Here is a 54,354-nt window from a genome sequence, read left to right as displayed (position 1 = left end):
TAAATATATAATAGACATTTACGAGTATATAATAGTTATTAATGTCGATAACGTATGATTTAAAAAAAAAAAACAACAACAAAAAATAAATCCTCATGAATTTATTTATCTATTTATTTATTTTATTTTATTACTTTATTGTACACATTAGTTATAAAAATATGACAGAGGTAAAGAAAAGTACAAAGGCGAGCTTAACTCTGATAGAGTTTTCTTCCAGCAAACCCAAAGTGGAAAGGAGCATATCTACATACTTAATATAAGTATTTTCATTTTTAACCCCATATTGATTAAAAAAAGAGTAGTAGCCAAAAAATCGCCAACTAATGCGTGTGTAGTCCGCTAGTTCACGGGCGTGAAGATAAATAGAGGAAAAAAAAATTTGTGATAAATTCATTGCGAGTTGTCATTTAATATTATACTTACGTGTACAGACAATAAGTAACGGGCTTATGAAGTTCTCAGAAATGAACAAATTAATACTCTAGAGCTAAATAAGTGGCCACAATCTCACAATACGGCAATCGCGCTCGTGCTGTGTCAACGGATTCTGTTGGAAAATATAAATGAATGTATTGAGAAAAAGTGTATAAATAGAACGCGATCAATAAATAATGTAACTATGGTGGTCGAAGTGGCTGCCGCCTCCCGCGGCGAGTGTCGCGGACGTGCAAACATAGCCAACATTGTTGCTAAATCCCAAATTAAGGTGCAGTTTCGTTAATACGACTCAATAATATTCCTTTTATAATCCATATTAAATATTCCATAGGTTATTAAATAAAATATATGATGAACAATCGTCATTGCATATTTACCTTTTATTTTTTGTCTATTCAGATAACAATTATTTAGATATAAAAAAAACATATAATAAAAAGTATTTGTAATATTGAGAGCTATTTTAAAATCGTATGTAAATACAATTATTACATTAATAATGAATTTCCACCGTACAGTAATATTATTAAATTCGTAACGGTGCAACATCATATACAAATTGAGAAACAAAAGAATATGATTGTCTCTACTATATATTGAGATTTAATAGTATAAATTATTTCATAATACAATAATCTCATTCTCAAAAGTAGTCATTTTAAATTAACAAAAAAAATCTATAATAACACATAAATGAATGCACATACTTTTTTTTTTTGACTAGTAGAGAATGCCTATAGCATTATGTCCGCTTTTTGTACCACTTATTATTTATCAATAAATATCTCTCTTTATTTCTGCTTTTAGGATACTATAAAGTTCTTATCTAGTAGGAGTTATAAAAGCAAGAGACACAAATACACAGAGTGAATTTAATTCCCTATTGCAAGTATTTCGCAACAATGAAACTCCACTTTAACATTGTCCACATGAGAGTCAAGAAAACGCGAACCGTACAACAGAGGTATTGTTTCCTTCATTCTTAGAGCAAATATTGGGGCAACGTTATTCAAACCGTTTGCAAACACGACTCTACTGGGTGGCGGCCAACAATAACCTTCCAAGAACCTCCGTGACAACACTCCAAATATAGTGATTATACCCTAATTGTCCGTACACCTGGACTTTTATTTAGTTTTTAATGCAAACGACATATTTTTCTTTGGATAGAGCTGTTGTTGTCTAAAATTGATGGGCACTCATTGTAGTTGTATTACAAGTCGCGAACATACAGGAAAGCTTATCATTACTGCGCGCAGATGCTCAAGTCTACTCAAATAAAATACACACAAAAAGTTTCTAGAAAGCGGGAGGTCTGCAATTTGAGATCTTTTAATAAATTATCTATCCCCTGGACATAACCAGAAGACTGTGTTTGTCTCTTATATAGTTCTATTTGAAATGAAAACACGAATGATTATTCTTTTAATGTTATAGCGTGTAATCATAGTCTATTAATAATAAAACTTTACTCGTCGTATTACTTGCAAATATATGTTTTATTTCTTTTCCTGAGCACTTTTCTGAGTACTATATTATAGATAATGACTCGACACAGTGGTAACATTTACCAGTCAATGCCAATTCTCGACATTATATTTCTGAGTCAGTGCTCATATTTAGAAGTATGTGACTTTTATGGCTTGTATATCAACTTATATTCTGATGCATTAGTCTAAATATAACCTACTGTGTTTAAATTTAAATATATGTATATTTCACATCACACACTCAAGTACTTACAGCTAAAAATATATATTATTAACATTACAGGTTTTGGCACTATATCCTAACTAATATTATAAATGCAAAAGTGAGTTTGTTTGTATGTTTATTATGTATGGACACGCAGTGGTTTAGCACTGATCCGATTATAGTGAATTTTAGTATTGAGATAGATGTAACCCTGGAGGATACTTTTTCTTGTATATTTGCAGAGACTACTTTTTATTGTGAAAAACTTATACGGAATGGGATGAGGGAGAGGTAATTTTTGTATGCAACATTTGATTGCGTTGTCCGATTTGTTTCGAATTTATAATTCATAATTAAAGTATAATTATTTTTCTCAAACTACTCCATAAAGGGTTTTTTTTAATGGGTGAAAATGGCATGGTAACCCCGCCTGCGCTATCGGTATACACTGGCAGGGTACCAGTGAGAGGTGATAGGTGAGGATGAAAATGCAGGTCAATTAGTCAATCGTGACGTGCTGAATACTCATAATCACGATAGTTTCCAGGGGTGAGAAGACTTCCGCATGGAAGTCGACCTGATAGGGTACATTGAAAGCAATGGGGACTCACCTCCTCATTACTAACAATCCTTTCCATCCCCTCTATAAAGGGGTTAGGTTTTTTATATACCAAACCCCTTTATAGAGGGGGATATACCAAAAATCTGAATTGTTGAACCAAATCAAAACTAACGCGAGCAAAGCTACGAATAAAAGCTAGTAAAAAATTAACGACTAATTTAATGAGTCTGTAAATTGTATTTTTTTTTTTTAATTTTACGACATTATTTAATGTACTATTTAACATTTATTTACATTTATATTTTATATAAAAAACCTTATATCTATTATATATGTCATACTGTATGCTTAAAAAATATATAAACTAAAGAGGTTGAAACCTATTTATTGATCTAACTACTTTTTCTTAAATAACAATAACATAATTCATAGATAATATTTGTTGCCTATAACACAATAAATACAAACTATTTCTATAACAGCGACTTACAAGACGAATTCTTTTTTCATACAAAATCTCAACAATGACATCGGTTGAAGCGATTTGGCCAATGTTTGGTTAGCTGCGCCAAGCATTGTCAACTCAGAAATCAATTTACGATAATTGTCATTTATTATGGAATAAATATGATCTTTTATCCGATATCTTTTGTCGTTGAATAGACGAAATCATTCCTTGCCCCTGTTCCATTGAATTTAGAGCATTGGGCGTAAATAATTTTTATATTTTGCGCAGAAATCCATCGGTGCGTAAAAGAATTCAGTGCTGGCATTTGACAATAATTATATTAAAGGAGTCTGGATATTGGAAGATATTGGGCGGAACAAGATTTTGACATGAAATGATGTTTTCTCAGCTTGTAAGCAGATGCTGATTGCATTGATATTAAATGAACTGGCGAATTATTGCTTAACCAACGGAACTTTTATATTCTGTACTTACATTCGTAAAACCTGTAAAGGCTTTACGTACCATACCATATTAGCTATTAATTGATCACTGCTAATCATAGGCCTCCCTCTGTTGGGGCCGTTTTGCCAGTAGTTGCCACACTTGGTGGGCGGGTTAGCAACTGCAATTAGGCCTTGGAGATATTTTAACAGGAACGTAAGCGTCCCTCTTAAAATTTTGATAAGTCCTTTACGTTTACTTAAATTTTGTAAACAGTTCAGAATAATATCTCAATTTTGCAAGTAAACAGTTAATTTGAGTTTCATAAAAACAAGTAGATTTTGCTTTACAAAAAAGAAACATTGACTTCAAATGTGATAAAACCAGTTATTTTTATTTAATAACAGATTTCATGAAATTTCTATAAGACAACTCTAACCGTATACCTATTCTTTAAAAAAAAGGATTTTCCATATAGCTTTATAAACTATCGAATTCTGAGGAAACTAATAAAAAACATAACCGTCTTGTGGTCTTTCCTTTTTTTTGAAATCGGCTAAAACCAATAAAAATAATAAGGTGAATATGTGTTATTGACTTTAAACTAGAGAGATAGCTAGTAAGCTGATTCCATTTGCTACTCATATTATCAAATTATCAAATAATTATACATGTAACATAGTTTCACTTTGTTAGTATTAGGTTTTTAAATCAAGATAACTGATGTTGCCTAATTTGAAGTAAATTAATATATTGTTTATGTACCAAGAAATACAAAAATTCTACATTGAAGGCCTGAAGTATGGAATATCTTAACTCAGTAGGTATATATTGTATTTGACCCAAGATAAATTATGATAAAGCAATATAGAGGACAACGCTAACTCCACTAATAGATTCTGAAATCTGATTTATTGATATTATTTCATCGAAACAGTCATTAGAATAAAATGTGTCATGAATGATTCGAAGTATTCATAAGAATTTAAAGGTGTTCTAAAGACGTGACTACACTGTCATTATTTCTTAATATGAATTATAAAAGATGATAAATTTACGCTAAATATCTTAAACGGAAAGGATTCGCCGAAGCGAACGAAATTTCATTTTCGACTCACATCATTGATATTATTAGACCCTTTATTATGTTTAGTCACAAGACGTTTTTGCTAAACGATCCTAAATTGTACAGGATGATATAGTTATTTTATTGTATATGTAATAATTAATTGTATACAAAATAACAACAGTATTTTTTAATAGTGGTAAGTATAAAAACTCGACTAGACCTAAAGTAGAAAGAAAGAATGGAAAATAATTATCAATTGCACGTAACTCGAGATTTAAGTATTTAATATTTGTGTAAATATTTTCTTTTCTTTTTTTTTTTAATAAAAATAAATCTTAATTTCATATATTGTTACAAAAGTGTCAAATCCTTAATTCCCAATGTAAGTATTAAGAACCTGTTATTTCAGCAATCAATGCCCTTTTCCATATGTTGTTGTATTATATTTTAAGTTAAACAAATATACACTCTTTATATTGGAAATAAACATCCTGTATTTACGAGCCCTTGTTGTAGTCAACTACAAATCAATAGCGAACAAAGGGCGACATAATAGACCTTTTAGTGCAGTCAAAATGGAGACAAATTCACATTTAAAGCCAACTCTAATGTGTTTATGAATTCAATCGAAAGAATATAACAAAATTATGTCCTTTGTGTGATAAATTAAAAAAAATATTTTTTTGTCACTAAACAGTAAATTAAACTTCACATTATTGTTATTTGCTAATAGGTGAAAAATGGGTTCCACTTTTCTATAAAAACTATCCGTGCACGCGACTTTGTTTGTACGTGCGGAATAAAAAGTCTTTCTTCACGTCAAATACTATATGTATCTCCAATTTCATGATAACTAATTGAGCCATTAAAACACCAAAAGAGTAACAAATTAACAACTATAGATAATCTTATTTTCATATTTTGAATATTAGTAACTAAACATTAAAATTTGGTATTACAAAATAAAAATGTCCATAATTTTTAATTATACACAAATTATATATAATACACAATAACTGCGGGTTTATAATTTGCAGTACAAATTGTAACTACATTTTAAAGGTATTTATTTGATTTTCTTTTTATTTTATTAATACGGAAGTTTAAAAATAATTAGATTTTTTTTCTAATACCAGAACCGTTTACAGATTAGACAATGACAAAGCTTAATACGGCAGCTGCTTTACTCCTAATACATTAATTTTAACAAATTACTATCATTCTTGGAACTTGTTATGAGTACAAATAGTATACGTGGTTCCCCGCCTTAGGCGATCCGAGACCCGCCCTAGGTATCGAGTGCTCCGCCCTAGGTATCACGTGCCACGCCCTATCACGCCCGGCGCGCGAGAATCTTCGAGTTTATGAAGGCGGCATGCTATTAAAGATTTGACATGTAAATTGTTCGGTCAAGATCAACCGCTTTTGTGAAACGTATCAATGTTACGTTTCTTGGAAACACCGACGTTTATAAATAGGCGAGTGCTTATTTTTGCACTTCGTTGATTGATGCGATGACTTTGCTAGTTGTTTTGTGACTGAAATACTTCATTATATACTTTCCTATGAATATGATTTGAAAATTAGACAATATAATATTGTAATAATATATTAATTAAAAAAAAATCGCGAAGTGATATTCGAAGTTTTCCTATAGACGTGCATAGTATACCTATAGATGTAGATACTTGCATTATCAAACGTATAACATGCATCTCGCTTATTCTGAAGAAACCTTCTTTATGAATTCCATTTTAAAAGGAAACCTAGTCCTAAATAAAGAGGATGCAGCTCAAGAATCTCACTTAATTATCAGTTCTCTGTTGTTTAAACTATATTGCCGGCCATTCAATTCACTAATTATTCTGGCTTTATTAGGTTTATCACCATCATCATCTCAGCCATTATCTATCTCATCAGGTTTATATTACCTACTATATTTTAATTAAACATAAGCAATTCAACTACTTACAAACTTATTTCTGAATAATTCTGTATTTCAAAGACAATCATATAATAAAAAGCTTGAGATCACACAATACATAATTTGTCTGCTACGAATAGCGGCCCACGTGTCACAATGACGTTGCTATTGTCTGAGCCCGTATAGGATTATAGACCTTCGAAACTGATAGCATCTCGGTCCTTAACAGATCGAAAGATAAACCCAAAGGTTTGCATTGTATAGCTAAAGTCTACCGAGATGTACGGAAAAGTTTAGTGCTAAAAAAATATGCCACTCATTTCTTTGTATAGATTGTGGATATTTTTTTTAGTTTAACGGTACTTATAGCTGTATGGTCAAACTCATTGGTCTCTGTTACATCTCACAGACAATAATATTATGCTTACTTTGTTTATTTTTTACAGTTAAGCACTATTGAAAATAGAGTTGCCAACTTAAAATAAAAAATTTGGCACCAAATACGTGGTTCTGTGGAAAAGTGATTAATTGAAAAAAGAAGGTACTTGAAAAGATATTAAGTATTGTAACAGACCTTGTTCTTAGAAACTAAAAATAAATCATACCGAACAACAGATGCTTTTGCAATATTATGCAATATATAATTGTTACCATTTTATTTTATTAATATTATTTTAAGAAAATAAGTTTTTAATATGAGAAATGCATAACCTTTCCTCTTAATTTACTGTAATGACGATTTTTAATCATTGCCTAATATTTTAATGTCTCACAATTGAGATACCGATCTCAGACATTTCTGAGATACGATCTTTGGCATCTTCAATAATGTGAATCATAGTTACTAATAATTTTGATTCCTCGGCACGGGTCCGTATTTATGTACTTTCAGTCGGACGTCTCTTGGTTGATAATTTAATATCTATTGTTAATGAAGTTACAATTATCACATTTCTTGTATTATTAATACAATTTCTAAACATTCCACGCCTTACATGAAGACTTTGTTGTTTAGTAATTTAGGTATTTATGTAGTTATTCATTTGAATTCGAATCGTGGTAAGTCTTAAAAATAACTTAAAATTATAACCTTTTCGAAGTGACTTCGCATTAATAACTTACAATATTATTTTTGTAACTAGTACAATAAAGTGTAAAATAAAATAAATAAATAAATGAAATATATTTTAGCGCTATTTTCCATGGCTTTATGGAAATAAAACCTTTATATGTATATGTATATACATATGTTGTATATGTTTCAATCTGTAATCGGTTAAGTATTTTTTATACCTATGTTGATATAAAAACTCATATTAAATACTAATTTTTTTTCGCATCTTCCCCAAGAGGATAATGATTTTAAACTAACAATTGGTTATTAACGACCCGTCGGGGCTGTTTAAAATCCACATCTTTAACCGCCCTTGGGAAATTAAAAAAAAGACCTAATATATTTAGTTAGAACCGTGTGATTGTTACACCGCGGGTGTTGTTAGGGCGGGGCACTGGACTTGGGCGGGCACCACTCAATGAGCACGTTCGAAATGCTATCCCGAAGCAGATGATATGACCATTTACAAAATTAATTTTAAGAAGGCGTGGTTGACTTGCAGTTGATTTTCTTTATAATAGTTTTTTTTTTTTTAATTTATTATCCACACAAAACCGTAATTTTAAAAGTCTTTATAAGCTTAAATATTACATAGCTAGAAATAAACGCAAAATGGAAATCATTCTATAACTAAAGGACCCAGTAAACAATTTCAGCCGTAAAAGTTTTAAGGAATATGTAGTTACTTTAAATTGCCTTCAATTTACTGAAAGATCAATTTTGATAAAACCTTTCTATGCAATTATACCTATTTGATATAGATACTTTTTATTATTTTGACAAGAATATATTGTACGAGTTAACTTGATATGAAAGTTTATATAGAAATTATACGATCACCCACCTATGAAATGGCAACACTCGATTTCCCTTAACCTCAATGATCACAATCACAGTTAACAAATGACATGAGTGAGCTTCAAGCATTTAACAATGCCTATAAAACTTTAATGCCTTATTTCAATAATTACATAAGTATGGCAAAGAATCTTGAAACTTATCGTCCAAATATTGAAATAGAATTAAATGCATTATTCTCATACAATAAGTTCGGAACAAAATAAAAACTCGTCTCACAAAGGCCCCTATTTACCGTAACTCATATTATAAATGTGTAAAACCATTTAAATAGCAAAATATCAATAGATGAATGTTGCATTGTATGGTGAACCAAGTTGGCCGTGATGTTTCACGCACATTTTAGTCTAAAACCGATTTATGTTGCATTCCCTACGCTAGTACTAATCAAAAACATACTTTAAATCTATCCGCTTAAAAATAAAAATAGACTATCCATAAGATAAATGTGAAATAACGTGAACACAGTCAAAAAGATACTCTATGTCTTTAATGTAAAATTGGTATTAACATTGTAAATCCTGGTCATTTGAATCATTTTGTATGTGTGACGAAAACAGGCTTTTATAAGGCAGCTAAAGGTTTCTGTATTGTCGATAATCATTGAAGCAAACACTTGTTATTTTAAGAGATCATCCACCCTTAAAGCTTTGCAGTGAACTTAACAATGACGTGTATAATGTATTATTTATAGGACACACTCGGAAGGCACATTCGGGGCAATGAATATGTATCATAAAAGCGACAGTTCGAAACGCATTATAGTAGGTAGTATCATCAATCAGAGGAATTTATTTCTTCACAATTGAATAGCAATTTTCTTTGATGTTTTATATGGAAATATCGCATGCAGGTATGATGTTATAGGTAAGTACTTACATACTGCAATGTGTTTAAAGTTATACATTTCTGTTTACACTCATTTAAAAAAAAATACAATAATTTGAACTTAGAATTCCAAATTGATTCAAAAAAAATTTCTAATGATAATTTCAGCTTGTCTAGATTCCGGCATAGAATGGCCCACCCTTTCCTTTCCCGTTGATGTCGTAAACGTCCCTCTTAAAACGTCACCAAAATCCTAACTGCGGTTGCTAACCCGCCTGCAAAACGTGACAATTACTGGCAAAAAGGAGGATACCTATGTTCGACAGTCGACAGTTAACGGCTGAATTGATGATGATGAAAAATAAAATGTTAATATTTTAATCTAATAACTCATACCAAATATATTATAGCAATACTTTTTAACATGCACAATATATTTACGACTGTTAAAATTTGCAAAAATGTTGAAATGATCTCTAGGTGTTCCTTTAAAGTATTTTCTTTGTAATTATTGTAATAAGCTTACAAATGTACTAAAATTCATAAAAAATAAATGGCCTTAATTTAAAACATTTTAAAGAAATGTCAAAAAATATTCTATATGCGTTCGGGAGAAAAGCTTTGCCAACAACCAAAATCAGTTTTTTGCGTTGCGTCCGCCCTTACAACTATTTGTTATTTATTAATATCTTTGTCACGATGCGATAAAAAATTAAACCGAAAAAACGATTGACACAATACCGACGCTAATCTTTTCGGGGCCACAGTATTCCTTGTCAAACGAAAAAGGGTCCAATTTTAATACTTAGTTACCATTAAATAAATTCAGGATACAAAAAGTATTTTTTTTTTATTAAAAAAAATGACCGTAGGCCAACCACTTTTAAATATTTGTGCGCACATGGCTTCCGGCTATTTCGAGTGGGTTGTGCTAAAAAATATTAATAGTTTGAATTTGGAACTCTTTTTTTTTTTCATAAAAACAACAATGCACTTTGTGACTTATGATTAATATGAACGGATTACGATATGAATATAACATCTTGCAAGAGATTAGGTATGGTCTTTGGAGAGTAGAAAAATTTAATCCTAATATATGATAGTCCTTCAGAATAACAGCGCTTGGGATCTTTAAAAAAGGTTTTAAGTATTCCAATCCGACTTTATGGAAACTTATAAAGGAGAAACTTGTAAGTTTGATACTCACTCCAAAATAAATGATGTTTATATAAAATATTTGGCACTTATTTTTTTATTAACTTTTTATATAAAGATCTGTTAAAGGAAATACAAACTAATTTAGTAAATATAAAAAAAAATATAAATTGTTGTTAGTATTCCGTTAATACAGGTGTATATGTCCATTTTTAAATACAAATAATTTATAAATAGTTTATTTGCCATAAACATACCAATAATTACTTTACTAACAAAGATCTTAGCTGTTTTGTTAATTTTCTTAAAGAACTCTAAAATTAAAAAAGACTTATACATACATATAGTATTAGTTTACTGTTCTAATTCAACGATAGCTCAACTAATTAGTACTTAGATGCAAATAAACAATATGAACATAAATGTATTCAGTTAGCAGGTAGCATTGGCAACTCAGTGCGAAATGCCTCCAAGTTCAACTAATGATTAAACAAAGTCCAAATTCATTATAGTGTCATATATCGCATGTGCTTGTTGAATTCAGACCTGCCTTTTTAAGAACTTTATTATATATATAAGAAAATATATATATAAATTATTATTTGTCTACTGTAAATAGATACCTACTAAGAGGCAGTAATTATTTTTAAAGCGTGAGAACGTGTCCCTGTGCTTTACTGTTAGACGTTCAATGAGAATGAACTAACGAACGAATATTAGTAACTTTATATTTTATTTATCATTTTTAAAGTAGTCATATTATGTTCTTTTGTTTTACACCTCATTTTTGTCGCTGTTCTTTTACTAAATATTGGACAATAATTGGATATTAATATGGACATTACACAAGTAACTACCTCAGCTTCTTGCACAGCTACCACGTGCACAGAACAAATATTCTTAACGGAAACTATTCTCTGGTCGTTATAATTATAATATCCACGTACAAGAGATGTTAACTCAAAGAATTACAAATCCCTAATAGCTTTCAACTCTATTGGAAACGTAAGCATGAAACAGAAACAAGCCTATTCACCAACACGTAGGTTCTGCGTCAAAGGATACCAAGGACCATTCAAGAACCGTAAAATGGGTACCATTGAAGGGTACACTATAACTTTGCCCAAGACTTTTGTTCCGTTTCTTGAGATTCCGTAATTCCGCAAAACCGACAAAGGGTTTCGTAAGCTGTAAAAACAAACCTAAAAGGGCTGCCGGGACCGAACTTAATACTTAATCCTGTTCAAAGAAAACCGCCTTATTCGTTCTATTTTCAAAACAGTAGAGAATCCCTTTCGATATTAATTTGCTGCTTGAATTACTCCGCGCCTTTTTTTTCAAAAATGGAATCATGATTGATTTTTTTAAGTACATTTATTTTCAACAAATGAATCTTTTTACATTCTAAAACTAAAAATCAAAACGTACATGGACATTATATAATATTTGTAGATACTCTTAGGCTCTATTTATAAATCCAGTCTATAAGAATAAACAATTAGTGCTAAAGTAGATGAAAAATAACTGTATAAATCATAAAATTTTTAGGAAAAAATGAAAAATCAGAAATAAAATTGCATATATTTATATTAAACTTAATCTTTAATATGTACCTTAGGCAGTTAATGTAAGCAATTAAAGTAAACAATTTAAGCTCTATTTCTGGTTAGGTAAATTTAGCTAATAAATATTCCAAAAATCCTTTTTGCTCCTTATCTTGTTTTTTTTTCTCTCCATTTGTTACCTTATATAAGTTGAATCAACTAAACTATTCGTATAATTGATTTTTTTTTTATTTATTTTGACACAGTCATTAAAGAAATTATAATTACATTTTTTTTTTATTTTATATAAGTAGCAACGAGTACCGAAACATATTTAATATTACAGTAGAAGTCTATGTAGTCAGTTGACTAAAATGAAACATACACGTATATACAGGAATGAAAAAAAAAGAAAAGTAATTAATATACTAAAAACATGGATACACACAGAATTGTAGATAATATATATATATATATATATATATATATATATATATATATATATATATATATATATATATATATATATATATAGGGTACCTCTGTCCCATTCGTGTTTCAACCGTGAAGCAGTTGTGTTTGCATGGCTGTGTTTCGGTTTGAAGGGTGGGATATGGCGTGAATTTACTGGGTACAGAGGAATAACATCCGAGTCCTCAGGAATAGCAACGCATGGGGGGTAATGTCCATGATACTGCTCATGTCTATAGGCGACGGTTACCACTTTCCATCAGGTGGGCCGTCAGCTTGTTTGCCATTCTAAAAAAAAGTAATTGTAAGTCTTACTTTAGTTCTTAAACACAAATCAAAGTACCGACAAACATTCGGTATAACAGTCCATTTTTTACTACCATCTGATCAATCGAATTTTCTCGATATAAAAGCGATAGATCAGGAATGCACAATCCGACCACGCCCACAAGTGCACTATTCAATTGGACCAAGGAATTTCGCATCTGGTCTTCCACAATGCGTTTCCTGTTCGGATTACTAGATACGGATCTTATATCGCCTGGGGACACGATCTCTTTATTCGATTTGGGTTATCGATAGATAATATCGAGTCGTATTCGCAAGTGTTGTATGATGTTGTGCTGAATATGATACCTTTTATGAAATTTATAAGTGTATTAAATATTTTTATTCCGGACGCGGATTTATACCGTTTAGCGCTTTTTGGGAACAATGAAAACATGGAAGCTGCTTGTAGTTTAAATAATTGTTGTTTTGATAATGGAATAATCAATTTAATAAAAAGTTGTGAAAAGATAATTAATTGATAGCAACTAATTTTATTTTACAAGTTCAATGTAAATACCAAGCTAAATATATCAGTCATTGTTATAGAAAAGTTTAAAAATATTGCACGATTACGTTGACTTGTAAAAATTGTTTCGTTATCTTTATTTAAATAAGATATTTATGAAGTCACAACAAAATAATGTACAATTTCAATTAATTTACAGTTTAACTCTAGGACCACCCTGATTCGTCGTGCACATAAGTGGACCAACACGCATTCCGCTTCCTCAAAACTTCACGGACTAATTATTAGAAATAAGACATAGTTTACAATCCGCATATCCTTTAAACACGTGCTGTGGCATTTTTTTCGTAAGCTAAATTCCACTAAATATTAATTTCGAACTATACAAAAAATACTAATTGCTTTTTGTGGAGCGGTCCGTTTTTGCGCGCCTGCTCGTTCGGTGTCGAGCAAATGTGGTCTTTGTCAGCGAAAAGTGTCAAATTACTTGGCACGAGATGGTAGATAAACATTAGGGCTGCTACCTCAATGGTTGTCTATATTAATATTACAAAAAGAAAAGATTTAATAGTTTGTTTGTTAGTTAGCTCAAAGATAACTTTTACTCTCTTAATCATAGGAATCATTCTCGTTATTTTAGCAGTTTTCCACGTGTGTGTATACTTTTTTGTTTAAATAGAACCAACGTGGTATAGCGGTTGGTAATAGTAGACGATGGTGTTATCAGAGATGAGCAGATGACTGAGAAGGATACATATCTTCGCTGTTATTGTCCCCTGAGCAGGCGAACAAAGCTTGGCGACAAAACTTACTTTATCTTCTCTCAGATTTTGTGGAGATCTTAAACAGTCATAAAGACATGTTCACGAAGTTTACGACAAAGTCTACCTTTTACCTCTATTGAAATTAGGGAGACCATTTTTATTACTTTACGAATTTTGCGAGAAATGATCAGCTTATATAGCTTGATATGGTCCGAATGTTAGCAAAAGAGTTGCTAAAATTCAGACTGTATCGAAACGTATGTAATTTGTCACATCGGAGAACAAAGCGTGCTCAATCATAATGGAACTGTTTGTGTTCACATTTCTTCTTATCTCACTCATGTAACATTTACCACAATCGTAAGGAATCATAAAGATGCACGAAACTCCCATTGAGGCCGTCTATTTGAATGCGCAGCCATCTCTCATTAAAACGTGTTTAAAAAAATTAACAAACTTTATAAAAGAATATTACTAAACAATATAATTATATTTAATGTTAATTAAATTATAATAAGTTTATTACTGTAATCATTTGGGAGAAACAATAAATAATATTTATCTATTTATCTTATTTTCAATATGTGTCTATTCATTTTTCTCATAATTTATATATTAATTTACTCGTGAGAAAGAACAAGATAAAAAAATTGGAATTCGCCAGAAATACCAAAATCTTAGGAAATTGTACAAAAAATAACTTATTATAATCCAATCCATTATAGCAATAAATATAAATTATGAAAATAACAATATTAATAAATTAAAATTTATAGGGCAGCCCTGTTCCATGAGGACGAGTTTTTGCCTGCAACCATTTTTAGTTTTTCGTAAAGATTTCGCTGTTAGATAATAAGGTTTTAATTGTTTTAAAATGTCATAAACGTCATGAATGTACAAACTAAACTCTACCTTCTTTGTCTACACTAAGGTTGAGAATCAATTTTTAACATACGAATGTTGTTCTGTTACTGATATTAAAAAGATATTGCTATGCAATAGCGAACTAAACGGAAAGCGGTAGATAAAATGCCGACAAGTTGGAGAAATATTTTGGAAATATTTTTGTAAGTGAAGCCGCGCGGCCGCCCCTGTGCGGAACACAGTTCATGAATAAGATGAGCGCACATTTTAAATACATAGACAAAAAAATTACTGCAGTGTTTTAAAAATATTTTAGGAATATTAAAGGAAAATCATTGATTGGCTATTGATAAGTAAAAGTTATAATAATCTTCGCTTACTATAATTTAACGATCTACTGCTAGGTCTCTTCCCATAAAAGAATGGCGGTAATCTATAAGGTTTTATTTTGAGTTTTCTTTCTGTTGAACTGATGTATTGTAGTCTGTTCACCAATAATGACTTTCTTGGAATGAAAGGTATATTGTAACATAATCCATAGCCACAGATAAATAAACACTACGAAAGCTTAATTTTTTTTTTAATAAGTCTAATTTTTAATAATGGAACATCAATCAACGCGCCTGGAAAATTTTTCAGTATTTTTTTTTATTGGTAGAAAATGGAATAGTAACCCCGCCTGCGTTTACGGGATACACTGGCGGGGCACCAGTGAAGGGTGATCGATGAGGATGAAAACAGGCCAGTTAGCCCATCATGATGAATTCATCATGATAGTTTCCAGGGAGAACCGCGAGGAGGTCGACCTGGTTGGGTATATTACTAGCTATGGGATTCTCAGTCTCCATTACTAACAATCCCTTTCCATCCGATTTTTCAGTATTAGTAGTAATTATTCTCATGGCATAACCGAGAACATTAAATTTTATTTTAATACTTTAAAGTAAATATAATTATGTGGGTAAAATGTATGTACAAATTAAAAAATGATATACATACCACTTTCCATCAGGTGGGCCGTCAGCTTGTTTGCCATTCTAAGTTGTATAAAAAATATATTTTTCTTTAATTTTTTTTTTTAAATCATGTGCGTTTCTCAGTTCTTCTATCATGCGAAGCATAATATTTTGATAATGTTTTAAATATCACATAACAATAAATAACAACAGTTTGAAATCCAACCAAGCGTTACACAATATCTTAAACTTATAAAGAAATTGCACCTTCATACTAGATTGCAGAAAGCATGCTTTTTATCTCCGATGGATTCCATTATTAAAACATCAACTAAACATCGAACATCGGTAGCAAAAAAGAATACACGAAGAATTCAATTTCGCGTAGTTTGTTAGTTGAAATTAGTTCAGGCGTGAATTTCTCATTCGAGGCAATAGAATATGGGATTGTTAAGGTTTTAGATTCAATCTGTCGGCAGTAGAATGTCTCATTGTAACACAACACCATGGCCGTAACAGTGTAGATTGTGTCTATGATAAGCAAGGATTTAAGGCTCGCACCATTTGGGGGCTACAGATTTACACCGAGCTTTTACTTATATTATTCCTTAAGGAAGTTGTTGTTTATGTTGAATGTATGAAAGAAGAGATTTAACGTCTCATACATCTGCGGCGGGCTTTATAGAGAGCGAATGTATAATAATTTGCAACCTTAATGGAAATGACAATGTATGAAAATAATCGACGTTTAAAAGTACATATTTATAACAATAGTAGTATTTAATAAATAAATATTACTGGACATGTTTATAGATATACATACATATAAGGGAAATTTTATGAACTTACTAGGTTTAGGTCGTTTCCGATAATTGTTAAGAATTGAACATAAATTTTAAAGATGAAGATGTTATCTATTTGTTTATTAAAATAAGTATAATGCTACTGGACATCCCTATTATACGGTACATATAGCGTTATTTAGTATTAAACGAAACAGAACTTCTATTGAGATGGAAAGTAGTTGTAATAATTAGGTATACCCATTCCTTGTTGTGAAGAATACGATAAGTTATCACTCTCTTCCTCAAAATATTAATATAAATATATATTAATAAAATATAAATAAATTAAAGATAATTAAGGTAGGTCGTAAAAATTTCAACATTTTAGAAACTAAAAGAATTGATGCTTTGTATTATTAGACCATATGAACAATACAATTTATAATACATATGTTACGTGCATATTTTGAAAATTTCCTAAATCTCTAATATTTGTTTTGTTAATAACAATAGTTCCATTAATACCATCATTTGATTTACCAGCAACATCTCTTTTATCCGTATATATATTTGCACAATATCATAATCTTGTCACGGTACACTTGACACCAATAACGGCCTATTCATCAAGGATTACTTGGAGATGTTTATCAATATTCCCTTACAAATATTTTGCCTCGGCAAACAATGTTTGGAACATGTTGCGTGACAATGACGACATAATATTTGTATAAAGATTACCTACAGATAGAAATTCTCATTGTGTAACATCTTAATGCAAAATTTTGCATGATATTCAATTTAGAGATATTGTATAGAATGGAGCTTTGCGTCAGTATTCCAAAAAAAGGTTTATAAAATCAAAATCCGCATGATATATGAATAAATGAAATATGTTCTACTCGTATGTATGTACATAGAAAAAATACATCGATTAGAAAAATGCTAAAAAAGAAAACTTAATTATATTAAGTGTGTATACATTTGTATAATAATTAGCAACCGTGTCACTTCCCAAGTTAACCCGATTGAGAATCATATTTCCGTCCTTTAGGTACAAAAAGAAATATCGTTATTTCCAATTTACTTATAGTTTTATTAAAAAAAATTCACTTAATAAATATAATGAAAATATAATGAAAATTCAGTGTAATAAATCTATTATTTTTAATGGTAATAAATAAATAATAAATTGTTAAAATATCTATTAGATTGATTAATCAAATAATTAAGATGAAATATTATATATGCAGTACACTTAAGCGTATACCAGAAACTAAACAGATTAAATTACCATTTTAAATTCTAACAAAAAAAATATATACAGTTTTAATACAATTAAACCAAATACAAGTTCTATACAGTTCAGTGATTCAGAAATTACTCCTGAGATGCACGGATAAAACGTCTAATGGTAAGTCGTCGACAAACCAGACTGTGATCAGATAACAAGGTAATAGCTGATGAGATCTGCCTACCCCCTCGTCAACGTAACCAACACCAGATTAAAGATAAATAAAAAAAAGTGTGGTGTGTTTCGGTCCTTAGAGAAGATATATTGAGGATGTTGATGTGTAAGTAATTATCACGGATAGCTCGAGTCATTTCGGTGTTTCATTCGAAATAAATAATAACCTACGAATATTTCTGTAAATTAACAGTAGTCTAGAAAAAAAGTTGAGTTAATATTTTTTCTATTCCATACATATATAGACTCTTTGTTGTTTCCTCCAAAAGATTACAGTAGTAAACCTATTATAGATACAAACAATTACAAAAAACGTTCACACTGAGAAAACAATAGGCGGCCTTATCGCTAAAAGCGGTCTCTTCCAGGCAACCTTTGAATGGAGAGGAGTATTTATAAATAGTTTGATCCGAGACATGATAAAAAAAATCTGTTATTTTTAAATATATATAGAGATGTAATACACACAATAATGTATATATATTACTTGGTAAACAAGCTGAGAGTTTCTAATATGGTGAAAATCAATGTAAAAAAAAAAGCTAATCTATGCATCTGTTTTCATTGTGATCATAGATTAAGAAAAGCACCCGTGGTCCCATTACGATGTGGTAACCAACACGCCGATTAGAAATTGACATTTAATAAAATAAATTCTCTATCTAATCTGTATGGTGATGGTGTAAGAATGTAATATGTCGCTATTCTCTCTTCTTTCTATTTTTATCCCCAAAATGTTGTAAAAATCGACTAATAAAATACACAACAAACTATTATAAGAGAAATTTCAAAACAAAATCATTAAGTACATTTAGTTTCTTTATAAATGCGTTAGTAGAAAGCTATAACTTGTTTTGATAAGATAAGGAGGGAATAATGTAAGTGTCCTTGAATATTGTGATAAGACATAAGGTAATGGAACTCCTTACTGAAAAAGTTAACGGTGGAAATGAAAAATGGCGAAAGTTTAAAATAAAAAAAAAAGATAAAAATTCCAAAAAGAAATAAATGATGAGTCCTAGTTTTTTAACCAATGAATGAGTAGGTATACTTTATTTGCATTATACAATATAGGGAATAAGCAAGCCAATTAATAAATGTAATGATACAACAGCTTTTTGTATAAATACAGCACGACAGTCTTATTGCTAAAAGTAATCTTTTTAAGACAACCTTAGGGGGAAAATATTTTAAGTGAGAATTAATCAGTCATTATATCATGGGGAAGACGTGGGATGTTTTTGAATAATTCTCCGCTTTAGATGCGTGGGCGCAATACATACGAAATTAAACACGAGAGGTATCTGTCATCATTCGTCTCACGAACCTCCCCCGCGGTGGATGATATATCGATACGTAACAGGAAGCCGGGGTTATGTGGACACGTTCGTATTAAACTCGAGCAAACAAAAACGACAGTGACAAACTGACAAACTTGTTCGTTGATGATATACGGGATTATCGAAATGAGGGTGCGAACAAAAACATTAGTTTTTAAATATTTAGTGATTTTAACGACTCTTCTAATAAAGTGCAACTAGAGGATTTATACAAATTTTAAAAAATGTGAAAGCTTTGGGTCACGTAACTACAAACTGACTTGTGTTGCTATGGTTTTAGTACAAACTAGTGTTTTGCCCTCTACTTCATATGCGTGGATTTCAGAAGTAGGTAGTAGTACCCAATAATATAGACTTCTGGACAACGTATAAAGATGAACCATAAATCAATTTTTAAGTTGGATCTTCAAGAATACAACTGTGAACACTGCTTTGAATTTAATCTAGAAATTTTTGCGTGATGCTGGAACAAACAGGTTATGGAATGAGCTCTTTGTCGAAGTTATTCCAAGAGATTACAGCAAGGGGTTCTTTAAAAAAGCCGTAAAGAGGTTCCTTCAGGGTCAGCAACGCGCGCCTAATGACCCTGGTACTTTAGACGTCCATAGCCTATGGTAACCGCTTACAATCAGATAGACAGTATGCTTATTTGCTACCTTAGTGGTATAAAAAAAAATAGACATTTAGATAAAAATTCTAAAATTTATTATATTTGTCTTATTAAGATCTCTCATGTTAAATGTCGATCCGTCCATTAGTTTTTGCGTGAAATAAATAAAAATATATAAAAAGAGGTAATAAATATCAATCCATTCATTCATCCAACCATCCATACAAACTTTCGCATTTATAATAATTATATTCTATTGTACACATAATATTAAAATATGTATTCCGAAAACTACGATTGATTAGAATGCCTACCTGGCGTCCATTGTCTTTTAAATTGACGCATTTGTAAACAAAAACAAGCGATAGCATTCGGCGCACGTGTCGATCGAAAGCACGATAACATTGTCCCGGGATAGTTCCCTGAGGAATGCCGGGCAATATGGCTATAAGTTCCTATTATGACGTCTACGCGGCAGTATTTTAAATGTAATATTAAATGGCATTCCATTGTATTATGATGGATTGTGACATGAATTTGTAAACAATAGTAAAATATAATATTGATTGATTACGTCATTCAGTTGGTACCTGTAGAAATGCAATTGTTTCTCTTGTGAAACTATCATTCACTGCAGTTTTTCTGCACGATTCCTTATTTGAAATTTTATCACGCAGCTAGACTACACTGTCTGAGTAAAAAACTCCAAGCGCTCTAGAGCTCTGACTTTAATTTATTTAATTGCGCTGTTGTTACTGATGGGATACCAATAAGAGATAATAGGTGAAGATGAAGTCAAATCCACTGGTCCTTCGTGATGAATTTATCAGGAAATAATAATGATGATTTCCAACAGAGGGTGCAGGTAGATTTGACAGGGCATATTGTTAGCAATAAGAAGACAGTTTAGTTTCCTGTTTTCGATTTTTTTTTTATATAGTAGAACTACTTCTCTGGCAAATTTTCGTGAAAAAAAAACATTAATGTAAATATGTACTTTTTCAAATCTTATTACCTACTATTATATTATTTTAACCTTATTTGTATTTAAAAATTAAAATAGAAAAAAAAACAAAACAGTAATAAAACAATAAAATATTAATAATAAGAATTATAACATACTCATTTACTTTCTTGGTGTCAAATATATCATTATTACTTATAATAATATTAGTAAATAACAAATGCCTTCTAAAGCTCGTCTAACGACGAATTCAAAATCAAATCATGTAACACGGAATATCTAAAAGCAGAATTATCTCGACATTAGTAAAAAATCCGGTAAAAAATGGTGGTGAAGAACTCGGGACCAACTATTATCTTGAACACCAAAGTCATTTTAGCTATAATAAGATAACATTAAGGGAGGAAGGCTGGCAGAGGTTCTCAAACCTTTGACCTTATATCACGATAAGAAACTTTTGTAATATACCAAGAAAATATCTTGTAACAAAAATTAGATACGTATCCGTACATTCTACCATTATAATTAATAAGGCAATAAAGATATAGGTATGGATTATTACTTAATCACACTAAAACATCTAAACAGATTTGAATAAAGAACACCAGGATGGACCAGATCAAAACTAAATTGATAGATAAATTAATTAAAATTCATAGACAAATTGTTTTGTGTTTTTTATCTTATACTTACATATAACTTCTGCACTATATTACACTAAAGATTAATACATTGAAGAATTACACAATATATCAATTACTTTTATACATTTTAGTTTTTTACACATTTATTTTTCAATTAGATATTTATTACATTCCTTTTTGCTAGTATAGTTTAGTAAAGTTTGAGAAGTCTACCCCCTGAAGAGCGTGTCAGCGGACCTGTCGCTCTCCAGAAAGGAACAGGTATAGTTTTTTCGTTTTCGTTTTTGCGGGCGCGCACGTGTGCGAGCCCCCTTAATTACCGACGCATACCATAAACAGATCTTTACGCTCCCTTAAATAAATCTTCGTGAAATAATAAAAAAAGTTCGTTTTCTTGTTTTCTTAGGCCCGTAATTTTGGAGCACGGTTTTCGGTTTACCAAGAGCCAACGGTCCGATTCGATGATCGATGATGACTCTTTGTTTTTACAGGTTTATCGATAAATCGATTTAAAATTCATTAACAAGTATTTGAATAAGATTTTTTTTTATTTTACATAAAAGTTAAGCATCTCATCAAGAACTGTATTTTATTTTTGTAATAAAATAATAAAAATATTATTTATAAGCATTTTGAAGTAATTTCTTATAATTTTATCTACCGTTCATTTAGAATGCAACTAAATGAGAGTCGATAGATAGAGATATAGAGTCGATGTAATAGTATATAGTACATAACAGGCGAGTGGTAAGCCCTAGACACATTATGGTCGAACGCACCCAGTTCGACTATTCTACCGCCTCCCCAAAGTCACTCCATTTCATTGAGCATCCATTTGTATGTGCGAATTAAGGCCATAGGGGATTAAAAAGGTATTAAGGTATGTATTACGCATCATCAATATATCAGCCTTTAACTGCTTATTGCTGAACATAAGCCTCCCCTTGGGGGATTTTGCCAGTAGTTGCTACGCTTGGCAAGCGGATTAGCAACTGCAGTTAGGCTTTAGAGATGTTTTAATAGAGACGCTGCTGCTCATCCCTCGCCCTCCCTTAGTCGACTCTTACGACACCCACGGGAAAGGAAAGGGTGGCCTATTGTATGCCAGGACCGCACAGCAATTTCACGCATAGTTAGATATAACTTCAATATTTTAAATGACTAATAATGACTAAAATTTAGTTTTAATCGCTAGATTATATGAAATATGTATTAGTATTGTATATTTCAAATACTTGTATTTAATTGTAATGTATAGAATTTTAAATCGATTTATCGATAAACCTGTAAATAATGATTTATAAATTATGTAAACATTTATTATTGTTGTTTAGATTTCTGTTTTACACTACTGCTGCCCACTCACTACTTCCTATGCCACTGTATTAGATTGATTGTAAAAGATTTCTATTAGAGATAAGTTCACTTTTGCTTATATTTCTAATTGTTACTATTACTGTATGTTTTAGTGCGATAAAGAATATTAATAAATCGTACTAATATACGTGTAAGACAGTTTCTTTTCAAATATTTAAACATTTGGCAATGACTGAAAATTACTTGGAAGTGCTTCTATTATTAGTTTTTCTTGGCTAATAAAATTTCAACAATTTTCTATTGACTTCAAAGAGAAAATCTTAAATTATTATTTTGCATACTCGTATTAATCGATTTTGATGATTTGTTTTTCAATCGATAGAATTTACTCCCTGTTTCATACAAATTTTATTACAATTGAAGTTTTATTTTTTGTAAAATCTTAATAATTATGGAGATTAAGATGCCTTACCAGACAACTAGCTTTGCATATTTCACGCCCAGCACCACCGCGCCCTTAAGCCGACACTGATCTCAGATAAGCCCCCTTTCCCCGTTTTATAGTAGTGTTAAACGATATTTTATTATCAGAACGATAAAATTGCTCCACGAACGCACAGTATTTTATCTTTGTGAATCTTTTTTATTTGGCACTTTATCACTATTATTTAGGGGCATGATAAAACGCTAAAACATCCTTAGTTTATGTTACGCCCCGCGTGGGTTTGGGGTTTTGTTACTCAAATGGTTTGTCTCTTGGTTTATTTGGTTTGTCGAAGGATAACTAATGTCGGATAAACTTGCCACACAGTGACAGCGAACGAAGAATGCGTGTTACTTTTATTTTAAAATTATACTGATATTAAGATGGAGGTTTGTTACATATTATAATATGTACACTTACTACTCGAACTATATCTTACTAATATAATAAAATCTTAACTAGACGATGACTGTACATAAGAGGTATTTAGAAAAAGTTATATTTAGGATCTTAACTAAATCAATAGCTGCTAAAATAATGTTTTTAAAAATTTTGTCTTTCTGACTATCTGTCTGTATGTTTGCTCTATCTTCACGCAAAAACTACTGCAACAAATTAGATGAAGTTTTGTTCCTAAATGTCAAATTTAAAACACGGTATATATTTTATCTTAATATGCTATTTAGGAGTAATCTATTTTATTAGTTATTCTACTTCTAAAATCTACTTATACGAAGTAGCTAGCTAAAAGCTAGTAAATAATAGATTCTTCGTTTAAATTTGTTTCCAAATTTCGACGTACTTTCTCCGCAGATATGCAATAAATAGTGGCCAATTACATTATGGAACTACAGACATGATAAAAAAATAATTATGTGTTTATTAATTTTTTATCATGTCTGTAGTAATATATAGACCCTGCAGGTCTTAAGGAGATCAATACATGCTAAAATAATGTTTTTTCAAATTTCGTCCTTCTGTCCATCTGTCTGTATGTTTGCTCCAGCATCACGCAATAACTGTTGCCACAAATTAGATGTGGTTTTCATGGTTGTGTTTCTGAATGTCTAATTTAAAATATGGTGTATGTTTTATCTTAATATGCTATCTAGAAGTAATCTATTTCATTAGTTTTCCTACTTCTAAAATCTACTTGTACGAAGTAGCTAGCTAAAAGCTCGTAAATAATAGACTCTACGTTTAAATTTGTTTCCAAATTTCGACGTACTTTCTCTGCAGATATACAATAAATAGTGGCCAATTACATTATGGAACTAGAGACATGATAAAAAATTAATTATGTGTTTATTAATTTTATTGCACTAGAACCCTTTTCTGTACAGTTTAATTATAAAAATATAAGCTTACAGTGTAACTAATAATTTACACTGAGTAACTTAACTTAACTGTCTGTACAAGGCCTCCCATACATTTTAATATTCCCATACATGTTGAAAGTTTCTTAGTTATACTCTTAGGTGATTGCTTAATGGGAGTGGAAACCAATTGTAAATATAAAATTTAAAGTATATCCATACTATTTTACACATTTGATGTCATAGGCAAGTCCCATCTTCACTCATTGACTTTCTATCATTTTTCATTAACCATAGTCGCTCAGAGTTCAGGCTCTTAATTATGATAGCGATGCAAATTAGTATTATTTCTTGAAATCTTTGTTTAAAATTAAAATAAGTATAATAACACAGTGCAATATAAATTAAATAAGTGCAACAGCGTATTTACATGAAATTTCTCTCTATTTTCAAAAATAATAGGTATGTATCAATCGTAATTAGGAAGAAATACTAGTGTTTTGCACGTCCATATAATAGAAATTGTAATTTAAGCTCCATATAGGTAGAAAATTATCCCGTATATTTTATACTTATTCTCTAAAATTACGTTATGAAGTGAGACTAATCATTATAAAATTTAAATGATACGATAGTTAGTGATAATGATGATAAATACCTATAATACAGAATTCACATTTTCTATTCTCTGAATATTAACACAATAATACCCTTGAACAAATGAGAAAATATTTTTTCAAAATATTATTTTCAAATAACGAAGAAACCTAACATTAGAAATTACATCACGAAATTATGTAATTTCATGCATGGTGCAATAAACCATGCACGGTGTCCACAACACTAGATTCGTTTTAGTTGGTGTGTAGATTATTTATATTTATTTCTTAACATAAATTTACATTTTACTAATAAAGCTTTAAATTAAAGCATTTGCGATACTAGTTTCACATCATGTTTACACGATGAAATTAGTTGCATGAGATTAGTTATTAAATCATGCAAAACACAAATTTGACTTATATTTGTAAAATTAATGCATGCATTATTAAATTAGAAGTTTCCGCTTGAAATCGTTGACGAAATCAATATAGTAGAACAAGTAAATCAATATATTTAATTAGTGTCATAACTTAAAGTATAATTTATGTCCCTGATATTTTAAAAAGCTAGTGTTTTCTTTTTTGTAATAATAAGTGTAGTTTTTTTAATATTTATAGATGATGATAGAATGGTAACCCCGTTTGCACTATCGGTATACGCCTGGGTACCAGTGAGAAATGATAGATGAAAATGAAACAAGTCAGGTGGTCCACCGATGAATTCATCAAAAATTAACCACTATGGGTTCCAGGAGGAACCGCGTGGAGGTTGGCCTATTAGAGTATATTGCTAGTAATGGGCCAGTTACATTTCATTACTAACTTCTCTTACACTTCCCCCCAGTAAGTATAGTTAAGCGGTTTGCTTATTCATAAGTATATATTTAGTTATTTGGTTTAATTAAATAGGTGCCTGCTTAATTAAGCCAATGGTACACGCTAATATTATACTTTTAATATTAATATTTTAAAATATTTTGCACATTTGATATTTTTAGTTAAAATAAAATAAAAAAAATGTACCTTGTGATGATGTAAACATAATAAATAGTAGAACTAATGGTCGGCAATAAGTGAAATTCTCTATAAATGGTCTCCGAACATAATTGTAGCACACCGCGCGGGCCTTTTTTTTACTACAGTAATTTAGCATCATTAAGACAAATCAACTTGAACGACGCCAATCATCTATAATGAGGTGTTCCGCCGTTGCATTAGCGAAAAAAGGTGTTATATTCGAGAATTTTAAGCCTTGTTGGTGTATTAAAATCTCATGTGAAGTAAAGGGTAGGGTATATAATTTGCAGTCGAAAACGTCGTTTAGTACCGCATGATTATAGTGCACAACGAGAAGCTGGATATTGTGAAAAAGCAAATTAATCATGTTGAATAATTCGGGTATAGGTTAAGTTGGTGCCTCGGTAAGTAAAAGCGGCAAACAGTAGCTTTCTCCAATATAAGTACGTTAAATTAAATTTGTAGGCATTAAGTATTAGGCATTAAGTAATGCAAATGATTTTTCTCATGTGATATTTAATGAGAATAATGCGTCCAGTAATCCTATAAGTAATTATAATTATCTACATTATCTACTTATTCTATTTTTAAATATTAACGTAATGTTTTTCTAGGTCTACAATAACTTTTTAATGATACTTAGAATAGCAAATAAGCAGATTGATTACATGGAAAGTAACCGTCGGTTATAAACATGGCCAGCCCCATCCACATCGCAGAACAAACTGCGATGCATTGATTGAGGACTATAATGCTATTTTTTATTTATAACTCTCTAGCTATCATAATCAGTCGACAGTGTAAAAATTGTCTCATATAAGTACGTTAGTTACTTCAACAAGCGAAACCACAGATTCGCAAAGTTTATTTATTTTTTCTTTTGTAGATATAATAATAATAATATCAAACTCTTTATTACGCACCAAAGAGATGTATACAAGGAGTATTTATACAGAATGTGCATAGAGTAGTAAACAAGCTCCACAATAGACACAAAACTGACCCCCCCCCCCCCTGGGTGGGTCAGAAACTGGATACGGTCATGGTTAGGGCTCTATGTATCTAAATATATCCAATTTATTTTTAGTAGGTGCACTTGATGCGCTGAACACCTCAGTAGTAGTTAATTGTAGTAATCTTAATCTTTAAACCCTTTTCAACCGATTGATTGCCGGTTAACATAAGAATAGGGTTAATTTACCGTATAAAAAGGGGCCATATTTTACCAGATTGCATTAGAATCTTTATTGAAGTGTTAATTTCCTAAGATTATATGATACCCGATTATCTGCTACATTTTGCTGTACAAGGCAAGATCATTATTATTATTTTTAGTGTATTATACCAAATATTTTTCCCAAAGAAAAATCGCTCAAAAAATCTGAACCGCCTAACTAAGACGACACGACCGACTTGTTTAGATGTCATTTTAGTATAGAAGTCTCAAATAATTTTTCAACCATGTCTTTAAAAAAAAAATATTTATGTATATTATATCGAAGTGTGTATGTGATGATCTCAAAATTAAGTTTGATACCGCTAAGAAGCCTTGACAGATTAATCGATCAATATGAAATTTGGTATAAGTAGCTATACTAAAATGATGAAAGACATAGGGACTTTTTGTTCCGGTCTGTGATCATATACTGGACACGCGTATGTATAGGATCACGCGTAAATGCTAGTAACACATGAATCCTTAAAGGGATGTTAATACTTCAAAAGTACCTACTCTTTTTCTTAATAATGAGCATGTAGCACGCATATACATATTAAATTATTTGCAATTGCCATTTTTTTTCTCCGAGTACAGCGGTACAATGGCATATAACTACTAGATCCCGATTGTAATAATTATACTAAATTAAAATGGAATCTATTTCTTGCACCACGAGCGCATTAGTCGCCCTGGTTGATGACCATAATTGCTTCTAAATTTATTGAAGCGACTGGAACAAAAAGTCGGCGTTTGACTAAACAATTACTGTATAATTGATATTAACTGGCGTGTTGGCTGTCAGGCACCAAACAAGTAATAACATTTCTCGACGTAAGTACTTATCCTTCATCATATCAGCTTTTAACTAATGCTGAACATAATCCTTCCTCTAGGGGAGTTTTGCCAGTAGTTGCCACGCTTGACAGGTAGATTGGCAACTGCAGTTTAGGCTTTGGAGATGTTTTAAGAGGGAAGGTGCCTATCCCTCATCCTACCTTAGTCACCTCTTATGACACCCACGGAACAGCCAAAGGTGGTCTTTTCTATAAATATTTATTCTTACTAATATCTATTATAAATCTAAATGTGAATTTACCTGTCTGTATGGCTATTCGTTTATCCACCTATCCATACATCAGTCAAAGATCTAGTATGTAAACTGCATTTTGTTATGGGATTGGCACAACTATGTTGATGATTTTAGTTGCAGGTAAAATGTAGTATAATTTTATCATTTAAAGATTATATTGGATAATGAAATTATAGCTTTAAGTATTACAATAAATAATAATGTTTGCTTAATTTAATAATGTTGTTTTAATGGGTGATAATAATATGGTAACCCCGCCTACGCTATCGGTATACTCTGGCGGGGCACCAATGGAAGATGATAGATGAGGATGCAAGTAAGTCAGTTAGTCCATCCTGATGAATTCAACTAGAATTGACCTCGATGGTTTCCAGGGAGAACCACGTGGAGGTCGGCCTGACAGTGTACATTGCTAGTAATGGGACTATTTGACCCCATTACTAACAATCCCTCTCCCGCCGCTGCCTCCTCGTTAGCCCCCGACGTTAAAGATAAATTCACGTGTACCAAGTAGCGGGCAAAAAGCTACTCAGTTATAAAATTATAATAATTAATAGATGTATGAATATTTAATAATAAAAAGATGAATCGAATAGTTTCAACGAGTTCAAGAGTGAATCATGTCCGTCAACTGTCTTTTACCGTGACGTACTGGAGCCAATATCAAATAGAATTAGAAAAACATTTCAATCCTTATTAAGGAAACTGCTATCAAACGCATAAAGGATTCGTTCAGTTAATAAGATTTTATCTGCATCAACTAAGAATTACCTGGTACTTCTAATAAATTAACAAGCTTATATAAATAAAGATGTTTTTCTTACAAACGTCTTATTTCCGCCAAACATACATCATTGAACATAGGGACTAGGCATTCATAAAACAAAATCTTATGTTACATGTACTGTAGATATAAAAAATATTCTTTTAAATATAGATCTTATAATAAATACTCCCTCCAAAATACTTGTCGCAAAATCATGTCGTTGTATAATGTAATATAATTGTATAATTGGCAATTAGCTTGTGCCCTTTTCCATTCAAATACTACAGTATAGCAAATTATATGACGTTTATTTAAGATATTAGGATCTTGTATGTTTATAATATTAGCATACATTAAACATTATTAGGAATAAGTACCCAACAATAATAATGGCTTTATAACGACATAAACAATATTAAAGTAAACAAATGTCGCACAGTGATCCCATGAGCACTAGAGGGGGTAACGGCCGGCTCGCGACAGTCACGAGTCAGAATTACTATTAGACGCAATTACCTACAGCGCGTGCGCATACTGGTATAAGTGTTAAGCGACCAGAGAATATAATAGTAAAATAAGGTAACATAATTAAGAATATTAAGCTAAAAAAAATAGCAAGAAAACCCAAATTCATTATTTATACTGAGAAGTAATCCCATTCAAGACTAGCTCACTGAGGAACAGCTGAGGTAGTATGGCCATTTTATAAGATAACCAGGTAATCATATTACCAAAAAAGTCCTTAACTTAAGATCCAGGTCTAAAGTGTTGAGGAAATCTCTAATGACTTAGCAATCTGTCATCAACATCACTGAAGAAAACCCAAGTAAACAACAACCTAAGACAGAAGAGTCAATTTCAAATGAAAAAGATTTAAAAAGCTAGGCAAATATACGTGATATTCGTCCATCTGTTATATCATCTTCATATGACGAGCCGTTTGCAACGAAATCTAGAAAAAATGTTACTACTTTGCTTATTTTAGTTAAATCTGTAAATATATTTCAATTTATAAATTTTCAAAATATCCTCTAGATGAAATTAATCATATAATATTTTGATGCGAGGCACTTAGTCTTATAGCAATCTATGTGTAGAGTATACCTATATTCAGTAGTGGAAACTTAATCCTTAAAGTGATGATATTGAACGAATCTTTAGTCCATCCTCTGTAGAAATTATTTGTCATTTACATGATCATGATACAGACCAATTAAAAATTATTTGTCAGGTACTTTTATCGTAAAAAATCCCGAATTTTAGTTCTCTTTTATATAGAAATTATGTCATGTTCTGTTGTCTGTTATTTAACGTGCTCTTGTACTAGTGGTACGCGCAGACTTCGCACGGTTTTTTGAAAATAAAAAACAGTCTAAATTACTGTTTGATAATGTAGTTTTCTATAGGTGAATGATTTTTATAAATTGGTTAAGTAGTTTTTGAATTAATCTATTGAAAACAAACATAAAAAAATCATATCTTTCCTCTTTAAAATACTAGTTTAGATAAAATCGCTCTAAATTTCATACTTGTACCACAATATTGAGAGCACCCACAAATTGCTTGAATTACGCGTCCGTTGCACTTAACCATTTATTTATTGGCTGTTTTATTACTAGTTGCGTACTAATGGTGCTCAAATGGAGCGATCTCAGCAATTAACAGACGCTTCTGAGGATCGACGCGGTACACTTTGAAGAACACGAACAGTTCGTTTGTGGTTTTGTTTTTCTATAGTTTTATCTATTTACAAAGAAATCCATTATTTAATTACTAGTAATCTGTTGTAGCTTTACCAGATACAATTCTAAACTTGTGGATGAGAGGCCATTCAAAATATATGGACCGTTGATATTACAGGAAAAGAATTCTTTTTTTTTATAAAACATTGCGTAATAGAGAAAACCGTATCTCTGTTATAGGAAATTGTATAATTTTATGTAATAAACAGTCATTTGGTATTAATTATTTTTCTATTGTCATAGGATCTTTAAGTCTACAATTATTTATTTATTTATTAGTCCTCCCAGTCAACTTCAGGGAAGTGTTAGAATACTCGAATGCAGTTCTAGTAATATATTGATATACATAAGTACTAACATTTACATATCTAAATAAATGAATATATATATAAATAACAAATATATTATACTTACAACTCGGATAAGGTATAAAAATAAGTATAAGACCTTATCTATTTTTGTGATAATAATAATTGTAATAAAATAAAAGCAAACTGAATAATTATTAAGGTGATTGTAACGTATATATTATTATTTGTTTAAATGAATTTATTTCTACCATTAATTCAGGTTTATATAAAAATCAGAAAATTACAGGATACAATGGCATAAAATCTTTATTTTCTTTTCTAGAATAGCAACGATAGAAGACATCTCAGTAATGTTTAATCATGTTTACCGCTTTTCATCACGTGGACCGACACAGCTTGATTGCTATTTCAATAATTGAACAAAAAAACTAGTAATAATTTACTAAATTTATCCATATTTATAACAATGTATTTATTGAAACTTTAAAATATTTTATATATCACAAAATATGTGTTGCGATTGTTATATTATACTTCAATAAATATTATGTGTAGATTTTTTTTAATGGGTGATAATGGAATGGTAGCCCCGGCTGTGCTAACAGTATAAGTTGGTGGGGCACCAGTAAGGAATGATAGGTGAGAATGAAAAGGCAGGTCAGTTAGCCCATCGTGATGAATACACTCCAATGGATAAGAGGGCACAGTGGATCTTATGGTAACGATGCCGCAGACGAACTAGCTAGGAAAGGCTCAGGAACGAGGGTGGTAGGCCCGTATCCACTCCTTCCTCTTCCATTCTCACAATTTCGAATGTGGATTCGTCAAAGATCCTCTGACATACAAAACCAAAGATGGATACAGGCTACTGATTGCAGACAATCAAAATTGGCCGTACCTATGTTGAATCAACGACTATCAAAACGTTTATTACATCTAGACAGAAAAAACCTCAAAACAATGATAGGGACAATAACGGGTCATTGTCCATTAAACAAACATCTATACACAATAGGAGCCACAGACAGCCCTCTATGTCGAGGCTGTTTCAACGTCGAAGAAACGGCTGCTCACGTAATCCTGGAATGTGAGGCTGTGGCCCATCAACGTTTAGAAATCCTCGGAACGGTGAGGTCGCTCCGTGAGGCCTGTGAAGAACCCAGGAAGCTTCTGCGCTTCTGGACGGAGCTAGGTTGGCTGCACTAGCCACGACTCATACGCACAATGACCCAAATGAGAGGCTAAGTGCGGAAAATGGAGTCCCTTTCACATTCACATTCACATTAGCCCATCGTGATGAATACACTTGGAATTCGGCTTCCAGTTTCCAGGAAGACCACGTGGATGTCGACCTGACAGAGTATATTGCTAGTAATGAGACTGGTAACCTGCATTACTAACAATGCCTTCCCCCCATTTGTAGATATTATAAAGTAGTATAGCGTCGTATTTGTGTAAAGGATTACTATATTAGTGTACAGATGTATAAATATGATAAAAAGAAGCTGGTAGTATGCCATCCAAATAGACCGAAACGAAATGTGGAAATAAATTTTAAAACATCAAGGATTTAGATCCAAATAAACTATATAATATATTACCAATAGTAAAAGAGTAAAAAGAATTTCGAGTTTAGTACACGGCTATTCGAACGAAGCGGGACGAATCCATAATTAAAATTTCTAAATAGGTTTATGTTTTTACTTTTTCGTTCCCAGAATACATTATACAATGAAAATTGTATTTATAAAAATATTTAAAAATAACGTTTTTGTTATTTTTTGTTATGTAACAAACATGACATTACATAAATAACTAATTTACGTAGTCGTATTACGTATATATAGTTTTTCGTAAATATTGCCATAAAATAGAAACTTTCGGTAAGATTTTTTTATTTATTTGATAAGTAAGCAAGTGATGTATGTATACAATATGATATGTGTATTATCACATTTCATATTATATACTTACATACACACATCACTTATATATACATAATCTTGAAAAATATATTTAAATATTCAATTCAATGATAAACGAGACAATTTATGCATTAACTATTTTAAATGCCAGATATTATTGCTTCCTAATTTTAACAAGTACCAATAACTTATAAAATTTACACATAAGTAAATGTAATATTATAAGTCATAATAATTTTAAATCATCTCGTGGTATAAACGAGCCTAATATCCTGTGCTATTAAGCATTACATCAGGCTCATCAGAAACGAGTTATTCAAAATAAAACAAGAGATTAACAAGAGGTCCATAATGGAGGGAGGGTGATTATCGCCTCCCTCCTCCTTTCAAAGCTGCTTCATTAGGACCGAAGTAGTTTGGAAATTTTAATGACGGTAAAAAATCGCTTCATGCAACCGAGCCTTCAATCTTTAATTATAATGATGTTTCATAAAATGTTAGGCATGTTTTATGAACAATTTTATTAAAAAAAAAAGAGTAAGCTCTAATACGTATTGAATTTATGATTAACTGAGTATTGGGGGTCTTAGATTATTGATTGGTCTCCATTTCAGACTATTAATCTTGGAAGAAGAACTAACATCTTAGTCATGAAGAATGGTAATTCATGAAGGGTAGCAAAAGAATCACATTGTAACCAGTAATATGTCAATTATGGCGAAGGATATTACTTTTCATCAGGTAGACAGGTTCCAAATTGCATAAAAGACTAATATTCTTCAAGCTGTATAGTTAGACTCTGATTATTATCTATCAACCAAAAATACTGTGCGGTCCCGGCATAGAATGAGCCACCCCTTCCTTTTCCGTGGGTGTCGTAAGAGGACAGGACTAAGGGAGAACGAGGAATAGGCAGCAGCATCCCTCTTAAAACATCTCCAAAGCCAAAGGGAGACTTTGTACAAAAATCGTTTGCTTGGGCACCTCTGTTCCATTCTTGTTTCTACTGTGAAGCAGTTGTGTTTGCATGGTTGTGTTTCGGTTTGAAGGGTGGGATATGGCAGGGAATTTACAAGGTACAGAGGAATAACACCTGAGTTCTCAGGAATAGCAACGCATAGGAGGTATCATGTGCGAAACAGTATACTCTGTTGTGTCCATGGTACTGCTCATATCTATAAGCGAAGGTTACCACTTTCCAATTAGGTGGACTGTCAGTTTGTTTGCTATTCTAAGTTGCATATAAAAAATTCAATAGTACTATATAATAGCTTTATTTTATTATAAAATTTGTATGCCCGCTTTCCAGGTTCATAATCAGACCAGCATCTTTGTTGGGGTTGCGCAATATATTTGGTATAACAATATATCTAATAATATGACACAAATCATCCATTATATTTAAATAAATACAAATGAATTATTGATAAGTGATAGACACAATACCGAGGAAATAATAACACATTTTTAATATAATACGTATTCATTTTATTCATTCACATATTGTAAAAAATACATAAATATACAGTCTATATAAAATGCAAAATCACCTGACTTTTTTTTCATTTCAAATTAGTTTACCTGCGACTCAGTTAATTGTGCAACAACCCCTAACTCCCCCACGAATTCTTGACACACTCAATTGTATTAACTGCCGTTGTAAAACTTACAATATGACTTTTATCTCTCTTGTGTCTAAGGCCATAAAGTTGAAAATATTTAAAAATATACATTTTTAAAATGTTGGCATTATTTGAAGCCGTACACTTTGGTGATGCAACAAGTGTACGCCAACAATAGAGGCGATTAGGGGTGATTTATATGTATATGGCCTTTTATTTTCCACCCTCGGTCTTTTAGTTAACTCATCTTCTAACTGAAATTCCCACACTCACATTACAAAGGTTGTTGAGAGTTTATTTAAACTTATGAGTTTATAAAACATAATTTAGAAAAATCACATAATACAGCGCAGAATGAAATTAAATAATATGAAGTGAAAAATATTTATTTAAATTAATAATTACATGTATAGAAGTAAAAATATAATCATACTAAAAAATATAAATTTCTACAAGTAAATAAATTGTATTTGGAGAACGCATTTTTTATTAAATAAATATTTGCTTTAAGTATGTAATAATCAAACAATCAGTCATTAATTACGTGACTAGATATAATATCTATTTTTAACATTTACCTACTATCATGTTTCTGATGTAAATATAGAAAATTTTATATTTACTGTAATTTGGGTTTTAACACTTACAGACATAATATTTAAACATATTTAGTGCGTAGTATTGACTACCTTTCTATCTAATTTGGTGAAATCCAAAAAATGGCTTTTTTATTTGTTTCCTTATACATATTTGCCACATCATTTTAGCAAATTCTAAGATTTCCTAGTTAAACTTAAATTTGCCAATGTTCGGGTTTTTACAGTAACATATATACCCTACTAGATATGTCACAAAAACAATCATGAATAAAAAAATATTGTATTGCATATTTCACATATCTATCAAACACAAACAGCCCATAATAGCTAAGATAATTAAATCTTCTTATAGGTTAGTATTATTATAAGTCATTTAAATACTTGTTCTGTCATTAGTAGTTACTACTAGTTCATGTATAATACTGCTATTAGCTTTAAATTTATAAAACGCTATTAAAATATCGAGATTCAATAAAAACTAAATCTTTCTATAATGTAATAAATAACCGTGACATTTACAAAAAAAAAATAAACAATTTGACCCAGGCTCCCCTCGGAAGGTAAACGCGACAAGTGCAGTCACAGACAAAACACAATGGTGGGGTTCGATTGTACCCCACAAACTTCGGCAATCCCACACTTGTCACGCCATGGGGCCAAATAATACTTCACTTTTTCGCTTTTTAAATATGACGCAAAATGTAGCATCTCATTCTTTTGACTGTCCATTGTCATAGATGGTTTTTGCATCTTCAAACCGTGGGAAGACTTTATGGTAGGCGAGGCTGAAAAGAAAAAACATTTTATGGTCAAGGTTCGCTAAAATAATTTTTGATATGGGTCTACAACTAATAAATGGGATATATATTAGAGACACAATAATATCATTGATATTTTATATTGCATGTAGTTTAGATTGCTAATAAAAAAATTAAACATTGTTATGCACAGTTATCTTTATGTAAGCACAGTTTGTATCAAGATCTACATAATTCATTCCTATGAACATAAAATTATAATAGTTAATTCTGGAAGTCATTTATACAAACCACCCTTCATCTTGATTTACGATTTGGGGCTACTTTCTAAAAATCATCCCACGCAATACTCTGATTGCTGTAATTACAAAAAAAGCCCAATTCAACCCCTAACAATCTCTTCTAATAATCTTAAAACGACTCTAATAGACATTTAATTATATAGTCGGCCGAGTTCCACTGACCCCTTTTACACTTGTTTACATCTTCATCCCCTCGCCACCCTCAAATGCGTTGAGCCATCAAAATGGAATGTTTAATTCCAAAACCTCATACGATTTATTATAACAAAGCAAAACGGGAACGATCGACCGCTTGCCATCTGTCGCTGTTCCGAATCTCGCGTCACCTAAAAAAACTCAATGTGCGAGCAACCCTGGGAACCTAGCAGCGAAGAGCATTCCCACGAACAACCCCTCAATTTTCAATAACCAAATTAGCCTTTGCGTTACCCTATTTCGGATATGAGGGAGTCGTGAATCTATTCATATCAATAAAAAATATCCGCCGTCTCGCTCCTTGAACTGTACTGTATCTATATTCATCCCCTTCGAATGCACGTGTTCAGCGGTCGTATATTTATACTGGCATGTTATGTGTGCGAGAGCCTTCGGATCGCGACACCTGCCGGCGCGCGCGCACCCCATTGGCTGAGCAACCACTATCACCGCTACACTGATTTCTTTTTAAACTTTATTTTTTGTAATACTCTCTTTGGACACATGAAGAAAAAATCTAACATGTTTGGACCGGTATGACTCGAATATTTTGTGTGTAGGTGGCATTTTATATTTGATAGTACTTTTTGTAAACAAAATGCTAATAAACACCCACTTGAATAATTTAAATACCGCTAGATATGTAGATAAAGCTGTCACATTATCTAGACACAGAACAATAATATGATATCTTAATGATGGATAAAAATTTCCAAGTTATTAAAAACTACATATTTTCCATGTAGGAAAAATACTTATAAAATACTAATTAGTATACTATTATAAACAAGATTGTACACTAAATTACCTTATCTATTAAGGGTACTCCACACTTAATTTAGTGCAGCAGTCACACGTCTCACGCGTGGCTGGCCCCGGGTCATGGCACGGGAAGGGTCGAAGTCACCCCATGACTTAGTGACCCCGACGGGGCGATAACAATCGCATTGTTCGAGTACGACGAAGGGCTAATGATACAACATGTGTTGTTTGCCCACAGATGGGCGTGTGGATGGCACGTGGACCATTTTCTCATGGAAATATGGAGTTTATCTATAGTTAAGATAGAAACAAAATATTAAGAAAATAACACTTGATTAAAAATAATGTTCCGACTAGATCAGTAAGTAGTTTTACCTAAGGAAATACAAATGTGATAAAATAATAAAAATCATTTATGTAAATGATAATATTAAAACAATAGTATAAACCATACATAATAATCCAAACACACAATAAATACAACAAAATTGTTTTATAATTACTTATCAAGTTATATAATATTAATTTAGTGCAATCTTACAATACCAAAACTTATTTCGTACAATAGTTTTAAATTCCCGTACAGCCCAATTTTTTCCATTGCAAATTGACCTTTTACTGAAACAAAATTTCGTAACAACATAAAAACAAAACCATAGGTACCATAAACTTTGAAAGTCTTGTTATAAAAACCATAACGTGAATTTCGAATAAACCACTTGATACACCCACACAAACGAAGGGAGCTTTTCATGTACAAGGTGCTTTTGTGTCGGGGGCGGCGCGCCGGGTATAAATAACCCGGCCGGTTATGGCAGCCCCACATACCCGCCTGTGATCTCACTAGCGACACACGCTCTCTCCAAATATACTTTATTTCCAAAATGTCTTACTACGCTAATAACGAATACATCATCGCCACAAACAATTCGATGAACGAGAACAAATACAATAGTGACAAGATGAAGAACAGTGGCTTCAAAGCACTCTTGAAGCCTTTGATGAAAATTATTAAGAAGACAACAAAACGAGTTCCCGCCAAAGCGTGCGACACGTGCTACGAAGATGAGCAGAACTTGAGCAACGAGAGGCTCGAGCGCAAAATCTATGCTGAAGTTGAAGCGTGCCAATCTGGTGCCGCTTTTCTCGTATACAATGAAGATTCTACATGCGACATTATGCCAGTGACCCCTGAAAACTTCTACGTGCCAGTTCATTTCGTAAGGACCGAAGCCGGTACTTTCTTCTGGACGACAGTCTCAAAACCCGAAGCTGACTTTGCCGAAGCTCACTGTTATACCGAGTGCCAGACGCCGGAGCAGCAATATCCGATAATGCAAGATCGCTGGGTTCAAGCCTAAATCAAAACAAGACAACGAAAATCAGTGTCTTCCTTTGAAAGAAACCAGTGCTCGCTCCGTTGGTTTCTGCAACCGTCTGTGATCTTAGCTTTAATTTAAATAGTTCAAGGTGCCATATAGGGTTAAGTTAGAGTTAGCTTCGCTCAATACTCGTGATAATTCCTCGAAAGCTTTAACTGTATTTCGAAAGCGTTGTGATATTTTTAAACATTTTTGTATTGTATAAATTAATAACGTTAGGTATGTCGAGCTTATTGTGATCTTCCTTATCTGAGCTTTAATTGTTTAGGGTTAATAATTTATTTATATTGTAAGTTGACTGCTTTTGGTCATTTAAATGAGATGAAATAAAAATAAAATGATGATTAATTGTATTACTTTCTTTCACTTAATGATCTCAAACACAATTAATTCCCTCATACAGAATAATACCATCCAGTTTAAGTGAACTGGACAGGGAGTGATAATAGAATAATCATTGGCATACAATGTCAATTTGATGAGGTTGTTACTGAGGCTATAGTGGTATCAGAGACTTATTCTGATATTCAAAAAGTGGTCAAACAAGATGTCAAGTCAACGACGTGCCCGGCGCGAGCCACTATACTTATAAGAAAAGTGGTTATAGGCGCCGAGTCCGGTCGGTCTTGCTTTGCTGGCTTCTATACTGGGCGAGCAACATTTTGTGCGAGTGCGCACGTGCAGACCCCGAGGCGGACCTCGCTACTGGGTTTTTAATGGATGCGTTTTTTAAATTGCCGCGCTTTTTGGTGCCTCTTGTTTTTATTTATAAATTCAAATTGATTTTATGTTAGTTGATAGCTAAATATTTAATAGATAATTGTATTTTCTTTAATCACAGCGTGATTTACCACCATGACGGTAACAATTTACCCGTACTCATACCAATTAATCAATTGTACAGTTACTTTTATAATAATATGAATCATCAGTCAAGGTTGCATATCATAAAATACATATATGCCTTCATATACAATACAGATATAAAACAAAATGTTAGACTTTAATTTCTTTACAGCACCGGTCCATGAACATCACCTAAATAAGTCTTCAGCAATCCAGAATTCCTGAAAAAAAACTCATCTTTTTATCAAACAGAAAACTGTAAAACAACGAATGTAGAATTAGTTGACATTGCAAATTTGCCTCTTGCAGCGTATGTGAGAACTTCAATATATCAATACATAATTTTATAAGATTATAAATTAAAATAAATATAAAATTATATAATTATGATTATATGTATTTCTATGTAACATACTTAATTATATCACAATTAAATTAAATGGAAAATCAATTCAATGTTAAACTTAAAAAAGGTTAAAATTATCTAATCTACGAGTAGTTTAGCAAATAATACATTTAAATTTTTATATCTATTAATTAATTAAATTCAATTGTGTCGTATAAATTAAGAATAATATAATAAACTATTAATGCTAATTATTAAACTTTAATGAAAGTAATACAATACATATATTTTTATACTTATATTAATACTTTACGTATTATTATAGTTATAGTAATAATCTATTTATTGATATGTAAATGTTAATATTTTATCTAATGTTATCTACAATCAATTGTTTACTAACGTACTTATATTACATATATAAAATTTATTTGTAGCAGTTTACGTTTACAGTCTTATTATTGCATTAGTATTATTAATAATTCGGTTTCAGTTTAGATAGCGTTCCAAATTGAAGATTCATCACTTTTTAAATAAATTACACAAAATTATACCACTTCTTAAATCACTTATATATGTACATAGATATTTGATAAAAATCGTCTAAAATTGAGAAAATGATTATTATATTTATTAATAAATATAATAAGCATTTTCTTTAATATTAATACCTATCATTATGAATTCCCATCTGTTTATGAAACTATAATATTTAACTACAGATATTTTAAGAATACCTATAACTCAAATAAAAAAAATACTTTAACATTAAATAAAGGAGTAAGTTTAAAATACGAAAATGAATTCTCTAGTTTTATGAAGTAGATGCCTAATGAGAGATCTCTACAAAAACCTTGTAAGAAGACTCAAAAGGAACATAAATACTTCTTAAGTAAACTAAAATATTCATTCTATGTAGCATAATATAGAATTGTAGACTAGTAAATTAAAATATAGAAGACTTCACACGAAATCCTATAGGAAATTACGCAATTTCATATTTTACCGAAATTATCATAATTAAAAAATTCATTTAACTACTGGTAGCATATCCTATTCTGTTTGTATAAGCTAGCTCATTAATTATAGGTACCTAACCTAACAAGGAGCCTCTATGAAAACATAATAAACCCGGTACCGAATCGAACTCATGAAAATTGATTATAAGAGTTTTCTAAACTAGTCCATCAAATTAGAAAAGCTTCTTGAATATAAACTTACTCATAGAGCACAAGGATACAAGGTATCTCATAAGGTTCATCAAATTGTAGTTTTGAATAATCTCATGCATAACTATTATCATGCACAATTCAAGAAATAGCCATAACAAGTCATAAAATTAAATCTATATTTTCTTATTATACCTAGTCTTTCAATTACACATGCAACATAGGTATGCAACTTTGCACTTATCTATGCAATTACAGAAGTCTGCATTAAAGCCTTCGAGAACAAGTTACAACCTGTCACTGAAAATAATATTTCGAACAAGTTGAGACATGTCTTCACCACACTTGTGCAAAAAACCTGTTTCTGTTGCATAACAATCAGTACAATAAATGCATTATGGCAAAAGAATCAGCACAAAAGCATTCAAACAAACACACGTGCAAACTTTCTCTACATACACAAAAGTGTAAACGATATTAGATATTTAGAATTAATATAATTGTCCAATAAATAACAATCTAAATATTGCTAATAAGAAATGCAAATATAGTTAATAGTTAATTGCATAAAAAATCGTTCAACTTTATATTCACAATACAAAATATTTAAATTTATAAATAATGACATTAATTACTAACCATATATATTTGATATTTAATAATGCATAATACATGCAATAAGAATTCTGTAAAATTAGTTAAACATAACAAATATTTCATAATCTATTTGCATTCATAAAACTTTATAGTAAAATCCTCTTATTCATAAAAATTAAAATCTACAAACCCATTTTAACTATTACACTACTATGTCACTTGTTTCAAATTAGGAACTAAGCATTAAATAAAGTAACAAAACAGCTCAATAGCTAAAATAAGTTTATTAGAAATTTGGTGTTTGAATAAGAGAATATGCACTAATTTACACAAAATACTTAGATAACATATTAGATTTAACAAGCATATAATTTACTATTTACAAACTTCATAATTCTCAGCTTAATATTAATTAACGTCTTAATTATTTAATTAACCAAAATCTACATTTTATTAGTACCAAATATTAAGCAATTAATATTATTAGTCAGTTGATTAGAATAATTAACTAATGATATGAACTTCCGCAAAATAACACCTTATTCAGTAAAATACAACCCGCATTAGTTAGCATTTGTTTAGTTAGTACTGTTAGTAGAATACATTTGCACATTAAACATACTTTTGCTCCCACCAGTTCTTCAGGATTACTTATACAATATACAGTTAGTCTTGCATCACGAATCATGCCAATATCTCTTTCAATATAATCTGCATTCCAATTAAGCACACGTATTGAGCCGCATTGACACTTACGGGCTCACGTCGCGCCAAGCGCCGCTAACCTGATATGCAAATTACCAAGCTATTCATTAAAAAGCACCCGATACCGCTAGCCGCCTCGTAATAATTACCAGAACATACGATTCCAACATCTATAATGCGTGGGTACTGTGTAGAGATAGCGAAGTGGTCCGGCATAATAATACCATACGCGGCACTGCGACCGAGCCGTGAGAAATTTTGGCAGATGTTCAATTCCTTGACGTTGTACGACGAGTGAACGCTTATCTTTTTTTTTTCTTTCTTGAATTTAATAATACTCAGTTCGCTCCGGTATCGCGACGGCTCGTTCGTGACTCATCGACGCATTGTTATGCACGTGTTCAATGCAACTCGGACGTTTGGGTTAGAAAGGATTTTTTGTAACCCTTATTACAAATTCCGCAACTCTTGCAAAATTTGGGTTAATTTTTTTTTCAACATCGGATTCTAATTTCTTGGACACGTGCATTTACAATAGTTGCAATGAAATAATTTATTTTAAAGCTCAGTATGTGCCATGTGCAAAGGTTTTATAGACTTCGATAGAAGGGTCATTGAAACTGGTTATGGAGTATATTATTAAACCTATAATAATTATGATCTATGGCTAATTGAAGATTACGCCGGACCGCCGAGTTAATTAGTTTTCGATTACGATTAAATTACTGATGGGGTGTCGGTGATATAAACGCGATAAAAGCAATTAGAGCAACATTTAAAAGCATTTCACGCAAGTTATCATTTATAGTCCGGGAGCAATTACCTAACTAATTTCATTAAATTTAATCACTTACTAAAAAAAACTAAAGGCGAGAACTACTAAATTACAGTTTATGTTATGGTTACAACTAGGACGTAACTAGTCAAACTGAGTATTAGCAATTTACAATTTTGTATGAATATTGTACGTTTTTTAATCATTACTATTACTCGTTAGATTACTAATGATACCTACAAATGTAGTTAGTGATCTTATCAGTTCATAATAATTTATTTGAAGTTTATCATACAAATTTAATGTAGTACTTTTAATGTAAGGCTCTTTATTAGTTAATAATGATGATTTATTATTATTTTTATTGCACTGATATAATTTTGTTTCTCTTGAAGTAAAATTTCATATTTCTCTTACAATTACATTTATAGTAATGAAATGAAATCTACACTTTCCGAAGCTCTTCATAATCCAACTTCATAATCTGTATTATCTTTATTCTATTCTGAATAGTATAACTCTTAAATTTTAATATACTTCGTTTTGACGTCATATTTTTTAAATTTACACAAAATGCTATAATTATTTATTTTCAGAAAGAAAAAGAAATATTAAGTATAATGTATTCTCGTGGTTGTACTTGCGTAAATCTCTCGTTATTATCAGAATCTATCCTATAGTTTTCTTTTTCAGATTTTTATCACTTGCGGTTTATACTGTACGTTGATAGTTCAGTCAGTCAGGCCAAGTTTTTTTTTTATGAACAAGTAAAAATGTATGCAATAATGTAAAGGTCTATTATACTATAAAATGTAGAGTTATTAATGCAATTACAATATCTATGAAATGATTTGCAATATATTTTACTAGTATTTCTTTTATTACTTAAAAATTAAATTAAAATGTATTTATTTTTTTATGGTTCTAATAAATATATTTTAATTAATTTAATTTAATTTAAGAGTTATCTAGTCACGTGACTTCTTATTACATGACTGTCTAAAAAAAGTGTAATCATTTCATGTTTTAAATGTTCATTTATATTAGTTTCTTTATTCCATCTTAACTTTTAGGTAAATGGCTGATCGATCAGATTTGAATGTATTGGAAGGGTTCTAATGAGCTCATCATTAGAACCCTTACATTACTCAGAGTGACATTGAACATACTTTTAATATATTTAATAAAGTGATATACAATTTGGGATTACAAAGGTTCCGTTAGCGACCTTCTAGCATGTTACAATCACAACATACCACACGGTCATTGAATACACTTATAACAAAATATAACAATATAATACACCTGTACAATCTTACCTGTACAGTAGTTTGAGTGGTGATATCACCCGATGTGTGCTCAGATGATAGTATATCAAGTCAATACGGACTTGCGTCAAAGCGATGAGCTGGCAATGGCAATGTTAAGGCTATCACATTCCATAAATTATGTATTTCACTTTATATATTGCGATTATATAATTGTCAGTTAGCAACGAAAAAAAGAAGACAATACTAAATGTTCAATCACATTAATTATTTAATCCTCAAGTTAGAATATCGTGTGTTATAAAAAAACTAAATGACCAATTTTAGGGGTCACAAACATAACCATCAAATTCTCGTTTAAAAAAGTCAGTTACACCGTCAACCGGACCAATACGTAAGTGAGACATCACATTTTCAAAATATGTATAAATTTCAAGTGTACTCGTTATGTACCTAGATATTTTAGAATTATAATAAATTTATTCACTTATTAGTGAATCAATAGGCATTATGGTCAGTATATATTATTTGTCCGTTAAAAAAGAATAAAGAACCCTTAACAAAAATACATAAGAATCAATGTACAAATCTATGGCTCAAACAACGGGGATTTTTTCCTTCATAAACAAAAAGTTTCTCGTTTTTATAGATTCAATATTAATTACAAAAAAAGTAGTTATTTTAATAAAAACAAACCTAAAGTTAGTAAAGTATAGAATTTTATTGGAATCATGAATTTACTATATTACATTCGGAAAACATAATCTTTATTCTCAGAACAAACCATTAAAGAGATACAACCTGTATTTATAATGTTTTTTTTTTTTTAATACAAAGATGTTTATTTGCAGAAATAAATTAATAGGTATCAGAAATTATATGGTCATTACTTCGCAGTATTGGATATATACATATATTTGCAAATATACCAGGAAAATTACGCACTACTGTAGAAATAAAAATACCTTACTATTTGATATTTGAAGGTTTATTACCAATATTTTGAATAAAGATGTTGGTAGGGGCCGTTCTAGACGACTGTATGCCGGCCAAATAGATGACCTACCAAATTAAAAGTACTTGTAACTGGTATGTACCATACAAACTTATAATTGTGGAGGAAGCGAAAAAGGTCTCTTTGATTCGAAGCATTTCATTGTTTCTGCCTACCCTAATGAGAGATATGCGTAACATATATATAAATATAATAATGAAGTAAGAGTTTCCCTTAACAAAAACAAATAACGAATGAGTCAGGCTGTTGTTGACGTCGACCTGTTGTACAGACAACTGATAAAATTTACAATTATAAGTCAACATTAAACAAAATAGCTGAATGTTGTACTCGTGCCACGATAAAAGTGAATTTACAACTATATAAAAATGTTAATACTTAATTAGTTTTCCGCACACGGAGTAAATCGAAACCATTTAGAGTTTCTTAAACATAAATTGTGTAGATAACAATTTTAAAATTTACCTCATTTTAAATATTTTTAAAGTCCTTATAAAAAATACATTGAACATAATTTTACAGATAAATGTCTGAATCTAAACTTATTAATAGGTATAGACAAAAGTCACAACGAAAAGGTAAAACCCTTAAAAAATTAAATTGAAAAAAAAAAGCAAAACCATAAAAATATCTGGTCCTACTAAAAATGGTTACTTCAACAAACATTTGAACCTGATTCCAAAAGTATCATTTAATTTATAATAATATCCAATCCTAAATTAACAACAATGAAAATTGATCCCGGTTTTTTAATATTATCACAGATAACAGTTAAGATTTGTTTATGCAATTATGTATTTATATTAGTTTTGATTCATTTATATACATTTTATTGCACCAGTAATAATTAAAGCTTAATGCGAAGTTATGTAAACTAATATAATCTACTTTATGCCCAAATCATCCCCTTAAAACTATATTATATACATAGGTAATAATAAAATATAATACTTTAACTTCATTCGTAGCTTCGTAACCTAGCCTATGATGTTCTACTATTTATTGAACATAGGCCTTTTTCATTTGCTTCAACTCAATTCAGTTATCCAACACAATATCATTTTATAATGACAATATACTAAATTGAGTATATCCTACACTACATATGTATATGTAACACTTTTCTAGCACGGACTTAGCACAAACTTATTTACATATCACTTCCTATATCGCCACATTAACACTAAATTCTTACATATCACAGTCACTAGGAATCAAAAATCACAACAAAGCTTTAAGAGATACTTAGATACCGTTACTTCCTGGTGGATGACACACGAATAACTGTACCCCAAATGTAACGCTAACATTTATATAGATACCACCCTATTAAATACTTTGCAATTCCCACGAACTTCGTACACTTTGACCTCAATATCTCTTTCAAACTTATTGTCTGCAAAAATCATTGTCTTGCAAATACTTCCGTCTCCCCATGTCTATTTACTATTATTTAGCGCCTTACCGGTATTAGTTCTACAGATCTTCGATAGATGGCGCTGTGATATATATGTTGGGTTTAGTTAATATATAAAATTGAAATATAATATATACATGTTTCATTTATTATTTCGAGATTAATATAAACATATATTTTTAATATATTTATCGTATGTCAACATGATTTTTATATTTTACTCTTTTTTATAATTGTTTTATGTTGGTACATTATCAATTATACTATTTACAATTTCAATACATCAATAATTATACAAATAACATAAAAAAAAATTTTTTAGTTTTCCTTAATAAACTTCCTCAAACTAGTGCTACGAAATTTGTAGCATGTCTACGAGGTACGGATTCATAATTACATTACTATTTTACGTAATAGAACAAAGTTACTTTTGATCGTAGTAAATTATTTTCCTCATTATTATTAATTTATTTTTTCTTAAATATAAAAAACTTCACGACTAATTGTACTTCATACTTTCAACTAGCTAAAAATAATGAGACAGTTGGTTCCTTTTTTAAAAAATCTAATACATACATAATTATAGAATTAAATTTAAATTTAAAATAAGAACAGGTTTTTGGTAATTTCGTAATTGGCAATCATGACACGGTCGCATATTATAGCAATGTATAGCGTAGCCGGCAGACGCCCGGTGTTCGCGAGTCGTGGGAACGGCGACAGTTGCGCGCAACTCGCACCACCTGCCTCCACCGCTAAAAAACACTATTCGAAAATTCAAATTCGGGATGTTTCACATGACCTTGGTGTTTATTTTTTTTTACATTCCGTTTTATCGTAAGTGTACTTCATTCTAAATTTATCAATAAGTACTAATAATATCTAATAGCTTTTCTCGTCAGTACTTAGATATGATTTTAATTTTCTATAAAATTAAATTACCAAAATTAATAATATAAATATTATTATCAAAATACAATAAAGTATATAAAATTTAATAAACTGATTTAATATGAAAAATACTAAATCTATGTAACTTTTTTTATTTCAATTTAAGAATTTGAAAATTTTAAGGAAAATACTTCAAGATCATGAATTAGCAGATTTTACATTATTTAACACCTTTTATTATATGCATTATTTTACACCGAACTGGTATAAATATTAATTTTGTAATAGTCTATAATAGTTTTTATAGTTTACGAGTAAACTTACACACCATATAATACGTAGGTAGATAATAAAAACATCTTATCGTCCAAACCCACCATCAAAAAAGCAAGTAAACGACATGACATCCATTATACCGGTTTCTTATCGACATTTACCGGAGCATCATCGCATAGATCCGCTAAGTCCGAGGAGATTTTTTGTGCACGCGTCAACCGCTGATCGCGCGTAAGTGCACCCCGCTCGCGCCATATGTCGCGTGGATCGTGGGAACGGATCTCGCCGTAAACGCAATGTGTGCTCTTCTTTTCTCAACTGTCGTTACTCATCTATAATTGTACGTTCGAAATTTAAATTTAAAACCTTCTTCATATGGTTCCATTTTCAAAACTACAAAATTCTGATGTGTATACAGAAACTAAATAGAAAATAAACTTAAAAGATATCGGACAAAGAACTCTGTTTTGAATATCGTATTGATAGGTTCCAGTAAGATCTTTTTATGCACATGCCCTCTATTGATTGACTGTGTATATATTATGATTACTTAGACACTAAGTACGCATGAAAGGTTGTTTACATGTGAGAGTGTTTATTTTTATGTTATTTAAGTATACATGAAACGATTTTCTGTATTCAAGTGTTGAAAAATGTTTATATTATAAAATTGTTGAAAATAAAATTTAAGTTAGTTGTAATAAGTTCAGTGCATTCATAAATATAAAATAATGCATAACCTTAGACAAATGTAGCGACATAACGAAATGATTTGGTCATTCTTATTATAATAAAAAAAGTACTAGCAACAAATAATAATTAATATCCTTCCATTAGTATACACAGAAAACAGATATCACCTCGTGTAAAAAAAAAAAATAAGATCGAGGGGTAGTCGCGCGCAACTGGCTCGAGCGATCGTGGGAACGTGACGGGTTTTCAAATATAGAACGCCTTAGAAAAGGTGCAATTATTTTTTTCTAGTAGTTTTTATCTCTAGTAGGCAGCCGTCTGCACTATTCAATGGTGTTTGAAATTGGAAACTACATAATTTTTTATATTATTTATATATATGAAATGTTTTTAGTAACAAAAATTACGGTAAACAATTTAAATTTACTTACAAATTATTATATTTGATATTCAAAATGAATTCGACGTTTATTGACTACCATTTTATGTTTATCTCTTAGATTAGATAGATAGAACATCGTGTTAACATTTAAATAGCTAATTTGATACTTCACAGTTAGTCAAACATCAAATTAGCACATATAATTGCACATTGATTTGACATATATTTTTTTAAGCAAATTAAATCCGCTGCTGCATGTAATTGGGTTAAAAAATTCCCATCTCGAATTTCTTAAATTTGAATTGGAAATCACTTGTTCTATATATAAACAATATAATATTAATACAAATTGCGGTCATTTTCAATGATTTTAAAACGAAAATATATTTTATATTATACTTACATATACATTAAAGCAAATATTAGTAAAAATAGGAATCATTACAAATATTTATGCACTATTTACTCATCTTTTCAAATATATTCATAATAATTTTAAAGGTACTGTTTTAATTTTTCAGTTAACCTGTTTTTGGTGAAACATTTTTATGGTGATAATTTATTTGTATAATCTAAAATTTATTTGTTTACTTTCTATAAATATTTAAAATTAAATTTTATAAAATAAGAAAGAAATTATCTTATATGCGTAAGGGAATAAAAAAAACATATTTTTTATTTTACTAAAGCAATTATAGACTTGTAGCAAACAGCTTTACACATATAAACGATATTTGCAAAATAGGTCCTAACATATTACAAATATATAGTATTGAACTGAACCCAAAAAAAATCAAGCTTGTAGCCAGTACTCTCTTTGAGTACCTACTCAAAGTAAACAAAATCTATGAGCGTCAGCTACTGCTAGCGCTGTAGCTTTCTATCAATATTTAAAAAAACATCGATATTAATACTTTAACAAAAAGTTATTGGTTCAAAATTCACATACTGGCCGAAAATAAAACCAAAAAGAAAGTGTAAAATCAAAAATAGAATTAATAAAAACGTCAGTAGAGTCACTAACAATGTGGCGTCAATCAATTCACTTTTTACTATCGATTCCATACTTAACCCTAGGAGTTCGAAGTGCATCTGCCGTTACAAAAGAAACCCCGCATTATACTGGCACGTATTTTTTCTTGACCCCGATAGGTCTTTGTGCCCAAGGGGCGAACCGTGGGAACGATCTTGCACAATCCGCCGTTTCCTTGGCCATATGCGACAGAAAAAAGTGCAATTATTTATTCCCCTCGAAGAAAAGGGGAGTTGTGAGAACGTGACCTAACAATGCGCTTCCTTACTTACGATACACAATCTCGCTATGTTACCACGCTTTAATTTTAGACTTTAATACAATGTATTAAGGTCCTGCATTCCGATATCATAAGCCTCGTGTTCAATGTTAACAAATAATCTTAATAGTTACTACGAAATTCGAATTGACGTTTTAATGTCGACATTATTCGACTACAGTTTAAGTTCATTTTCTATTTGAAGGTAGCGGAGCTATAACGTTTTGTTGCATTCATGGACAGTTTCTTCAATACAGATTAATATACGTTATGTATACACTGAATGGTATTACGCGTGACCTTTAGATAGGCGATTGTATGAAAATGATAATCGATCTCGCTCCGCTAGCTGCCTGTTTTTTTTTTAATCTTGCCCGTAGGAAACGTACTTATTTTTTTTATGGATATTTCTTCTTACATCGACCACTGTCATTGTAATTAATTGTGTCATTTATATTGTCGTAAATTTTAATAATACGTAGTAATTCCATGAAATCAATTAAACAATTTTGGGTACTTAATTGATTAGATAATTATTTGATCGATATATTAATAGATATTATTATTAAATCATACTTTAAGTTTAATAGGTTTTGGAAATCTTTTTTTTTTTTTTTATTTAAATGACCCGATAAAAGTACTTATGATAAAAATGTAATAAATTAATTGGTTGTGTTATTTAAATATAAATAGTTACAAATAATATGCACTCTTGGGACTCTACCAAACTTACGAGAAGTGCACGCGCGGCACAATTAGCGGTCGGCGTCGCACGCGCACCAATTATTAACCTCGATACTGATTGCAAAGCCCAGTTCAAACTGCTTTAGTAAAAATAATATTTACTAATGTAAAGGAAAGGAATTACTATTGAGATGAAAAAGGATAAAGATTATTTTGAAGGCAATCGATATATCCTGGCCACCAAGACGAAATCGCGGGAGAACTCTCGTACTATAACAGTTATATAATAGTTAAGTTTCCTGCACAATCATTTTAGTTGAAATTGTATTTAAAAAAAAAAGGTATTAAAAAATACATGCTTTTACTTGAAGAAAAATGTAAATAAAAATTAAAGAAAATAATAACTTGAATAGAAAAATCGAACAGCATGGAATGAATAAACTATATTTTGTACTTTTTAGTGTTAAACAGTATTTCAATTTCCCAACATGGTCATAGTAGGCTAATATAAAGAGAGATTCACTCCCAGTAGTGGGACGTTAATGGATTGTTACGGTTAGGTACTATTATTATAATAACATTACGTAAGGTACGGTATCGAAGCGTCGTCGACGGCCGGAGTAGCGCGCGCCAAGCCCGCGATAGGCTCGCGCGCCGTTTAGTGAACGGGGTCGCACGCGCAGTAATTTCACTAATGCGCATCGCACTACAAATTCGCAATGCATTGTTCGGAAATTTACCCATACGCATACATCGGTACCCATACCCATACAGACGGTATATAAATTACATATCTATTTGTTGTTTGCATTATATGTAAATATTTACAATTACACATTTGTACGTAGTACACATATCTGTACATTTGTTTTTAATCTGTATGCATTATTCGTATGTATGTAGATTAAAAACTAATAAGTATATTAAAGGGGCGAATGGTGCGGGAGGGGGATAAAAACCTTGCTATCCAAGACAACAGGACTTGCATTACAAGAAACCTATTAAACTAGACGGATCACGCAAAGCAAATCCATTATGATTCATGGTGAGAATTTTAACCTCAATAATAGCAAGTGGCAACCGTTGTCTATATCTGTATAATAATACAAAAGAAAAATCAATAATCATAAAAAATATCATTGTAGTTTATTACATTAGGTATTTCCTTTCCCAGGATGTTCGTGTCTTGTGAATAAGGTATTGGTGTCGAGGCGCGATCTTCATACATATTGCCCGTCGCACGCGCATTATTCTGTCACGATTTATATATACATACTTATTATTGTAATAATACTACATGTTTCCATATTAATGTAAACGATTGTGGTTTTTCCTAAAGAACCTACATATTCAATACTTGACTTTTGACTTTTAAACTTGATGGAAAAATCCCGTGTAAATATTATTTGAAAATTACTACTTTTATAGCTTAACAAACAATACCTTATATGGAAAATTAATCGGATGGCTGTTTTACTATAGTAGATATATTTTAACGGCGAAACTGTATTATATAAAGGTATCAAACTTTTACATAATATAGTTTCGCCTTAGTTAATTATTCAAAAAAATATAAAAATCTACGTAAATCGGTACAAAAAAAATTTAATACAAAAATAATGACAATGTGGAAAAAACAAAATAAAATCACTATGCGATAATAATTCTTTCCATCAAGGCTCCTTAGCTTATTGGCTATCTCGATTCGAACAAAAAGATCCCTGGGGAGAAAGGGATTGTTAGTAGTAGAGATCTAACGACTCCATTGCTAGCAATACACTCTCTCAGGTCGTTCTCTACGCGGTCCACCTGGAAACTATCTTGGTTAAATCTTTATAAATTCACCTCTATGGGTTAACTGATTTGATTTCATCCTCACTTATCATTTCTCACTGGTGCACCGTGCATATACCTACCGCAAGCAAGGTAACCATTCTATTAGAGAGGGAAGGGATTGTTAGTAATGCAAACAACCAAATTCATTGCTAGCAATTTATCCAATCAAGTCGACCTCCACATGATCCCCCCTGGAAACGATTGTGCTGAATTCCAGGTGTATTCATTAAGATAGGCTAACTGACCTGCCTTTTCATTCTTACCTATTATCCCTCACTGGTATCTTGCCAGCGTATAACTATCGTTAGTGCAGGCAGGATTACTCGGTAATGCTATTATTCATAAAAAAAAACCATTCCATTATCATCCATTAAAAAAAACAAAGATTGACGCTAAGGTTGCACTATACTTAATACGTTATCATCTCTTTTTACAAAAGAATAATGCAAATCATATTAGCATTACTCAAGATATCAAGAGGTGGCATTTCCGCCACTTTCATTTCAGTATCGTCGAAGCTATTTCGCAATTGTAACTCAGTGTGCGGCCACTTTATTTCATTGGCACGAGTGACCGGAGCGGGATCACGCGCGGCGGGTCGCGGGGCACGGGGGGCGTCTGGCCCGAGCCCGACCGTGGGAACGCTCTGCCTTTAACGTGTCGCACGTGCTCGAGACGCTACTACAAGAACAACAAGCACGAAAGAGACACTAAACACAAATGGCTCAAACAAGAAAGAGAACACACGATATTCTACATTCAAATGAAAGCAAAAAATTATACGACAATAAAATAACGTGAACCAACAATAATTTGTGAGCGTTCGAATTTCTTTCGGAGCGTGAAAGGGACAGAGATCTTCTTTTTATTTATTTGAAAGTAAGAATACGATTGTAATGGAGACGCTGATTTATTGAATTGCGGCCGAGGCGAGGGCCGTGCTACTGTGTTTAAGAGCAGTTTATATCGCTGGGCCGTGATTGTAATGAAATAAATTGTTGAGAATTCA

General features: G+C 31.1%; 1 protein-coding gene across 5 annotated transcripts; it reads left to right on the top strand.

The window, feature by feature from the left end:
- Positions 1–18,268: 18,268 nt before the first annotated feature.
- Positions 18,269–39,506, top strand: LOC113516139 (enhancer of split malpha protein-like). Of its 5 annotated transcripts, XR_008253595.1 has the most exons (5): positions 23,735–23,934; positions 26,082–26,306; positions 28,593–28,732; positions 34,148–34,274; positions 34,843–35,079. XR_008253595.1 is itself a non-coding variant. In XM_052901021.1 (3 exons), exon 3 carries the CDS (start codon positions 38,656–38,658, stop codon positions 39,130–39,132), a length of 477 nt encoding a protein of 158 aa, XP_052756981.1. In that variant the 5' UTR covers positions 18,269–18,292; positions 26,082–26,306; positions 38,010–38,655; the 3' UTR covers positions 39,133–39,506. The 5 variants fall into 5 exon arrangements, 1 of the variants encoding a protein (XP_052756981.1); XR_008253593.1 differs by lacking the exon at positions 28,593–28,732 and having other exon boundaries at positions 23,756–23,934; XR_008253596.1 differs by lacking the exons at positions 23,735–23,934; positions 26,082–26,306; positions 28,593–28,732 and adding an exon at positions 18,269–18,292.
- Positions 39,507–54,354: the final 14,848 nt, after the last annotated feature.

This window comes from Galleria mellonella, unplaced genomic scaffold (assembly GCF_026898425.1).
Source record: "Galleria mellonella isolate WM207_F2 unplaced genomic scaffold, CSIRO_AGI_GalMel_v1 utg74, whole genome shotgun sequence".
In the NCBI taxonomy this organism is placed as follows: Eukaryota; Metazoa; Arthropoda; class Insecta; order Lepidoptera; family Pyralidae; genus Galleria; species Galleria mellonella.
This window is presented reverse-complemented; position numbering and strand designations above follow the sequence as displayed.

Coding starts and splice junctions, on each gene's coding strand:
- LOC113516139 (XM_052901021.1), top strand. CDS start 38,656: ATGTCTTACTACGCTAATAACGAATACATCATCGCCACAAACAATTCG.